General features: G+C 42.0%; 1 protein-coding gene across 1 annotated transcript; it reads left to right on the top strand.

Annotated features, from left to right (window-relative positions):
• The first annotated feature begins 22,763 nt into the window (after positions 1–22,763).
• Positions 22,764–70,507, top strand: DAPP1 (dual adaptor of phosphotyrosine and 3-phosphoinositides 1). Its single transcript, XM_081098244.1, has 9 exons — positions 22,764–22,881; positions 39,037–39,159; positions 41,919–42,052; positions 54,430–54,560; positions 62,539–62,586; positions 63,873–63,935; positions 64,828–64,913; positions 66,954–67,041; positions 68,374–70,507. The coding sequence occupies exons 1-9, from the start codon at positions 22,781–22,783 to the stop codon at positions 68,440–68,442; spliced, it is 843 nt and encodes a 280-aa protein (XP_080954370.1). The 5' UTR covers positions 22,764–22,780; the 3' UTR covers positions 68,443–70,507.
• Positions 70,508–71,106: the final 599 nt, after the last annotated feature.

The raw sequence follows: 71,106 nt of genomic DNA, 5'->3' as shown, positions 1-71,106 counted from the left end.
TTTTTAAATTGATATTTAGAGAGAAGAAGGGAGAGGGAGAGAGAGATAGAAACATCAATGATGAGAGAGAATCATTGATTGACTGCCTTCTGCATGCCCCCTACTGGGGGCAAGTGGCAATTCCAGGCATGTGCCCTTGACTAGAATCGAACCCAGGACCCTTCAGTCCGCAGGCTGATGCTCTATCCACTGAGCCAAACCAGCTAGAGATCAACTCACTTTTTGTTCATTCAAATTTTTTTGGTGATGGTCCTAAAGCTTTGAAGGGAAAGGAAAGAGAAATGAAAAATTGAAGCTTTTAAAACTTGGTGAGACAGGTCATGAATGATGCCTGAATCATCTTAACAGTTTGTTGTTTAATGTATCTTTCATAAATGTCATGTTGGGTGACGCTGTTGAAATTCGGCTCCTTTAATAAAGAGCTATACCTTTATAGATAGGAAGAAAAAAAGCATTGGATCTAATTTCCACGCCGAGTGAAACAGTCGGGACCCTAAACCAATGCTGCCTGACTGCCACCTGGTGGCAGCATATCCTCGTCACAGAAGTCCCACCTAGTGGGCCTGGAGGAGGACCCAGGGTACAGCGGCCACGGGACTGCAGGACTAATCAGCAAACTAAAACCACCGCTGACTAAGTATTTTCTATAAGGTCCACTCTCATAGGTTCTAGGGGTATTTTACTACATGTATTTGTTGCTGCAGTTTCATAGCAAGTCATATAAGGACATGTAAATCACGGTTTTCACTCTTAAGGAGTTCATCTTTATTTCACACAGGCTCCAAAAGGACAAATGACCTATAGCCCGTGTTCACGTTTCCTAGTAATTTAATCTAGTTCAGAAAACACTGTGGTTTTAGTTTATATTTTGTTTGTTTTTATTGAATTTATGGGGATAACACTGGTTAACAAAATTATATAGGTTTCAGGTGTACAATTCTGTAATACATCATATTTATATTGAATTGTGTGTTCACCACCTCTCCTCCCATCACCATTTATCTACCCTTTACGCTCTCCTACCTCCCCCCAACTCCTTTCCCCTTGCCCCTGCCCCCTACTCACACACACGATTTATGGGCAATTTCAAGGCCGACCTATGTTCATAACCTGATTCTACCCTGGCACCTCCTAGGAAGCTAGAGTATCTCAGAGATATATTAGCTGGCCTGTTGGTCAAGTCATTTTTTCACTTTGTCATTTGCACATATTGGTTAGTACAGCAATCTTTTCAAATGAAGTCACGCCAAGAAGACAAGCAGGCTTTGAACAAGCCCACAGGATCCAAAAGTATGAAACCATAGTTTCTCTTGTTGAATCAGCAGCTACTCTTGGAAACTTAAAAACAAAAGCTGGTGTGTTCCATTTCATTTCAGTCCATGCTCTTGTTATTCAGAAATCAGTGCCAAGCCAATTAAGTATGACCTTTCCATAGAGATGGTGTCCCTCTTCATCAGCAAGCACCTGTCACACTAAACTGTCAAATACAGATGTTTGCATATTTTTGAGTCACGGTCTCTTAAAATGGCAAAGTGAGTGCTGAAGTAAAGGCTTTGCAGAAAGGACCACAATACCACTTATTCTGTTTGCAATACGTGATAAGAAAGCCAATACTGCAGTTCGAGGAAAGTAGGAGAGATGTCAAACAAAGCACTCTTCTTAAACCACATGTACATATGCTTTCTTAAAGTAATTGGAATAATGTACCAACACTGCTCTGTCTGAAGGCATATTGATGTACTGTAAGAGGGATGTTTTGCTAAATGCAAGTAGTCCCCATATTCAACACAAAACATAAAGTACAGTGGGGCCTTGACTTACGAGCGTCCCGACTAACGAGTTTTTCGAGATACAAGCCGTCTCTCAGCCGATTTTTTGCTTTGAGTTGCGAGCTAAAATTCGGGTTACGAGCCAGCTTCAGATACCCCACCACTAGTTGGCGCAGCGAACGTCACAGTGAACGCCACAACATCAGCCCAGCATCACATGTCTTACTCGTTCACTTTATGATTTGACATACGAGTAATTTGAGTTACGAGCTCCGTCACGGAACGAACTAAACTCATAAGTCAAGGCCCCACTGTACACCATGCCTGTGTACACAACACTGCACGATGGTTTCCAAAAAGGTCACAACATCTCAAAGTTAAAAGGAAATCTTCAAAGTGATTTCCTCCAAATACAAGAATCTTTTTCCAGTAGCTACAAAGGCAGGTAAAGGAGGATTGGGGGCCATAGAACACTAAGAATAACCAATAAGAATTGAGAAACAGTAATAAATCCTATGAGAATGAGAAGTCAGCCTGCTTTTATCATCACCAGATACAAGCAATTCAGAACAATGTCAATGTTGCTAATTTTCCAGTAGGGGCAGACTACCTTCATTCACTCCCCTCCCCAGTCCATCCACTATTAGGCCTCTGGTTTAATATAAAATTACATGACTAAGAGCACACTCTTTTCTGTACTTTTTTTTTTAAAAAAAAGTTGTTTTCTCCACATCCTCACCAGCACTTGTCGTTTGTTGATTTGTTGATGATAGCCATTCTGACTGGGTGAGATGGATGGTACCTCACTGTTGTTTTGATTTGCATCTCTGGGATGATATGAGCATGTTTTCATATATCTCTTGGCCTTCTGTATGTCCTATTTCATAAAGTGTCTATTTAGGTCCTTTGCCCATTTTTTTTTATTGGATTGTTTATCTTCTTTTTCTTAAATTGTATGAGTTCCCTATAAATTTTGGAGATTAAAACTTTATTGGAGATAACATTGGCAAATACGTTCTCCCACATATTTCTTGTTTTGTTGATGGTTTATTTTGCTGTGCAGAAGCTTTTAATTTTGATGTAGTCCCATTTCTTTATTTTCTCTTTAGTTTCCATTGCCCTAGGAGCAATATCAGTGAAGAAATTGCTTCGGCATATGTCTGAGATTTTGCTGTCTATGGATTCTTCTAAGATTTTTATGGTTTCCTGTCTTATGTTTAAGTCCTTTATCCATTTTGAGTTTATTTTTGTGTATGGTATAAGTTGATGATCTAGTTTCATTTCTTTGCATGTATCTGTCCAATTTTCCCAACACCATTTATTGAAGAAACTGTCTTGACTCCCTTGTATGTATGCTCTTGCCTCCTTTGTCAAATATTAATTGAGCATAATGGTTTGGGTAGATTTCTGGGTTCTCTATTCTATTCCATTGATCTATATGTCTGTTCTTGTGCCAGTACCAGGCTGTTTTGAGAACAGTGGCTTTGTAATACAGCTTGATATCTGGTATTGAGATCCCACCTACTTTGTTCTTCTTTCTCAGGATTGCTGCAGCTATTCGGGGTCTTTTTTTATTCCAGATGAGTTTTTGGAGAGTTTGTTCTAGGTCTGTGAAATAGTCCATTGGTATTTTAATGGGGAGTGCAATGAATCTATAGATTGCTTTGGGTAGTATGGACATTAATGATGTTGATTCTACCAATCCATGAACACGGTATGTTCTTCCATCTGTTTTTGTCTTCCTCTATTTCTTTTTTCAATGTCCTGTAGTTTTCTTAGTATAGGTCTTTTTCTTCCTTAGTTAAGTTTATTCCTAGGTATCTTAATTTTTTTATTTTGCAATGGTAAATGGGATTGTTTGTTTAGTTTCTCTTTCTGTGAGTTCATTATTGGTGTATATAAAAGCTATAGATTTCTGGGTGTTAATTTTGTATCCTGCTACATTGCCAAATTCATTTATTAAGTTGTGTAGTTTTTTGATGGAGTCTTTGGAGTTTTCTATATATAATATCATGTCATCTGTGAATAATGACAGTTTTACTTCTTCTTTTCCAGTTTGGATGCCTCTTATTTCTTCTTCTTGTCTGATTGCTATGGCTAGCACTTCCAGTACTATGTTGAACAGGAATGGTGAAAGTGGGCATCCCTGTCTTGTTCCTGTTCTTAGGTGAAATGGTTTTAGTTTTTGCCCATTAAGTATGATGTTGACTGTAGGTTTGTCATATATGGCTTTTATCATGTTGAGATATGCTCCCTCTATTCCAACTTTGCTCAGAGTTTTTATCAAAAATCGGTGTTGGATTTTGTTGAATGCTTTTCTGCATCTATTGATATGATCATGTGATTTTTGTCTTTGAATATGTTTATGTGATGTATCACGTTTATTGATTTGTAAATATTGTGCCAACCTTGCATCCCTGGAATAAATCCCATTTGATCATGGTGTATGATCTTTTTAATATATTGCTGGATGTGATTTGCTAATATTTTGTTGAGGATTTTAGCATCAATGTTCATCAGGGATATTGGCCTGTAATTCTCTTTCTTTGTAGTGTCTTTATCTCGTTTTGGAATTAGGATAATGCTGGCCTCATAAAAAGAGTTTGGAAGTATTCCTTCCTCTTGGATTTTCCGAAATAGTTAGAAGAGTATAGGTTTTAGTTCTTCTTTGAATGTTTGGTAAAACTCCCCTGTGAAGCCGCCTGGACCTGGGCTTTCATTTGGGAGGAGTTTTATTTTGTTTTTTGTTTTTTATTACTGCTTCTATTTCATCAGTGGTTATCTCCTAATTATTGAAAGTGACATTTTGTAACTTATAAGTTATAGAAACAATACAAAGAAGCATTTTAAAAAGTTGTTCATAATTACACTATTCAGAAGTGCTTCCAGCTACCTATTGGCATGTTTCAGGCATTTCCTTCTATCAAATTTTTCTTTCTATGATTGAGATTATTTATTTATTTATATTACAGACACTTAACAAATCACGCTTTTAAAGGCTACGTAATAATCTAGTCTATGTCTGTGCCATGCATTTCTTAATTCTGTTAATGTTATACATTTAGGTTGTTTCTAGCCTGTCACCTTTATAAGATAATGTAACAATGAAGATTACTATATTAATATTGAATTTGCCTAATTGTTTTGATTAAAATTTTTAGAATTTTAATTGGGTCAAAGATTAAGTACTTCTTACAAAGACCTTAGAAACTATACTGCTAAGTGGCCAGTTTTCACACCCAGAGCAGTGTATGCAAATGCTGATCATAGCAGATCTCACTGACACTGAGCATTATTAGGGGGTGGAGGAGAGAGAGGGTTATTTGTTTGTTTTCATTTTTGCAATTTGATAAAAAAAAAATAGTATTCCGTTGCTAATATGATTTATATTTCTTGAACTACCAGTGAGATTTTGCATTTGCATTTTCCCATTCATAAATTGCTCTTCAAGTCCCTTGCCCATATGGTCACCCTTTTGAACTGAGTTTATACTGAAAACCACGTGAAGAAGCACTAGCTTTTATAGGTTGCTTGCCTGGGTGACTCTCATGTGGAGAAACCTCCTCTGCTGCCACATAACCTTGACCCCGCTGCCTGAGTCCTGCCTCCTGGAGCCACACACACTACCAGTCAGTGTTCGTTTTTGTTCCACAGACCTTTAAAAAAGTCATTGCAGTTTCTCTTCCCAGGTTTATCAACTGTTCCACCATCCTAGTTGGACACATTTTAGTTTGCTGGAGTCCATTAGAGTGATGAACCGAAAAAGATACAGAAAACAAGTTACGGTCTCAGTAGGAGGAGGGGCCAGGACTTGGACCTCTCTTGCTATTGTTGTTATTTGTTTCTGTTAATGTTGCCTAAAGTGACCCTAATCATTGTATGTATGTATGTATGTATGTATGTATGTATGTATGTATGTATTTTTTGCTTTTTGTTGTTGTTTTTGGTTTGAGGGGTGTTTTTTGGCTGTGCTATCTCAAGGGTGTCTCACAGTAAGTAACAAAGCTACCCAAACCCTCACCTCTTTTTCAGATGACCTTCTTATGTATCATATCATTCTGTGCCTAACAGATTGCTATGAAGGTTCAAAAAGCTGGTCTTTCCATTGGTGGGAGGTGTACCTGGCGCCACTAGCAATATGAAAAAGTCCATCCACTCTCTTTCTGGCACACGGTTTGATTACATTTCCAGGCTCTGTTGCAGTTGGTAGAGTCACCAACATGTTGTCTTCAGCAGAATGTAGGTGGTTATGTGTATTTTTTTATTGGCCCAGCCCATAAACACCTGCTCCTCCAGGCTGACTGGAATGATAAACTGAGAGTAACTTGGAAATCTGTGTGTTAACGATAGCAAGACCACCATCAGCCTGGTTTGTAAATGACTCAAGTGGAGGGTTGCCCCCACTGACGAGTATCTATGCTGGAGAGTTATGTGAATAAGAATTAAACGTCCTCTCTGTTGGAGTATCAAACGTTGGGTCTGCAGGAGCCAATTTAGTACACCCAGACTAACAGAGGAGGAAATGAGGCCTAGGGGAAAAAATTAGAATGAAAACATTATGTGCCAGTTAGTCATCATTGACTCAGCTCCACGCCCCACCTTCTCTGCTCTCCTTAAGTCACAGTGGGCTGGAAGCCTACAAACTGCATTTCATTGATTCTCTCACCAGCTGTCTTCCAGAAAGAATTTACCAATTGGGAGAAGAGAGGAAAGAAAGCAATGCTATTTTCTTTTTAAATTTTCTGCTTTCAGCAGTGCATCCAGCAGCAATGGTGGCAGCTGCAAGTTTCAGAAGCGTTAGTGCTGGTTTTCAGCTGTACCGACAGAGGGGTGTCCTCCTGGGTGCCCCAGCGTAGCAGTGGCAGTGTCTCCCTCAGATCGTCACAGGTGTGACCTAGATCAGAGGAAGTTCCTGCCTCATGACCTCCTTCTTACTCCTCTTGTTCTCCCAACATCTTTGTAGCCAGTTTTCTGCATTAGATCTCTGTCTGGATAAAATATCTAGAATAGATTCTCTTTTCCAATCTGGACACCGACATGCACAAATTCCCCTCCCAGTGCTGCTAATTACTAACAAGTTCCTTAACATTTCTAAGCTCCACTTTTCTCATCTATTAAAAAATAACAAGAATCATGAAACCTGCTCTGCCTAATTAACATAACATTCATACTATCCCAGGGAAGTGATCATGGAAACTTATAATTTATAGTTACGTTATTATATCACATATGGTTTCTGGTTAAATTTCCTCTTGTTGGGCACATCTTTCTCTTTCTAGAATTTCAGGAGCCTCTTGGATATTTCTAAATCTTAATCCAGTTAACCATATCAATTATTTCTTCTTTTGAAAAAAAGACTAATATAACCTGCTACAGGAAGAGCTGTTTCTCTATAATCACTGAGGGTGATTCTATTTCTTATTCAAGCACAAAGCTTCAGTCGTTTCAAAGCTGTCTGTTGGCAAATGTTGTCAGTGAACCAGTCAGCCTGGCTTCCCGTGTCTGTGGGGAGCTAAATGAGTGCCAGTCTGGGCTTGGGCACAATGCACATGGCAGACACAAAGGAAGGCTGTCCTCAGTATCCCGGTTAATGTTCCTTGACGTCCACGCCCTGAACTCAGGCCCCTCTTAGACGAAGCAAGACCTCTGCCTTTATCCCTCACATCTTCCTGCCACTCCTGGGAGTTCCCAGAAACACCCCCTAATGGGTGTGAAGGCCAAGGTCCCTCCTGTTCTCTTGCTCTACCCTTTGTGCCACAGGTCCTTCGGCCACCTGCTCCATGAGGTCGCTCTCTGCAGTGCACAGGACTCTACCCAATCCCCTGGCACGCCCCATCCCCTGGGCCACACTGGCTTTTTGGGGGCAGTGGGGTGAAGTAGACAGAAGTAGATGAGAAGTAGATGAGCTAAAATGGAATCAAATGGACTTTGATTCTGTTTTAGCTTTCTCCTTAGATGACTTTGCATCGCTCCTTTTAGTGGATTTATGGTGTTATCATTTGTAGGATGTTCTTAGAGTGAGAAAAAATAAGTGTGCTGAGATAGACCAGACTGGCCCTCCTGATGTCTTTGGCTAGGGCTAGGCAATGCTTTGTTGTAAGGAGTGTCCTATGTTCACTGCACCGCACACTAGATGTCAGTAGGTTCCCCAAGTTGTGAAACCAAGAATGTCTCCAGATTCTGCCAAATGTCCCCTGTGGGGGGAATTGTCCCCTATTGAGAACCACTGCTTAGGGCCCGTGGATACCACATTAGGACTCTCCAGGGAAACAGAACCAGTAAGACATGTATACAAGAGGTCCTCCAATAACATCATTTTATTCAACATTATTTCCTTCAGTGTCATTTGTTCTAAACAGGGGTGGGCAAACTTTTTGACTCAAGAGCCACAATGGGTTCTTAAACTGGACCAGAGGGCCGGAACAAAAGCATGGATGGAGTGTTTGTGTGAACTAATATAAATTCAAAGTAAACATCATTACATAAAAGGGTACGGTCTTTTTTTTTTTTAGTTTTATTCATTTCAAACGGGCCGGATTCGGCCCGCGGGCCGTAGTTTGCCCACGGCTGTTCTATAATGTTGATGACATACTGTAGGAACTTAACTCTTGTTTATATCAGTCTATAGCAAAATTGGTTTCTTTATATGTTATTTTTGCTGCAGTTTCCAGAACTTGTTGACAACATTAAGTGAGAACTTACTCTACATATAGAAAGAGATTTCTTATAAGGACCTGGCTCATGTAATTATGGATGCTGGCAAATACAAAATCTGCAGATGGGCCAGCAGGCTGAAGACCCAGAAAGCCGAGGTTCTGGTTTGAATATTCAGGCTGTCTGCTGTGGAAACAGGAAGAGCAATGCTACAGATGAAGTCCAAAAACAGTCTTCTGGAGAGCTCTCTTGCTCAGGGGAGGCTGGTCTTTTTGTTCTATTCACGCCTTCATTATTGTATGAGTGTTGGGGTCCAGCCCCAAGAGGTCCAGGGGTTCCCAAAGGTGTGAACAGAGTCGGTGAAGAAGGAATGACATGGAGACAGTGTTCAGTCAATCAGCATAGTCAGGTTCTCTCTTTATTGTTCTGTTATATCTGTATTTATACCATTTGATCCTATAAGCATGCCTCTATAATCACATCATAGTATGTTTTGGGTAACCTTCTACAGTTCCTTGTTTTATTTCCATAATTTCTTATCTGACCTTTGCCAAAAAAATCCTGTCTCTATCTAGTTCTGTTGATTTTAATCTTGTGTAGATTAATCTCTGTGTTCCATTATAAGGGCTATTCCAAGGTCACTGCTCTACTGATAGGCTACAAGGAAGTGACTGAAGGAGTTTATCCTACCCAGTAAAGGTTATGTCCTCCCAGCCTCGCTGCTTGCCTTCCCTGGGACTGCCCTGTGTTGGTGGGTCTCCAGGGGTATAGGCTTTGGTGCTTTCCCTGGTGGGCAGACCCCTGGGGATGTGGGCCCAACAAGTCCCAAATTTATTGCCAACAGCCTTAGTCCAAGTTCTTCATAAGTAGTACATGGTATTTCTGTAACACTAGGGGGTTTCACTGATTTATTCTCTTCCTTAGTCCTGTTAATCCCTAACTCCAGGGAAAAATTCTCACCTGGGGAAACAACCTTTCTTGGGAAGGTGGTCCTGGTTAAAACACATCGCGCCAAGAGGGGGAGCAAACATATGCCATATACGCAAGGTCCCTTGAAACATAAGCTGTGCAGATGTTTCATCCCTGCAGCGACTGTGTCAAGCAGCAAGGGTGGACCGGCTTCTGGAAGATGAGGCCCATCCAATTATGAAGAGCCATTTGCTTTACTCAAAATCCATCAATTTAATCTCAGTCAAAAACACTGTCACTGAAACACCCAGATTAATGTTTGACCAACTATGTGGGCGGCTGTGGCCCAGTCAGTATGGCACATGAAATTAACCATCACCCACCGCAGATACATAGGGTCAGGGCACTTAAAGTCCCTGCTCCTGGAGCTCACAGTCTAGGCAGTGACCCAGACGACAAGTGTTTCAGTCATCTGTCACAGAGTAACGAACCGCCCCAAACTTTTACATGTGTGTGTGTGTGTGTGTGTGTGTGTGTGTGTGTGTGTATACATGTTGATTTCAGAGAGGAAGGGAGAGGGGGAGAACGATAGAAACATCAATAAGAGAGAATCATTGATTGGCTGCCTCCTGCACGCACCCTAATGGGGATGGAGCCCCATTAACCATCAATTTAATCCATCAATTTAATCTCATTCAAAAACACTGTCACTGAAACACCCAGATTAATGTTTGACCAACTATGTGGGCAGCTGTGGCCCAGTCAATATGACACATGAAATTAACCATCACCCATCGCAGATACATAGGATCAGGGTACATCCTGGGCATGTGCCCTGGACCAAAATCAAACCCTTCAGTTCGAAGGCTGATGCTCTATCCACTGAGCCAAACTGGTTAGGGCTGTGCCTGTATTCTTTAGACCCAAAATTCAAACTTGACATAGAGGGATGTCTCATTCCTGCTCTTCAATGTCTGGGACCTCAGTTGGCAAAACTCAAACCACTGGGAGTGACTTTAATGGCTGGAGACTGGAATCATCTGGAGGCTCCTTGTCAGTCGTGTCTAGAACCTGGACTGAAATGAGTCGTGTCTAGTCCCTGGGCTCCTTTGGGACTTCCAACTAGAGCACATACATGAAGCACCGCATGTGACGTGGGCTTCCCTCAGCATCACACCTGGATTGTAAAGAGAACACCTTGGAGAGAACGTCTGAAGTGTGAATGGTCCAAGAGATGTGGCAGAAAGGTCATTCATGTCACCTGCACCACATTCTACTGGCCACAAATGTGTCACCAGCGTCAGGCCAGATTCAAAAAGGGTATTGGGTACTACCTCTACTTTTTTTTTAATGTAAATTTATTTGTTAACCCAACCATACATTTGCTTACTATAAGAAAAAATTAATACATATACAACTGTTTTGATAAACACAGATATTTGAGATCAGGAGTTATAATGCATTTATATCAGTCCACTTCTGCAATTAATTTTTGGTTGCACATTAGTGAGATATTCTCACCCTCAAGATAAGTATTTGCAAATGGTAACAGGTTTTATTCCCTCATCCAAGAGCACACTGTGTAGCCCCCACCCATTGATGAGAGAGTGACAAGGTCACATTGCAGGTTATGTCAGATGGGAGAAATAGATGGATAGATCAATTGATAGATAGATTACAGATAGCTAATATATAACTGTATGTAAGTAATATAATTTATTTGCCACCACAAGTAAGCAAATATCCTATGTAATTAATTCAGGTAGAGCTAAGCAGAATTGCTATTCACAATATTTAGATTGCAAATGAGTACAAAGGATCTTTTGGGGATGATGAAAACGTCCTAAAATTAGATTGTGATGATGGTGGTGTTGTGCCCAGATTTCAAGGTTCCCAAAAAGCCCACCAGGGAGCCAGCGAGTCTGATGCAAAAGCAAAGAGTCCTTCATTTCGAACTAGTTCGGCTCCCTGACCACACTCACCGATGCAACGGTAAGCCCAGTGGCCGAGAGAGAGCGAAGCCTGATGGGATTGTGGGTTTTATAGTAAGGGCAGGGGAGGGGACTGTGGGCCCTGCCGATTGGCCAGGCACGAGTCGGGTCTTGTTACACAGGATGTGGTCATCTCTATGGCACGCACATCCCTTGATTGTCATTGGTTAGTTTAAAGAAATCCCGGGTGTGGCCAGCAGGGTCCTGGGCTTCCGGGAAGAAGGTACTCTCCTGAGCACATGGTGGCTGCCCCAAAAATGGAGGACCCAGGGCAAGATGGAGGGCGCAGTCCTAGCCCCCCGCCCCCCCAGGGCGAGCTGAGCCCAGGCTCCAGGGGCCAGTCCGGTTGCCGGGGGTCCAGCAGATCGACCAGTTCCAGCCCAGACAGGAAGTCCACATCCTCCGTCTCCTCCCTGGGGGCGCCGGCGATCACCTCCTCCTCCATCTCCTCGGGCGAGGGCACGCGCCCTGCCCCGCCGCCGCCACCGCTGCCGCGCGGGTCCGGTCCAGGGGCAGCGGGCGGGTGGCGGCCTGTGCCGGGCTCCCGCCGTGGGCTGGGGAATCAGTGCCCGAGGCCACCAGCAGCGTGGTCAGGCTGTGCCTCATGGGGCCCGGCGGCCGGCCCACGTAGGCCCCGCGACGACTCGCCCTTTCAATGGCACAACTTGGTAAATTTACTAAAAATAATTGAATTGTACACTTAAAGAAAATGAACATATGGTATGTAAATTACACCTCCGTACATCTGTTAAATACACAATTAGCATGTCACGGGCACTGAAGAATCAGAACAGACACAGATGCTGGCCCTCGTGCTGGGACAGGGCCCCAGAGGCTCCTTCAGTTAGTGGGGATGGAAAGGTCTCAGGTGTCTGGGGGACACAGGTGGCCAAGATGACAGGGAGAAACTTAGGGGTTCAGAACAGTGGCTACTTCCAAACTTGTATGGAAGTATCTTCGTATTTTAACAAGCAACACCAAGTGTTTTGAAGCAATAAGGCAGAGTAAGGGAATGATAGGCCTGGGGCAGTAGGAGAAGCATTTTATTTTATTTATCTTCACCTAAGGATATGCTTTTATTGATGAGAGAAAGAGAGAGAGAGAGAGAGAGAGAGAGAGAGAGAGAGAGAGAGAGAGGGAGAGAGGGAGAGAGGAGATGGATTAGTTGCTTCCTGTATGCGCCCTGACTGGGGATCAAACCCACCACCTACCTAGGGTATGTGCCCTGACTGGGAATTGAACCCACAAACTCTTGGGGTACAGGACAATGCTCCAACCAGCTGAGCCACCCAGCCAGGGCTGGAGAAGCATTTTAGATTTGTAGTAGTTAGGGAAGCACTTTCTGAGAAGGTGACCTTTGAACGAAACACTTAAAAGAAGTGAATGAGGAAACTAGATAGTATCTGGAGGGAGAGAGAGCCAGGAAAAGCGAAAAGCAACTACTAAGCCCTGAGGCAAAAGTGAGTCACGTTCAAGGAGGAGCAGGGAGGCGGGAAGAGCTAGTTTGAAGAGAGGGAGTAGAGGACTAAACAAGTATTTGTTCCATATCATCGGCAGTGGTCGGCAAACTGCGGCTCGCGAGCCACATGCGGCTCTTTGGCCCCTTGAGTGTGGCTCTTCCACAAAATACCGACTTCTGCGCATGGGCCACGAAGTTTCAATCGCACTGTACATGCAGGCCCGCATGTGGTATTTTATGGAAGAGCCACACTCAAGGGGCCAAAGAGCCGCGTGTGGCTCGGAGCCCCCAGTTTGCCGACCACTGATCTAGGGAGATACCCTGTCGCTACTTTAATAACAAAGCAACTGAACATACTGGTAGGTGTTGTGCCCAGATTTCAAGGTTCCCAAAAAGCCCATCAGGGAGCCAGCGAGTCCGAAGCAAAAGCAAAGAGTCCTTCATTTCGAACTAGTTTGGCTCCCCACCACACTCACCGATGCAACAATGGTAGCCCAGTGGCCACGAGAGAGAGCAAGGCCTGATGGGATTGTGGGTTTTATAGTAAGGGCAGGGGAGGGGACTGTGGGCACCACAATTGGCCAGGCGCGAGTCGGGTCTTGTTACACAGGATGTGGTCATTTCTATGGCGCGCACGTCCCTTGATTGTCATTGGTTAGTTTAAAGAAATCCTGGGTGTGGCCAGCAGGGGCCTGGGCTTCTGGGAAGAAGGCACTCTCCTGAGCACATGGCGGCTGCCCCCAAAATGGAGGACCCAGGGCAAGATGGAGGGCACAGTCCTAGCCCCCCCCCCCCCCACCAGGGCGAGCTGAGCCCGGGCTCCAGTCTGGTTGCCGGGGGTCCAGCAGATCGACCAGTTCCAGCCCAGACAGGAAGTCCACGTCCTCCGTCTCATTCCCGGGGGCTCCGGCGATCGCCTCCTCCTCCATCTCCTCGGGCGAGGGCATGCACCCTGCCCCGCTGCCGCGTGGGTCCAGTCCGGGGCTGCAGGTGGGTGGTGGCCTGCGCCGGGCTCCCGCCAAGGGCTGGGGAGTCGGTGCCCGAGGCCGTCAGCAGCGTGGTCAGGCTGTGCCTCATGGGGCCCGGCGGCCGGCCCACGTAGGCCCCGCGACAACTCGCCCTTTCAGTAGGAACTGAGATAAAGTCCATAGAAGCCATGAACTTGAACCTTGACATTCCATCCCCTTGGCCCTGATGGAGCTCTCCTATGAATGCACAGTGGATGAGGGGCACACATGTGGCCCTCGGGAAATATTGAGAGAACGGAGCTTTTCCTGGGTGACATAGCACAGGGAGATTCCCAGGGAACCACAACGCCAGGCAAGGATTTCCCTACTGCTGCAGAGGACTCTTGGTTCCCACCTTCCCTGGAATGGGCTTTGGGACCCACAGCTGCATAACCTTCACATACTTGAAGATGACATGGAGGAGTTCAATCAAGGCATTGGTTTAGTGAATGGAGCAAATATTTCACATTAAGTAAAGGAGCCTGCGAATGGAGTTCCAGACTGAATATTGAACGTGAAAAGTGGGAAAACAACAGAGAAGAGGAGAATAAGAAAGAGGAAAGGGGAGGAGTCGGGAAGGTTTCTGTGCGGTGTATGCTTCTGGCAGATGTCTGGTTTGTCTGGAGTGCCTGGACCCTGGGAGCCCAGACTCTGGAAAGCCATGGTGGACTGCTACAAAGACTTTCTTCCAGAGGAGATCAGTGGCCTGGGACATTGGGAGGTGATCACTGCAGTCTTTCAGCTGCTCAAGAGCTAGCGCTTCTATCAACATTATTTGATAAAAAGGAGAGGTACGGATGAAAAGAGGGGTTCTATGGAAAGTAACCTCACAGGTGATCTGATCATAAATGACTAACTGGCAGGTCACGGTGTGTAGTCATGCCATAGGCTATAATTTTTTAATAAAAGGTTCTTTGCCTTAAGCAAGCCCTGACCATTGTTTCCATGCATATAATACACCTTTGAAATAAACCATAACCACCTTCAAGAGAGCACTATACTAAAGAACCATACTAAAATCCAATGCCCACCTTGCTTTCTCCAATCTTCCTTATGTCCCTTCTTTCATTTCAAAGGCATTTAAAAAAAATAGCTGCAAAACTATTCATCTTCAGAGGATCTGAGATCTTGCTCCCTGGCATGTGCTGTCAGTCCTGCTCAAATAAACTCTTACAAAAATTCTCTACAGGTTTGGATGCTTCTTATGTTAACGAAGAGATTGTAATATTTTTTAAAAAAGAATAGTTTGTTGATTTTTAGAGAGAGAAGAAGGGAGAAGAGAGAAACATCAATGTGAGAGCTTAATGTTGATCACCTGCTTCCTGTATACCCCCTATCTGGGATCAAGCATAACTTTTGCCACAGTATTGAGATTGAAATGTTTTCTTCTTGATGAATTCCTCAAGACCAAACTCTATCCATTAGTGTAAGGGACCACTGAGAGGAGAGCTTATGTCTTGTTCACTTTTGTGCCCCTTCCACTCAGCCCAGGACCTTGGAAGTCAATAGTGGCAGCTTGACAATTCTTGTTTGATTGATGGTAAAGACCCTAATCTGAAGATTTTGGTAGAAAGATGACAATTGAGCTAACTTTTTATTTTGGTCGTTGTGTCGGTTTGAGTTTCTGGATAGAAACTAGATGCCAAGATGGAACTAGACGAGCAGGACATGTCTTAGGTGGGAATGCCTGTGAAGGATGAAGAGGAGGAGGAGAGGAGAAGACCTGGAGGGCCCCAGACCACAGTGTGGATCCGTGTGCTAGGTTCTAGAGCTGCCACAGCAAAGTGCCTGCCCTGGGTAGCCACAAACAATTGAAATCTATTCTCCCTCCATTTGGGAGGTCAGAAATCTGAAATCGAGGCGTCTGTAGTATTGGTTTCTTCTGGCAGCTCTCTGTTGTGGAAGAATCTGTCCCCTCTCCTGGCTCCTGGTGGTTGCTGGCAGCCCTTCGTTTTCCTTGGTGGGTAGACACATCATTCCAGTCTTTGCCACTGTCTTCCCACCACTGTCTTCCCTCCGTGTCTTCTAAAGACCTTCTTGTGAGGACATGAGTCATTGGCATTAAGGACCACCCTAATCCAGTATGACCTCATCTTAACGAATTATATCTGTAAAGAATCTATTTCCAAGTAACATCACATTCTGAGGTTCTAGGACAGGGGTGGGCAAACTTTTTGACTCGAGGGCCACAATGGGTTCTTAAACTGGACCTGAGGGCCGGAACAAAAGCATGGATGGAGTGTTTGTATGAACTAATATAAATTCAAAGTAAACATCATTACATAAAAGGGTACGGTCTTTTTTTTGAATAGTTTTATTCATTTCAAACGGGCCGGATCCGGCCCGCGGGCCGTAGTTTGCCCACGCCTGTTCTAGGAGGTGGACATGAATTTGGGGGGAGGGGCACTGTTCAACACAGTACACGCTGACACCTGTGAAGGGAGAGAAAGAGGAAAAAGGGGAATGGGGTACAAAGAGCCTCAGTCCTACGAAAATCTCCATTAGGCCAACAGGCAACCCCAGGACAAAAACTGCCCATGAGAGATGTTGACATTGGGCAAGAAGAGTCCAGCTTTAGTACCCTTATTGCCACACCCTCACACCAGGTTCTTTCCAGAACAGAGTTTGTGTGGCTGCCACAGAGGGGCTTGAACATAAAAGTTATGTTCCGACCCTCGGCATTGTAGCTCAGTTGGGTGGGCATCATTTCGTGCACCAAAAGGTTGCTGATTCGATTCCCGGTCAGGGCACAAGCAGTACAGATGAAGGCCACAACCCAGGCGTGGGACGAGGGGGCAGGAAACCATCACAAGAAGCAGTATAAAACTGTGCTGAGGCTGGGAGATGCAAAGGAGTTAGCCGGAGGAAGCACAGGGGAGGGCACCCCAAACAGAAGGAGAGTGTGTACAAAACAAATGTATTCTTTTTTTTTTAAATATATTTTATTGATTTTCTACAGAGAGAAAGTGAGAGGAATAGAGAGTCAGAAACATCAACGAGAGAGAAACATCGATCAGCTGCCTCCTGCACACTCCCTACTGGGGATGTGCCTGCAACCAAGGTATATGCCCTTGACCGGAATCGAACCCGGGACCCTCCAGTCCCCAGGCTGACGCTCTATCCACTGAGCCAAACCAGTCAGGGCACAAATGTATTCTTTATGGGACTAAATTTAAGTGGCGCTTGAGTCTCCTCCACCTTGGGGAAGAAGAAAGGAGAAAACATGGCCAGATAGTTTCTCAGGAGTGGGTTTTGAGTTGTGCTGGTGCTGAGGATACATTGTGGAACTTTCCTAAATCTACCCCTACTCCTCACTCCTTATCCAGACTCGTTCCTTGTTTGGCATGAGATTTTGGAGACCCTGTCTGGAATTGGGAGTTAGACAGACACAGATATGACTGAAGGTCTGAGGAATCCAGTTAAAAATCTGTTTGCCTTTGCCTGAATTTATCAATGAGAGAAAAATGTCTAAGTAAGGAAAGAGTGTAATATGATCAATATTACTTACCAATGAGGCCTGAAGAATGGTTCTGGATAGAATATGAGAGAATTCTCAAACCTAGCTTAATCCAGTTCCATGGAGGAAGCTATGCTCAGGCTGTCTGGATATGGCCATAGCTCACCAGCTTGGAGAAATGGGTCACCTCCAACCAGTGCAACGCTGGAACAGCTTCCCCGCCCCCACTGCACATTCTCAAAAAAGAGTGAGTCATGTAGACACAGAGATCTGGAGATATCTCTGTATAGAGATAGAGATGAGGACTGTGGCTTGAGTAGCTACCCCAAGGAACGTTGGAGATCAGGAAGGAGCAATGACACCCACATAGACAGAACATGGACCATGATGCCCTGGTGCAGGCCCAATATATAGTGAGGTGTCTGGGAGCAGCCGATACTGGGGTTCCACATAGCAGCCGAGAAGGAAGTGGAAATCAAAACACAAGTCAGAGTTCAAAGTCAGGTCTGTATACCACATGGCCTAAATGGGTCGGCGGAAGAAAAACTGACCGACACAAGTAGAATGATTCCCAGGAGGCATGGTGAGAAGAAAAGCCAGGGTGGGGTGCCAGCGTTCAGCAGAGGGTGAAGCGTGTGACCAGTCTCGACCCCCAAGCTCAAAGGGGAAGAGCTGAGCTGCCTTCTCGCCACCACTTGGACAGTCATCTGCCTAGTTGAGATATCCAATGCCTGTCATTGTCATTTCTCAGTGACCAAAATATACCTTTATAAAATATTTCCTGAGCACCTGGGAGCTCATACCATGGCTCTACTGGGCTTAATTTTTCAGAATTTTAAATCATTCAGGAAACTGTTTTGTTTTTTATTGTAAAGAATGTATTATAAAGGTAAAATATAAAGTGTTTAGATCTTTTCTTTCTCTTTCTGTGGAAACTCTTTCTATTTCTGTTTCCAGTTTCCCACTCTCCCGGAAGAAGCAGGAGTTAGAGTGAACTTGATGAGTTATAGCCATACCCAGACACCCTAAGTCAACACAGAAGCTAGGACTACTTGTATAGACAGGTGAAGAAAATAAAATGGGGTCCCAATTAATTTTTAAAAAGCCAATCACCTTAGCCTGTGATACTGTATTAAGTGATCACATAACTGGAGCAGAGAACACGGAGGTTGTGGCTTGAAGTAAAACGCCATTATTTTTGCCCTGGCTGGTGTTGCTCAGTGGTTAGAGTGTTCGCCTACACACCAAAGGGTCACCGGCTCAATTCCTGGTCAAGGGCATGCACCTGGGTTGCAGGTTCAATCCCAGTCCCCATTCAGGGCACACGCAGGTGGCAACCAATCAGTGTGTCTCTCTCACATCGATGTTTCTCTCTCTCCCCCTCCTTCCCTTCCACTCTCTCTAAAAATCAAAGGAAAAAATATTCTCATGTGAGGCTTAATGAAAACAAAACAAAACAAAAATCTCCAATATTTTTAAAAGCAATATGGCATCCCTGAGCTTGCCACAGAATTAGGAGAGACGGAAGCCCTCCTTTTGGAGAGATGACCTGCAGCTAAAAAACAATGGTCAGTTCTTTCTTTGTCTGCTATGCTTCTGTTCCAACTGAACTTGAAATTTCTTATTTTTCGTGGGTGGGAAGAACCAAACAGTGAGAAACAGTAAGGGCCCCTCAACCCCAAGCTATGGTAACCTCAGTCCATGATAATTCCAAGCCATGGTTTCCCTTTCAAGAATGTATCTTTTCTTTCCCACCATCATAGATGATGGAGAAGAAAGAGTGCTTAGTGAACGGTAAATAGGCAACAAGGGCGCTCATAGAACCATTCCCACTGCGGAGGGCTTGAGTAGAACTGCCGTTGCCGGGTGACCAGGTGAAAATCAGACATTGTGATATGTAAGTTTTCTGTAGAAATAAATAAATTAGAAAAAGATCGAAAAGGGTCTACCAGCAGTATGCTAAGCAAAATAAGCCAGTCGGAGAAAGATAAATATCACATGATCTCACTCATATGTGGGATATAAAGAGCAACATAAACTGATGAATGAAAATAGCTCCAGGGACAAGGCAGCACTGAACAGACCATCCAACCTCATAGAGAAGGCAGGGGAGGGGGGAAGTTAGAGATTAACTAAAGGACCTGTATACATGCATATTACCATAACCAATGGATACAGACCCTGGGGCAGTGGGGGCTTGACCCCCGGGGGTGGGAGTGGCTGGGGGCGGTGGTGTCAATGGGGGAAAAAAGGAGACTTGTAATACTTTAAACAATTAAAATAAATAAATAAATACATTTTTTTAAAAAAAAGGAAGAAAAGGATCTTCCACTACATGGAGTTGTTTCTGTCAAAAAGTTCTCTTCAGAGGAGTCTCGAGTGTTAGAAGCTCATTCTTCTAATAAAGAAATTCAAATCGGGATGAAATAGCTCTCCCCAAATTCTCTTTATGAGAAAATTGATGATTTGAGTGTGATTGCCATTCAAAAAAGGCCTAATATTTTTGATAAGTAAGATATTTTCCAACAAAGAATAAGATTTTCCAAAATTGTTAAAACAAGGTACATTGTTCATGTCTGTTTCTGTGTCCAATATCGGCATGGAAAGAATTAGGCACTATGAACTGGCACCACTGAAGAGATTATCAAAATTAATATGACGTGAATTATGTGGTTTTTAAAAATATACTTGCACTTGTTCAGAAGCAACAGTCTAATGTAAAATATAATACCAGACGGTTTTATGAATGTCCAGTAATTCTGTTGAAACCACCTAGTGATGGTGCAGCAACTGGTTCCACCACAATGCTGAACGTGTACTTCGTGGAGCAGGGGGTTGATGGGGGATGGGGAAGAGAGGGATCCTGGGAAAATGAAATAAGTGACACAATGAAACAATGCCGACACAGGGGAGGACAACAGATGGGATAGCAAAATGAGAAAGGGGGAGTGGCCTGAAGATTGAAGAAAGGAAGAGGCTTGTCTTAGTAAACTGCTACTTTTCTGAAAAGCAAAGAAAAGGAAAAAAGGCTAAAAAAAGAAAAAAGAGAATTTGCTAAAACAGGAACAAAATAGATACTAAAACACCGAACAAAGGGCTATAGAAGGAGAACAGGAAATCTGCTGCCCGCGGGTCTCCTGTCTCTGCCGCAGGCACATTCTGCACCTCCCTGGCCAGGACTGGCGGCTGTTACACGTGGATCCTGCACTTCTCTCTGAACAAACAGATCTGAAAGAATTTTAAATGTGCATATACAATCAGCACGTGTTATCAGAGCCTCACCTCCCCCAGGCTGTCTCCAGACACTCAGGAATTTCTGGCAATCAGAGGAATCCAGGGTCTCATAAATCTCAGACACCCAGAAGTAATAGCTTTTAGAGCAGCCGTGGGCAAACTACGGCCCACGGGCCGGATCCGGCCATTTGAAATGAATAAAACTAAAAAAAAAAAAAAGACCGTACCCTTTTATGTAATGATGTTTACTTTGAATTTATATTAGTTCACACAAACACTCCATCCATGCTTTTGTTCCGGCCCTCCGGTCCAGTTTAAGAACCCATGTGGCCCTCAATCAAAAAGTTTGCCCACCCCTGTTTTAGAGGCACCTCTCACCAACAGCCAAGGTGTTACCAGACAGCACCCCGAGTCCGTGGGAGGGGCTGTCCCTAACCCCCATCCTTGTCTTCTCATATAAGTGAATTTATATGAGAGACCTTGACAGCTTTGTGAAAAGCCGATCTATTAAAGCATATTCCTTATTGAAAAGCAAAGCCAGCAAACCTATACATCTGGCTTATGAAGCACAGGCAGGCTCTCAGCTACCTGAAGAGAGAGTTGGGTGGGGTCTGAGGCGTTCTATACCCTCTTGGCTATAGGTTTCAAAATTCCTCTGCTGAATATTTTAGCGCAGATTAATTCTCAAGGTCCCTTTTTTCACTTTGTTGTGGCCTTCCCAGAATTCTTGAGAAGCAACTGGCAACTTTGTCTTGCCAAGCCTTGAGACTGCTGGTTTCTCTGCTTCGGGAGTGACACTGTCCTTTTTCCTTTCTCCTTTCCCCGCCCCTCTCTGCATTCTCTCCTTGGGGAAGTTTTTAACCATTTGCTCTTAAGTGTCCTTGGCTGGGAAGATAATGACTGGCTAGTTACAAGCTGGCTGCAAATTGCCCACACTGCCTGACATGACTGTAACTTTCCTGTCTCAGTTTCCCTATTCCTCCCGCCCTGGAATCCTGTCACATGGGGAAGGACATTAAGGAGAGGTAGAATGCTAGCAGGCCCCAATCAGCCTCTCCTTTAGAACGCTCTGCGGTCTTGGTATCCTAGGGACTAGTCTCCTCACACGTCAATGTGCAGGGAGTCACTTTGGGGATCTGGTTCCAATGCAAATGCTGGTTCAGAAGGGCTGGGATGAACCCGAAATTCTGCATTCTGATAAGCTGCCAATGGTCCTGTTCCTCCTACAGGGACGGCCGCTGGGAAAAGCAAGTTATAGAGCCCTCTGGTGAACCCTGAGTGAGTCAGGTGTGACTAGACAGAGAGAGAGAGAGAGAGAGAGAGAGAGAGAGAGAGAGAGAGGACGAGACCAGAAGCACACCCTCTCCTGCAGGTAGGCACACAGAGAAGGCATGTAGCACACATGTTCTTATCCATGCATCACTGCACTTTGTCCAGCTCTCCAGGATTCAGAGTTACTGCAGTCTCCCTTAAGGACTCCCAGGCAGATGGCATTCTCTACCCATGAGTCTGGACACCAAGCAACAACAAAAGCAACCCCAGCTGTACGCCTGCCCTGTGAAGGAAGTGGCGGGGGAGTTCTCACACGCCCCAGTAGTTGGCAGCAGGCTGCCCCCATCCTACTTTTCCTACGTTCCTTCTTCTCCCCTTATCTTTCTTCCACGGAGGAAACAATAATTGTCTCTGAATCATGCCTACCTGAAAGTCAAGCGTATGTTGGAAACTTGGATAACTGAAGCAGAAATACTGAGAAAGTGCCAAAAACCAGACTTCAGGATGGAAGTTAGTGATTTGACTCTGATCTGTTTACCCACGCTAATGATGTTCCTGAAATAGAAGCTTCCTCCGTGTTCTGTGTGTTCATGTGTGAGGCCGAAGGTGGGGTGTGAATGAGTGCATGCCCCGCCCTCTGCAAAGCAGAGGCTGACGCACTGGGGAGACGCTGCTGCGGTCCGGCCTCAGGAGAGGAGTTTGAATTCATGGTGCAGTCCCGGTTGGGGTGCTGTCATGTTTATTTCCTTTGACAGACACTGCAGGTTGCGTGATCAGTGTGGGTGTCCTCAGAGGTGGGAGCTACGTTTGCATGCTTCCTGACTGACAGAACACTCCCGCCGGTGCCCGGGGGCCAGGGTGGCGAGTGTCGGTGGGAGGAGTAAGCAAGTTTCACTTCCTTGCCAGTGGAGACTCACAGCTGGCTTCTCTCAAGGAGGAGGAGTGTGAGGAGCAGCAGAACTCATTTCTCTGCCTCTTCCCTCACAGCACCTGCCAGGGGCTGCGCGGACCAGACGTGAGGAGCGTGAATGGGCAGAGCAGAGTCTCTAGAAGGCAAGATGAGCGCCCAGGATCCTGCAGATCTGTGGAGCACGTCCGATGGAGAAGCTGAGCTGCTGCAGGACTTGGGGTAAGAGAGCAGATCCGCTTTTCAAAGCGCGTCGTGGGTGAACATTGACTGTCCGCTCCCACCCTAATGCCCCCTTGGATGGAGGGTGATCTTTAGCACTCTGCCACCCACTCTTCTATCCCCTCCGCGTTTTACTCATGTGTCTGTTAGGTGTCTTTCCGCTTGGGGCCAATGACATTGTAAAAGCACATATTATTTTTCCCTGATGTGAAAGCAGGTAGATGCGGAAAATGAGACAAAAGTTAAATGCTGGGCATTCTTGGAGAGCAGGGATAGCGCTGGGATGTGTGAGTTGGTGTTGCTTGGTTTCCTTGCGATTGATCTGGCTTATAAATAAATGTGCTGTTAAAACTGTTGCGCTCTAAGCTGTTGCGGGTAAGATAAACTGAAAGCTTACACTCCTACTGTACAGGAGAGGGACTTTTTCAAGAGAAAGGAGGAAGTGTCTACAGCGATGTCCGCATGTCTTTCTTTCTCCTGACACTGCATTTGTGAGCTCTTGTCTGTAGGCTTATCTGCAGGGGCAACTGTGAGCCTTTTAAATACTAGCAACTCAGAAAGAGGATACAATTTCTGCCTTAAAAAGGTAGTGAGTTCCAATGGGTGGAGCCGTCATAGTCCTGTCTTTAAGAAGGGACCAGATGAGACAGCTCATCAGGATATTTAATTAGAGAAACAAACATGACCCAGAGAGGAATAGGGGATTTCCTAGAGACACTGCGCCTTTACCCTAAAGTACCGGGAAGAGTCTCGTGAGGCTGGTTTCCACACCTGTGCTTCATGAGAGGCGCGACCTGCACCTTATGTCTGAACAAACAGCTCAAGTCTTCACAGCAAGCCAATGACATAGGAACTGTTATCATCTCCATCTTACAAAGGAAGAAAATGAGCACCGAAGGGTTGAATAACTTGCCTCTATCACACATCAATTAAATGGCGAAGCTGGGATTCCAGCTTTGCAAAGTCAATGTTCTTAACAGGAAACACTGAAGCAGGGTTCGAATCTGTCTGCATGAAGAAAGCAGGGATTGTGTCTTTGGTGCTGCACGGTTGTAAAAGATCTCAGCAGGTCCTGTCTGTAGATTTTAAATTTGAGGCCTCAGAATTGAACTCTAACTTCAGAAGGGAAATCAGGTATACTAGCTAAAGTTTTCTATAAAGTAAACGCCTATCCTTGGGAATTCAGAGTTCCAAGACATCACTAGCCTTCTAGGTTTCCTCAAAGAGAAAAGGTAAAGTGCCCTTGAGCACACAAAATGGGTGTCATAAGTGCAGACACTGAAGGTGGATGCCTGGGCTCTCACTTGTAGCCTTATTAAATTATTAAACTACTAGAGGCCCAGTGCATGAAACTCGTGCATGGGTAGGATCCCTAGGCTTGGCTGGCGATCAGGGCCGATCTGTAGGGCAACCAGCGGGGCGATCAGGGGGCTCCAGCTAGCACCTGCCTTGGCTGGCCTGGGGCCTGAGGGCTGGGGGCAGCTCCTGCATTGTGTGTCTGCCCCCTGGTGGTCAGTGCATGTCATGGCGACCGGTCATTCCACTGGTCAGTCTGCCATTCAGTCAATTTGCATATCAGGCTATTATTATATAAGATAATTCTTTAGTGCATGCTTCCTTGTCTATATTCCCAGCCCACAATCAGTAGGAAGCCCCAAAGAGAAGAGACCCAAAGGAGATATTCAACTCTGGTCCTTTAATTCAATAATCCCTGAGCTTAGACTCTGTGTTTGAGTTCGTTGGCACTCACTTAGATGACAAGGTGAGCTAGCTGATGTCCCTTCTCCCCACCATAATGCCCATGGCAACTACATAGGAAACCCACAAGGAAACAGATCTGTATCTTCCCTCCATGTGCAAAGAATACATGTTCAATACAACCTAGAAACAACCCCAAATAGGCATTTATGTCCAGACTTCTCTATTTCAGAACGCCTGGGAATTTATTAAGCATTTGAGGGTGGTTTCTGTAACAACAGGCAAGCAACAATTATCTGGGGAAATTGCTCTATAGTTGTGGTTCTCAACCTTGGCTGCACACTGGAATCACCCAAGAAGTTTTTAAAATTTCTGCTCAGACCACAGACCAAACAAAAGACATCAACATATTAGGAGTTAACTTTTTCTTATTAAACTTTCCAAGTGATTCCAGAGTGAGACAAGGTTGGGAATCACTGTGTAGAATATCAACCCATCAGAAGTGCTGAGGAAATGTGGCTTTATTTCTCATTTATTGGGTATGTAACTGGATCTTTTTTTTTTATTGATTTTTTACAGAGAGGAAGGGAGAGGGATAGAGAGTTAGAAACATCGATGAGAGAGAAACATCGACCAGCTGCCTCCTGCACACCCCCTACTGGGGATGTGCCTGCAACCAAGGTACATGCCCTTGATCAGAATTGAACCTGGGACCCTCCAGTCCGCAGGCCGATCGATGCTCAATCCACTGAGCCAAACCGGTTAGGGCCCTGTAACTGGATCTTGTCACCATCTATACATATTGACATTTTGTTTGTTGATTGGGAGCAATTTGTTGAACAATTTTATTGAGGCATATTTTAGAGATTATAAAACTCACTCATTTCAAATGTAGACAACTCAACTATTTTTATTTATTTTTTATTTTTTTATTTTTATTTTTTTAAAAATATATTTTATTGATTTTTTACAGAGAGGAAGGGAGAGGGATAGAGAGCTAGAAACATTGATGAGAGAGAAGCATCGATCAGCTGCCATCTGCACACCTCCCACTGGGTATGTGCCTGCAACCAAGGTACATGCCCTTGACCGGAATCGAACCCGGGGCCCCTCGGTCCGCAGGCCGATGCTCTATCCACTGAGCCAAACCGGTTAGGGCCAACTCAACAATTTTTATTTATTTTATTTTAATTATTTATTTATTTATTTTTTAAATATATTTTATTGATTTTTTACAGAGAGGAAGGGAGAGAGATAGAGAGCCAGAAACATCGATGAGAGAGAAACATCGATCAGCTGCCTCCTGCACATCTCCTACTGGGGATGTGCCCGCAACCCAGGTACATGCCCTTAACCGGAATCGAACCTGGGACCTTTCAGTCCGCAGGCCGACGCTCTATCCACTGAGCCAAACCGGTTTCGGCTTTTATTGATTTTAAAGAGAATACAACCATCACCACAAGTCAGTTTTAGAACAGGTTCATCTCCCTGGTGGGACCTCTGAGGAGCATGGCTGATTTAAAGGGACTCAGTGGTGCGCTGACAAACCACATAGACAAGGGGTAGTACTGATTTCTGGAGTCTGCCTATTTCCCTGATATAAATACTCCTACCTCGAACCATGTCAAGCCACCAAGGATTTAACAACCAGCTTGCAAAACTGCTGAACATTTACTATTTGACTTGAGCCAGTACTTGCCCCTCCAGGACATCACTGATATACCTTTTCTAGGTAATAACATCTGAGAAGACTTGAAAATGACTCGTTGCCTCTGGCAGAATTCTGAATATAAATGAAGCTTTGTTCCCCAACCATTAAGTCACTGGTTAGGTATGACCTGTACCAAAATTTCTGGTTAATTTAGATTTTTTTGAAGCTCCATAAAAACAAAAATGATTTAATGTACTTGAAAGATAAAAATAGTTTTAATGGCTTCATTTTAAAAGTATTTTAATAGGTTGTTTGATTAGATAGCTAGATTTTTACACTTGGATTTTTGATAGCTACAGACAGATAACTTGTCAGACACATTCCCTCAGGTGTTGATTAAATTAAAGAGATAGCAGATGTCTTTGTCTTTTGGTCCCTAGTTTTCTTCAGGCTATAGAATATGTAAACTCTGCAAATTAAACCCTGACCTGCAGCCAACCCCTCACCTGCCTGTCTAGGACACACATGACTTGCTCAGAGCACAGTCTTATTCCTTCTGAAGTACTTCTGTAACTCAGATGGATTTCTGTTTCTCATTTATAGAAATCCATAAATGAAAAACATTTATTTTCTTTCATCTTGAAGGTATCAATGTGTCCAGCAGCAAGAAAAAACAAAAGTATCTGCAACTGTTGCTCAGGTTCACTGACACCTTGGCGGATGGGGTTGGGGGAGGGTGGGTAGCAGTAAGGGGCAAGGGGGTGGAGAATGGCCCAAGAGAAGCAAGAGGTGAGCTGGGAACAGTCGGGCTGTTTGCTACTTTCAAAAATAAAGCCATGGGGGAATGAAACAAGTGATGAATAGCAGAGACAGCACCCAAATAACGAACCAGTGTGGGATTGTTCGTCAGTTAATACCTTAAAATTCCAGAAAGTCTCTGACTATAACAAAGTTTCCTATAAGATAATGGAGAAATAATATAGTTGTATAGTTTATAAAGGGGTCACTACAGACACAAAAGGGATACTGAGAAATGCAAATAATTTAGGATATTTTTAAATTACATATTCAGATTATTTGAATATGTCTGACAAATACAATAACTATTTGTATTGTATTTGAGAAATACAATAACTATCCTCTTTTCTATATACTTTCCCAAATACTTTTCTTTATAAGGAAGTGTCAGTGTCTAGCTGTGTTGGCCCGTGTCAAGAAACTAGACTCTAACTGCTGGATATTTAAGTAAACAAATGGGAACATCTCTCATTTCTCTCCCCCTAACCTTCACATAAAAGAGAAGTTTAGAATAGATCAGGGTGATCCCTGATCAGCGAACGATTTTTTGTAAAGAGCCAGGTCATAACTATTTTAGGCTTCGCGGGCCTGTGATCTCCGCCAAAATGTTTCACATCTGCCCTTGTGGTGGGAGAACAGCCAGAGACAACAGGAACAATGACCATGATGGTGCTCAAACGAAATGTTGTTATTGGACACTGAAATTTGAATTTTATATAATTTTTATGAGTCACAAAATATTTTTTCTCCCTCCCCTCCCGCACCACTTAAACACATAAGCTAATGGCTTTCAGGCCACACAACAACATGTGCTCTGGCAGGAGCTGGCCCTCAGGCGATGGTTTGCTCTCCCAAGAAGTAGCTGATAACCCCAAGGAGTTCTAGTGATGAAGCGGACATTTGGCACACACCAGCGCTGGTCTCTGCTGGGTATTGGTATGCCACCTTTGCACGCAGAGGCTCAGTAGCAGAGGAATCAGCTGCCTGACATCTAGCGAATCTGGGTGCCGAATCCGAGCCGGGATTCTCTCTTGTGGCGATAGTCATTCTTCACTGACCCCTACTCTGCTTGCACTGTGCCATTCTCATCCACGATGTCCTTTAGCCTCCACAATTACACGTTCAATGTGTATAATTATGCCCATTTCATAGATGCAGAGGGTGACTTCAGTTTAGTTCCGTGAACTGTCCAGGTTACCGACCTCAGAGTGATGCAGCTGAGTGACACACCTAGGAGAGGACCCCAAAGCTGATGCTCTTTCCACTGATCCAAGAAGGTATATGTTCTGATCATGGCAGTTAGTAATCACTGGATGCTCATATATGCCAGGCACTGTTTTAAGCCCTTGGCATGTAGCACTTATGAAAGTCACACACCACTGTAGATAGATACTATTAAACATGTCATTCCCATTTACAAATGAGGAACGTGAAGGACAGACCTTTGATAACGTGCCCAAGTTTTTGCATGCTCAAAAGCTTCAAATTCGTTTTTGCTCCAGAGTCCATGCGCCTGTCCACTAATGAAACTTCCTAATTTCCATCAAACTTCTTTCTTATTATATTAGCACGATATATTAGTGCTAGCATGAACTAAAAGAAATACAAAAGTTCTGTGATCACTACAACCAACAAATTGTACTACTAAAAGACATTATTCTCTCACATTATTCACGTAATACACACACATGCACAAGACAAAACCAGGTTATTATCCTAATTAACAAAAAACTTTATTGAATTTTGTGTAGATTTCATAGGGGCGAGGGCGCTAGGCAAATTGATAAGGCTAAGAAAAGTCTAGAAAAGTAAAAGCTTTAAAGGAATCTGATGACAGATCTGTGATAGCAATTAGAGCAATAACGCTTGTTCCTCTTCTGTGCACAATTCTGTAATCTTGGAGTCTGAAAACGGAAGGTGCGTCTCTTGGGGCGGTAGGAGAATATGTAACTGGTGTGCAGTTTGCTCTCTCTTTGACTCAAGCAAATTTCCTCTTCATTTGTTGTGTTTTCTGTTCCTCTATGGGTGGTGGTGACTTCCTTCGCCTTACATGTGGACATCTGTTCACACAGGTTCTTCACGTTGAGTGGGGTCACTTTGTTTCATTCATTCACTTTCCCATTCATTCAGGGATCCATCTGTTGTTGATGACATATGCAGTGCTGGTGAGGGATACTGAAAAAAAGGCTGTTTGTGGCGGAGTTTATAGTACAGAGAACAGAGAATGCACAGGCCTGTGCAGTTAGAGAATGCAAGGTAGAGTGGCTTGAGGGCGGTACCAGTGTCTGCATAAAGCGTATGTTATATAGCAAGGCGCAAGGGGATCATGGGACCTGGAGAAGACGCCCTTGGGACTGATAAGATTTTGTTGTCAGTTGAAGTCAGAAAACAATGAAATAGAGGGAGGTAGCTAATAAAACAAAGAATCTGGAATCTTTCTGCATCCCCCAACATTTGGGGCTCTTTCCTCTAGTCCAGCGGTTCTCAACCTGTGGGTCGCGACCCCTTTGGGGGTCGAACGACCCTTTCACAGGGGTCTCCTAAGACCATGGGAAAACACATATATAACTACATATTGTTTTTGTGATTAATCACTATGCTTTAATTATGTTCAATTTGTAACAGTGAAAATACATCCTGCATATCAGATATTTACATTACGATTCATAACAGTAGCAACATTACAGTTATGAAGTAGCAACGAATATAATTTTATGGTTGGTGGTCACCACAACATGAGGAACTGTGTAAAAGGGTCACGGCATTAGGAAGGCTGAGAACCACTGCTCTAGTCATAGCTTCCCAAAAGAGGCCCACTCTGTCTCCTGTACCAGCCCAAAATTGTCAAAGGCAATGCCGCCCCAAAACAATGGCCCTGAAGCAACCTTTTATGGGGGACAGGCTGCCAGAGTGCCCAGAGTAAGTGCAGAGTCAAGCTTGATTTTACTCAGACATGAGGCCTACTAAGAGATCCTCTGGTTTTGGATTTCTGTGCAGCCCTGCTAGTGCTCCTCAAGTTCTTATCCACAGATATTTTTTCTAGTCAGTCATCGAGCTTTGGGTCCCATTCCAAGTCAAACAAACATTCCCTGGCCTTTTGGTCTTGTAGCCGTGCCTGCACCGTGCAGGCCAACCTGGGGACTGGACAGATGGGCCTCTGTTAGAATGCGATGCCATTTGCCACCCCTCCCTCAGTCTCTCCCAGTCTCTGACAACCCTGGGTGTTGATCCACCTCTGCATTGGACTCTTTATGAGTCTCTGTCCTTCTCCTCTTTGGCTTCTGCCTTTGTCTCTTGAATACTGTTTGGGTCCTATTTGTGTTCCTAAATCACTGTCCTGTATGCTTCTGGCTCTTTGTGTGAGCTGGTGTGCCTTTCTTTCTGTCTCCAAGTTTTGGTCTCTAGCTTTCTATCTCTGTAGCTCTTAACTTGTGTGTCTTTGAGTCTTTGTGCCACGCTGTGTCTCTGAATCTCTGAGTTTCTGTCTTTCTCTCTATCTCTGTGTTCCCATCTTTCAGAACTTCTTACCTCATTCCTCGGATTCCTTCAAGAACAGGTTTATCTGGGTCTCCAACTCCCACAGAATTATCTTCCTCCTTTGAATCCTGTCTCTCTTTAGGTGAGCCCGAACAAAACAACAACAAAAAAAACGTGGGGCCCACCTTTACTTCATTGTTTGACCAGACACTCACATAATTCTGCCTGTCACCAGATCAGGCATGCTTCTCAAAGCCGGGGCAGCTGGCCTCACCATTTAGCTCTGCTATTAGCACATGCAGATTTAAAATGGCAACATGGAAAACCACAGACAATCTGGTTTCATCACAGAAACCTCCTTCCTGGAAAGACTATGGCAAGTCCTTCTTTCAGCCTCTCCTGTGATTACACTATGCCTATCTGAGGCCTCATTAGAACTTTCCAACTCCTGTGCAAAGCCTTTGCTTAGTTCTCTGCACTCGGACAGAGCCCACCTCTATGGTCAACGGAAAGATAAGCCCACATTTGTGATTATGGCAGTTAATGCTCATCAATGGACCAGACTGTCTTTTCGTACATATGTCACAGTTTGCCGATAATGTAAATTGCCGCATGGATAGCTCCTGAACTAAATAAGACATTTCCTTATCCTAAACCATGATTTCTGATGGTAGAAAGGGCCAAATGCTTTATCTTTCACAAAATCAAAGAACCTAGTACCAACTCCATAAACAAATGAACATGAAGGAAATCAGCGACTAAGCAATCCTATGGAATGACTCAAGGTTTAAGGACAGACTGACTCAAGTTAGGATTGCTTAGAGTGGGATTACCTAGCAGAGTCATTTTAGAGAACAATCTCCACCTTGTTCAGAAGGGCTCTGAGGCCAAGTATAGGCTTAGCGAGAAAGTAGACAGATCGGTGAGCTTTATCTATGGCCTTAGAAAGGGGGAGTGGCATCATATGCTAGGAGTTTGTTCTCATAGTTTGAGCAGTGCTTCTCAACCTGTGGGTCGCGACCCCTTTGGCAGTCGACCCTTTCACAGGGGTCGCCTAAGACCATCCTGCATATCAGATATTTACATTATGATTCATAACAGTAGCAACATTACAGTTATGAAGTAGCAACGAAAATAATTTTATGGTTGGGTCACAACATGAGGAACTGTATTTAAAGGGCCAGAAGGTTGAGAACCACTGGTCTAGAGAGTTGAGAAAGTGTGTCAGGGTCATTGAAAAGTGAAAGCAATTTTGAAAGTGAAGAAAAGGAGGAAATTTTGAGTGCTTTTGTTGGCTGTTCAATTCCAGGCCATTTTAGCTGCTTTTACACAATTGGGTTGAACCCATTGCTTTGGGTTGAAATGTTTGTCCTTACGTTTCAAAATGTATGTCTCATTACAATTCTAATGGGACAGAATCTAGGTTCTCTATTACTTCTCTTTGCCTGGAAGGAGGAAAATATGTCATTAAATATATGAATAATCTGTAGACAGGGGTCACTAAGAAATTTTCTCATGAATAAGTATGTAATCTAAGTGGATATGTGGCTCATGTTTTAAAGGGAAAGATCACTTTCTGTGCCCATCATTTTGCTAGCTTCATTTTTGCCTGACCCTTCCACGGAGGCCCTCAGTTTCAACTGGCTCCAACTCATGATCTTCCTCCTCCGGGAAGCTTTCCCTGATCCTCCCAACCTCCTGTGAAGTGCCCTTCTGTGCCATTTACTGTCCATTTCACTGAGATGGCGGCTATTCGCGGATTTGCCGATAGCACCGGCCTGCAAATCCTCCGCTTCCCTCCCCATTGCCACTGGAAAGCCACTTAGCACCTTGCCCTCTTTCCTCCTCCTCAGATGCCACACACACCATGAAGTCAAACCATCAAGGTTACTGGAATGAATTGAAGTGTTTAGGACCAAGAGTCCTTTACCTCTTCGATTTTCAAAGTCTAAACTGCATACCAATCACATGAGGCTGTTGATAAATACAGGTTATACCTCAGCAGGTGTAGGGGGCCTGAGAATGTGAGTTTCTAACAAGACCTCAGGGCAGAGGAGCAAGGCTTCCCATTGCCACCTATAAGTATCTTAAGGTCAGTTTAGTGGGTCATGGTCAGTATTTGTTCAAAGAAATGCAAGAGGAAAGAACAGTGAATAGCATCTAGAATAGTCATGTTTCCTATAACATTTTTGGCTTTCTGTGTGTGTTTATAATGTATATCTGTATGTGTGTTTATACATATGGAGAGAGAGAAATACAAAATGTATTTATATCACAGGCCAATTCAAAAAGTTGAATGCAAAATGCGATATAAGCTTCTATCAGTAAATTAAGACAGTAAAACCCACGGGGATAAGAATCCATGAAGGTTCCACTATGCTGGGGCGACTTCCCAGAAGGTTCCAGCAGGAAGGGGCACTGAGGGAGAAGAGGCTGAATTTGGGAGCCAGTTTTCTGGATCAAGCTGTCCTTTTTCTCTGTGGTTGAGCTTATTTCCTGTACCTCGCTGAGAGGCAGCTATGAAAATTCTGTAGTGGGTGGGTGTTTCCTAATTTGTGACTGTATCTCGGAAGGGATAATACCACCGTTTCCTTCAGGGTCAACTGCTGGTTTTGATCATCTCAAAAACCCAGTACAAATATTCCTTTGAAGCTTCATGAGTCTCTGCTCTGTTGCCTCTATCAGCTCTGAGACACAGTAATGGCAACACGTGGGCCGTGGGGCGGGGGCGGGGGGTGGAATATAACATTGCTTTGAATGTATTGTTACAAATCCTTGCTCTTTTTTTTTTTTTTTTTTCCTCCAGGGAAAATGAAACAAACAAACAAAAAATGTTTTAAGTGTTAGGAAAATGAACCTTATTCCAAACTCTTCCCAGCACCTAGCACAATGTCTGATATAGTCAGAATATGTTGTATAATTAGCAATACTTACATCTTATTTTCTCCTGCAAAAGTTAGAGAATCATATAAAACATGTATAAAAGAAGACTGTTCTAACGCATGAAAATAGAGAGGGTCTTCTTACGAGGCATTATGTCAGTCACCTTGACAGATGAGAGAGAACCGAGGTTGCTACGTGAGTGGGGTCACGTGCTCGTAAGGCTGGAGACAAAGGCACCTTCTCCCCACAGTTCTCACTGGCACTGCATGGATGTTCTGGGTCTAAGTTAGAGGCTTATTAGCATTCCTTTTCACTTGGCATTTCCCAATAGTAAAAAGGTTTCTTCTTGCCCTTAATTCTAAAGACATCACCCTTCAAATGCGGGAGGGGGGGGGCGGGGGGCAGGGGGAGGTGCTAATGGAGTAGCAGAGGAAAATGACTTACATGTGAGATGTAATCAACAGTAGGTTCAGTGTGAATCAGCAGTGTGATGCAACTGTCCAGAAAGTAGTGCAATCTTGGGTTTCCTTCAGGTGTACCGGCTGCTAGAATAAGGGGGACCTGTGAGGCTTTGTTTTGCAAGTCAGACTTTAGCGTCAGACCTTAGCGTTAAGTTGATTATAAGAATTTGCAAAATAGCCAAAGGAGATAAGGTTTCTGGGTGATAAGGTCCCTGGGTGCTAAAGGGATGGAAGGACTGTCATAAAAGGAGAAGTTGAAGATGATGGAAAGGGAAGAGAATACATTCTAAATGCTTTTAACTATTTGTTTATTTTATTTTTTTTAAGTTTAAGTCTAACACCAAAAAACAGCTTTTGGACCATCTGTTGAAATCAGGAAACTAGCAATTCAATGTAGGCAAGAGTCTCCTGGCATCAATTATGGAAGCATGGAATGAGCTTACCTATAAAATAGTGAGTTCCCCGTCATTATCAGCAGAATGACTGGGAATGATTGGTCATATGATACACTCCACCAGGGGGCAGATGCTCAATGCAGGAGCTGCCCCCTGGTTGTCAGTGCGCTCCCACATGGGGGAGCTCTGCTCAGCCACAAGCCAGGCTGACGGCTGCCAGCACAGTGGTGGTGGTGGGAACCTCTCCCGCCTTCTCAGCAGCACTAAGGATGTCCAACTGCAGCTTAGGCCTGCTCCCCGCTGGCAAGTGGATATCCCTCGAGGGCTCCCGGGTTGCCAGAGGGATGTCTGACTGCCAGCTTAGACCCGATCCCCCCAGGGAGCAGGCCTAAGCCAGCAGGTGGACATCCCCCAAGGGGTCCCAGACTGCGAGAGGGTACAAGCCGGGCTGAGGGACCCCCCCCCCCCCGAGTGCACAAATTATTGTGCACCAGGCCCCTAGTTAGAAAATAACATTGTGTCCTTCAAGGCCTACTTCCATGTTGACTCACTTAGGGAGTGGTCTTCATTGGGTGCTTCACTCTCTAGTATAAAGTTTGCAAAGTATTTGTCTTGTGCTCCTGACTTGATTAATGGTTTCTTGAAGCCCAGCCAAAGGCTTTCCCATTTTTGTCCTTTGGACCTGCCCAGCACAATGCCTTGCACAATGCCTTGCACAGGTTTGAAGCTTAATAAATAAAGATTTTGATAGAAGGTAGAGAAGGTTGATTGTGAGAAAACTACCAATGTCATTCTACTATATTTTCAATTTTTAGTTCTTCATAGACACAAATGGGCATATTTCTACAAAAGATACGTAATATTATTTGTTTTTATAGTTACTTCCCTGGAAGATATGCTCATCCTAAGTTTCTGGGGGGGAAATGTTTAACTCAATTAAAAGAGGAAGTTTGGGCACTTATGAAAGAGCTATTTGGGGAATGAGGATCCTCACTGCCCCACAGACATCAGAAAGTGTATGTAGGTGACTGTCTGGCAGGCCCAGGACTCCATAAAATCCAAGAGACGTCAAGATTGACTCAACAAGCTGTCACCGAAATGTTCACTGTGATTCTTCTTGCTTTATACTCTGTATTTTTATATATTTATGATAAATAATTATTATTTAAAAGATTAGAATAAAAAAATTCTTAGCAAAATTGCCATCAAGCTCTAATTATCGAAGAATTCTGTAAATGTTTTAAACACAGACTTCAGATCTCATTGACAAGCATCTAAAGGAATGTTCAAATCTTTAGTTTTAGAATTTTGTTGATCAAAATTTGTTGCTTCAAATATGTAATCTACTGACTTGAACTAAATCTTATTCTGAAATGTTCATTCAAAATTTAATTATTAGCAAAAGGTATTTAAGAACTTAGAACCTTGTAGAGATTAGAGTTTTGACTGTAGCCAAACCTGAAGTATTTTTATAGCTTCACTTTTAATTCTTCCCGTTGTCTTTTTTTAAATTAAAGTATAATTGACATACAACATTATATTAGTTTTAGGTTCCAATTGTCCTTTGAAAGCGCTTTGTAGTGAGAAGATTTGAACCTGTCAGTGAGTCAGTTGAATGAATGAGGCTGCTTTGTGGGTAATAATTCAATAGGTTTTCTTATAAAATGTTTTTCCTTGCAATTCCTTTAAGCTGGCAAATACATTTCTAGTACAGGATAGAGGCATCTCTGCCCCAGCGAGGAAATGTGCTAAAGAAACACACATTAGGAAATGCAGATTTAGAAAATAGCTTGGAGACCTGTGTAGAAACTTCCTTACACGGACAGTCTTACGTTTTGCTTTTCTTATAAGGTTAACATTTCGGGCCATGGGATGTTACAATGGATGCCAGCGTGGCTCACGACAGCAGGCTCCCTCACACCCAAAATCAGGCTCTTCCTTGAAAGTCTTGTACTCCATGCATGCTTCCCTAATAGCACTTCATTGACTGATATTGACATGATTCGTGTAATTGCCTGTGTCCCCTTCCTCTCCCCTGCCCTGGACTGTGGGTCCCTTTGCAGGAGCAGCTGTCCCTAGTACCTAGCTTTCTGTTGTCTGAAATAAATTGAAAGATAAAAATCATATTTGAGCAGTAAGAAAATTACAGCACAGAGGATGCATCCCAAGTTGTGGCTCTGTGGATCTCAATGGCTTCATGCTAACAACTATATGTACTAAGTTTTGCTGTTTGCCAGGCCTGTTTTGACCATTTCGTGTGTGTTAATGTGAGCAGTACTCACAAATGACCCATGAGGTATGACTATTGGTTTTTTTTAATCTTCAGCCAAGGAGTGAGGATATTTTTTCCAATGATTTTAGAGAGAGTAGAAGAGAAGAATGGAGAGAGAGAGAGAGAAAGAGAGAGAAATATTGATGCACGTGCCCCCACTGGAGATGGGGACAGACCTGCAACCCAGGTAGGTGCCTTTGACCAGGAATCAAACTCGCAATCATCCTGTGTACAGGCTGAGGTTCCAACCACTGAGCCCACACCAGCCAGGGAACGAGGTATGACTATTATTAATCCTATTTTAGAGGTGAGAAACTGAGGTTCAGATTAATTATGTAACTTGTACAGCTAGTAAGAGTTATCACCTGCTCCAGAGGCTACATCTTAATCACCAGTCTGGACTGCCTCCACCATGTCATTAAGGCAATAAGAGCAAGGTGCAGAAGAGTGTGCCTAGAATGCTCTATTTCCATGGAGTTAAGAGAGAGGACATATTTAAATGCCTCTCGATTAACAATTTTCCACCTTTTTATCTCATGACACACATAAACTAATTACTAAAATTCTGTGTCACACCAAAAAGTAAATTTGCTGATCTGACAAAAAATGGGTATAGCCCTAGTTGGTTTGGCTCAGTGGACAGAGCGTCGGCCTGCAGACTGAAAGGTCCCAGGTTTGATTCCAGTAAGGGCACATGCTCGGGGTGCAGGCTCAATTTCCAGTAGGGGGCATCCAGGAAGCAGCCAATCAATGATTCTCTCTCATCTTGATGTTTCTATCTCTCTCTCTCCCTTCCTCTCTGAAATCAATCAAAATACATATATTTTTTAAATGGGTATAATTTTAATTGACTTACAAAATAATAATAATTATTATTATTTGTTCCAAGTGACTTTTGAAAAAATCAGGTGCCTATACTTGTATATAAGGATTTCTGGTACCAAGAATTAACCAATCAGCCTAGCCACTGTGGCTCAGTGGTTGAGCGTCAACCTATGAACCAGGAGGTCATGGGTTAATTAATGGTCAGGGCACATGCCCAGTCTGTGGGCTCAATCAGGAGCATACAAGAGGCAGCTGATCAATGATTCTCTCTCATCATTGATGTTTCTATCTCTCCCTTTTCCTTCCTCTCTGAAATCAATAAAAATAAAAAGAATTAGCCAATCAGAAGCAACCTTATTATGCAACATGACCAATAATATGCAACTCTATTATATGACCTATATTTATTATATGACCTATATACTTATGGTTTAAGACAGGGCATTCACACCAGATGCCTATTGTGTCGGCTGTTGTCATTTTTTTACTTGATAATCTAAAAGAAAAGAGGCCAGTGCCCCTGACTAAATAGTCAGGTATTGCATGTTTTAAAAATTCTGGTGGCACACTGAATGAAAATAGCCGCTCTAGATACATAGGAAATCTTTTAGGAGAAAACACAGGAAAATGGTTAGCATAGGTGTCCTCTGGGTAAAGGACCAGGGACACTGAGAATTAAGGGTAAGAAAAAAAGCTTTATTTTCACTGTCTTCTTTTGAAAAGTATTTGGAAGTTTTTTCTTCTACCATGGACATATGTTACCTTTTCTAAAACGACTTTTATTTTTAACGCATAGATCAATTTGAATCTCTTTGGGACTTTCCCAGCTCTTCAGATCTTTGTCAGTTAGAAACAATATTAGATGGGGCTTGCATCTTGCATAAAACATCTGAAATCCTTGTACTCGACTTCATTTCACTCATGACAATGGCCTCTGTATAAAAGCCCGGTGGTTTTCCACACTGCAAAGGTGGTACCACACTTACAGGAGGGCCTGAGAGCGAAAACAAATGAAAGAGCGGAAATTGGCCAAAGCCTACTCGTACTGTTATTTTTGATTTGGACTTTCAAAATATTTCCTGTTTACAAAGTAATTTTGTATGTTTGTCTGCCACTACCATGACAAAGTACCACCAAATGTGCGGCTTAAACAGAAGAAATGTATTGTCTCACAGTTCTGGAGGCTAGAAGCCCGAAATCAAGGTGTCCTTGGGGTTGGTTCCCGCTGAGGGCTGTGAGGGAAGGCTGTTCCAACCCTCCCTCTTAGACTTGTAGATGGTCATCTTCACAGTCACATGGCACTCTCACTATTTGCAAGTCTGTCTCCAAATGTCCCGTTTGTATGAGCGGACACCGGTCATACTGATTAGGACCCATGCCAATGATCTCACAACTTGCTAAATACCTTATTTCCAAATAAGGTCACATTCTCCGGTTTGGGGGTTAGGTCTTGAACATATGAATTTTCAGAATACAATTGAACCCCTAACCCTTTGCTAGGAGCCAACCCTCTCTGCTCCCCCCTTTAGCCACACCCAGGAATTTCCCTGTCCTGGTGTTCCGGCTGAGAGCTTAGTCTCCTGGCTACCTCTGCGGGGAATATTGCTGAGGTAATCATCCTCGAGAGGAAAAGCCAGTGAGAGGAGAGTCACCTTGCGGTTTGCCCTGAGTGAAAGCACTTTCTCTCCTTCCTAGGTGGTACCACGGCAACCTCACACGCCACGCAGCCGAGGCCCTTCTCCTCTCAAATGGATGTGACGGTAGCTACCTCCTGAGGGACAGCAATGAGAGGACCGGGCTGTACTCTCTCTCCGTGAGGTATGATGCTCAATAACTCTCTGAATTCAGCATGGTCCCATCTCTTACTGACAGGGCCATTGGCTTGATCATCACACTCAAACAGCCAGATAGCAACATCCTCTCGGTTCTTGGTAGACCAGCCCATCCAAGGATTCCCAGCTCTGAGTGGTGAGACTGTTAAAACACACCGTGGCTCCTCCCACTGGCAGGTAAAAAATGGCAGAGCCGAAGGAGACTTTCCTCGAACCACTGGTGGTGCGTGAGGTCCGAAAGGTTGACAACCGAAACCGTTTGCTTGACGGATAAAGAAGCAGAAAGCTGAAGTGGTCAACTATCCTATACCCAATAAACCAACGATACAAACAGCACCGGGATCCAGATCCCTGAATGCTGGCCTAGTGTCCTTCGAATATTTTTTACTTCCTGGAAAATCAGAGTGATTTGCCACTTTCATAATCGCTGACCTTCTTTCTCAGGTCCCATTTCCCCTGGATGTCAACTAAATTAACCTAGTCCCTGCCAGGTACACTCACCACAGTGATGGCCCAGTCCTCCCAGGGCCTCTCTCCTCGCCCCTTTCTCCTGGATGGCCTCCCTAGCAGAGAAGTTGACCTTGCCAAGAGATATAAGCCAGGGGAATCGCTGGTTCTTTGGCAGTGTCTGCCACCTAGCCTTCTCGTGGCAGGTCGCAAGTCTTCGTGGGCTCACGGGCACTTGCCCCTGGCTTAGACCGGCCTGTGAGGTCTCCATGAAACTGCCTTGGCCGCCTACTCAATAATCTCAAACTGTTACTATTTTATTACTGTTCTTTTGATGCCACCAAATACCTTCATGTTGCAGTCCCTCATGTTGATCACTGGTCCCTCACAATAAGATTTTCTCTTTTCTTTCCGGCTCCACGAGGTGCAGGCCTCCTTGGTCACTAACTCAGTAGCAACATCTATACTCCTTTCTCTCTGAATCCTCCTTCCTACCCAGCTCAGCAACTTTTGCTCTAAAGAAACAAAAACCCATCAGCAGAGGTGACAGGAGCTATAGGCCAGCTCAGGAAAATAAAAAAATATTTAAGAACATCTGTGCCTACCATCTTTGACAAGTATTATAGAAGATTCAAGGAACTTGCTCTTAGGAATTGTAGCTTCATATTAACAATAAGACATTTCCAAATACCTCACTGCAAAATAGAGTGTGGTAAATGACATGAAAGAAAGCAAAATAAGTGCTTGGATTGTTGAGAAGAGAAAAAGCAAGTAACGCAAGCTGGACAGGTCTTGCAATACTTGACGAAGTCGGTGGCATTTGAATGGACACTTGATCAGAAACAAAGGAGAAGAAGTTGCAGGTGGAGGGAACTGTCTGAGCTAAACTCCTAGGAGAATTACATGTCTCAGGGTGTGGTCCCCAGACCAGTAGTATCACCTAAGAATGTGGTAGGACTGCAAATTCTCAGACCCCACCCTGGATCTACTGAATCAAGGCCCAGAAATCAGGGTTTTAACCAGGCCTCCAGATGATTCTAACTTCTTTCTTTTTTTTAATTGACTTCAGAGAGAAAGGAAGAGGGAAGGAGAGATAGAAACATCAATGATGAGACACAATCTTCGATTGGCTGCCTCCTGCATGCCTTCCATTGGGGATCATGCCCGCAACCCAGGCATGTGCCCAAACCGGAAATTGAATCGTGACCTCCTGGTTCATAGGTCGATGCTCAACCACTGAGTTACACCAGCTGGGCTGATTCTGTTTTCTGAAGCATGTGAAAGTCAGGGCATGCCCTGCACAGAGAAGAGAAGAATAGTGGGATTCAAATATATATACTATATGTAATTTATAATTTATTTAATGCTCTGCCACATTCCAAAAATGAGATGGAAAATGACAATGTAGGGAATTTTATATTTTAGTCAGTAGGCAATGGAACAGGCATGGAAGGAAAAGGGCTGGCCTTACATAACTAATTAAGTGACAGAAGCAGAATTCAGACCAACTCCCAAACAAGTAAGGGAGGAGGGCTGAGGACAGAGAAGATATGACCTGCCATGTCCATCATCTCTCTTCCCTGCTCTTATTAAATTCCTGCTCCTTAAGGAGGTTAATGTTCAAGGACTCTTTCCACAAGTTACAGAATGCATAGGGAGAATTGTCTCTTATCTTCCACTAGAGTGAAAAATTCACAAGAGTACACTCTGCCAAAAGAAACTATGTCAATGATTATGTCATAATTCTCAGTTTTTAAGGGGATTGAATGTTGATATGAAATACCTAAGGTTACTATTTTTCTTCAAAACTGATACTCATCCTATATAATAAAAGGGTAACATGCAAATTGACCCTAACAGGGGAATGACCAGTCGCTATAATGGGAACTGACCACCAGGGGGCAGACACTTAAAGCAGGAGCTGCCCCCTGGCAGTCAGTGCACTCCCACAGGGGGAGCTCCGCTCAGCCACAAGCCAGGCTGATGGCTGCAAGCACAGTGGCGGTGGCAGGAGCCTCCCCTGCCTCCTTGGCAGCACTAAGGATATCTGACTGATGGCTAAGCCATCAGTCGGACCTCCCCGAGGGCTCCCAGGCTGCCAGAGGGATGCCTGGTTGCCAGCTTAGGTCCAATCCCCCTGGGTGTGAGCCTAAGCTGGCAAGTGGGCATCCCCTGAGAGATCCCAGACTGTGAGAGGCACAGGTCAGTTTGAGGGACTCCCCACCCCAGTGCACGAATTTTCATGCACCAGGCCTCTAGTTTGTTATAATAATGTAAACATTTGTTTTTCCTTTTCAGAGCCAAAGACTCTGTCAAACACTTTCATGTTGAATATACCGGATTTTCATTTAAATTTGGCTTTAATGAATTCTCATCTTTGAAGGATTTTGTCAAGCATTTTGCAAATCAGCCTTTGATTGGAAGCGAGACAGGTAAGCTCTGAACACATAGATCCTTGACCTATGAGCCATTGTTTTGGGCAGAGGAGGAACAGGTGGATTTCAATTAAATACTTGTCAATTCTATTGAATTATGTGGGTATAACAGGCAATTGGATTTATTTAGAAAGTTTTTCCCAATTACTGTGCCATATCCTACATTAATAAATTATATACATAAATTTATATTTATGTGTATCTCAGTATTATCTTTAGGAGAAAACAATGTGCTTTCTGAAAACAATAATTTTTGTTGGAATATTATTTAAAGGATTGATTAAAAGTACACAATTTCTTTAAAATGACCTAGTCACTTTATAATAGTATATACAATAAACAAAGAAAGAGCAAAAATAAGAATAACTTTTTGATGCCTCACAATTTTTAGGTCGGGTAGTTTGCATATTGGGGAGACCCATAACAGATAAGTTTGAGCCTTCTTAAAAACATAATTTGTATTTAAATTTCCAGAAAGATCACTGAATATTGAAAATATTGACTAAAAATTGCTGTCCTGAGAAATTCCTTCATTTCATCATAAAATTCTGTTTGTCTTGTCTTGGTTTCTCTTAAGTTTTTAAATTGGACTTACATATGGCTAAAACATTTTAAATTTGTCTATTTGAGTTGTTAGAGTCAAAGCAGAATATGAAAGTTAAAAAGCAAACAAATACACTATCTTAGTATTTGAATTATCAAAGTTTTTTTGTCCATACTTTTTAAATAAATGATCATCCCTATATTTGTGATATAGAGTCACAATTTTATATGTCCTAAATGGTAATTCTCAGTTAATCAAAAGTTGGCAATTCCAAGAACGTATGGATGGCACAGAGGAACTCACAACTTGATAGCACAACTGGTTACCGTGAACTTGTACATAATGTTTTCTTGGTAAACATGGCCAGGGGGCTTTTTGTTAACTTCAGTGTGGTGGGAAGAGATGCCATCATTGTCTTTTCCTTTTCTGCTATTTCTGTGGTCTGGATAGATCCTGGTATGAATCATGCAATGTGAAGTAGAGATGAAAAGCACAGCGGAAACCACAAAATATTTGCCTTACTTTATACTGACCATACAAGGCCTATAATAGAATATCCCAAACTATAAAATTGAAGCTATAATTATTTTTATGGTGGAAATTCCCCCTATCAGCCCTGAAAATTACTTCACCATTTAACCAGAAGTAGTTCTCATAACCAAATGGTAGGTAGGGATGTATTTATTTCCGTTGCTACTTTGGCCTTGGCAAGCATTTCAATTTCTCAAATCCCTTCACTTGTGACTTATTTCCTACTTGTGTCCAACCCTACACTTAGTATTATTCAATTCTTGGTCACTGGCAATAGAGAGGATATTTCTGAAGCCAAAAACATTGTCAACTTCTATCTTTGTCCTTCTCCATGTCCCCCAGATCCTGATATAGTGCATGGCACTTTGAGTGAACAAATGCATGGATGACTATGAAGAGAAACTCTTTGTAGCCTTCAAAACCATTATAATTATTACCTTCCAGCATTCTCTTCTTTCTCCAAAGTCAGCTCCTTTCTTCTAAACTCTCCTCCTAGAATCTATTTTCAACCCCTTTAATCATTCTCTGTACTCTTTCCTGGACTTTCTTGAAGTTAGGGAAAAGTTACCCATTCTGCCTACCAACAGATTTCAAAACAATTTAAGATGAAAGTGAATCAGAGCTTTTTGGTTGAACCTTTCTAGCACTGATCCAATCACCAGGCAAGAGGCTCACCTGAGATTGACAGTGAATTTGGGACAATGCTAAAAACCCCGTAAATACATTTATCCAGCTAAAGGAGGCTCATGATTAATGCATTAGGGATTGTAAGAATTTGTAATCCTGACTCCTACAGTAGTTTTCTCCAAAGCTAAAGCTTGCTATATTATTATTATCATTATTTTATAGTACTATCATTATTTTATTGACGGTAATAAAATTCAGGAAACTAAGTTTTAATACCCTCCACTGAATCTCCTCTGTTCTATTCATTATCCAATAGAGAATTTGTTGCTACTGAAATACCCAAGTCCAGTCCTTCCCATTCTGAGGCTATCTTGGGTATTTCAGAACCCCTGCTACAGAACCTGGTGCTGATGAGTATGCACATGACTCACTGGCTTCTAGCCCTTGAGTTAGATTCTGCTAACTTAAGAAATATCCCTCTTATCTGTCCCAGCCAGATGAAAACAAAGCCACTGAGGCTGGGAACAAGGGGCAAAACCCATGACAAATAAGTGTTCCAATTTTGCCCGTCTGGGAGTAATAGGCTTCAGGAAACTAGATAATGTGCTGAAGTCATGATGACTCAAGGACAGGTCTCAGAAGCTGCAGAGTAGGCTCTGTGACCTATGAAGAATGGTGAATGGAAATTTGGATGCCACCTTCTAAAAACAGGTGTCTTCTTGTTCATTTAAGAGTTGGCTTCTGGCCCTGGCTGGTGTGGCTCAGTTTGTTGGAGCATCACCCTGTACACCAAAAGGTGGTGGGTTCGATTCCCAGTCAGGGCACATGCAGGAGGGAACCGATCAATGTTTCTCATATCGATGTTTCTCTTTCTCTTTCTGTCTACCTTCCTCTCTCAAAAAATCAATTAAAAAAGAAAGAAAGAATTGGCTTCTTCAGCATGGTAATGGATTTATGGCAGGCTCTTCCACTGTGGGCCTTTCATAGTGTTCCCATGCCAGAATAAACTGTGGCCTCAAACCATTGCCCAGCCTTCTTATCTGTGGGCTGTGAGCACTGAAGGAGGTTGTACAGTGTTTTGTTTTGTTTTGTTTTGAAATTGGCTTCTGGTGTTGGCTCCCTATGATCAGAGATCAGGAGGTCTCCAGACTGATTCCTTGTGTACCATTAGATGAAGTGCAAATTCTTCTTAAAGTTTTAGTTAGATAAAATATCACCAGGGGAAGCATTTGCCCGCCCAATGGATGAAGCCCTGTCAGGGTTCTCACCTCCAGGTCCTCGGAATGGGAAGGACTAGACTTGGGTATTTCAGGCTTCTCCTCTCAGCCCAGGCCCCATTCAGACCAGACTCACCCTGCAGGGCCTGGAGAGTGAGTTTATCTAAGAGAGACTGTCTCACACTCATCCACTGGCAGGGATGGCACCACCTCTGAGGATAACAGAGAAGACCTGCAAATAGCCAACAACCATACACCTTTGCCTTACATTTACATTTAATGTCTTCAGTTGAGTAAAACCCAGAACACTTGGTTCTGGATTATAAAAACATATTTGTGGTCAAGATAGGTAAACATATTAATTTAAAGGGATGAATACTATTTTAAGATATATTTCTTTTCATTCTATTCCTATTCCCTACGCTTGAAACTCGAAGAATTTCTGGTTCCTTCTCTGGAGAATGAAGATTCCCTAAACAAGATCTAACTTTCCTGACAATTCTAAGATTCTCTTAGCATAATTTCCCCTTTCCCTTGCTATAATCTGCATTTAATCTCTCTAATCTCCAGTAATGTTTCTGTTCACTCTAATTTCTCATTACTAATACCCATAAGCACTCTTAAGCTATTTCCAGTTTTCAAAATCCAATCATTTCCCAAGTATATCATAGAGATAAGTAAGTACCCTCTTGCTTTACTTTTCTAAATGACCCTTTTATCTTCTCACATATTGTATATTTCACTTTATTTTTTAAAATATATTTTATTGATTTTCTACAGAGAGGAAGGGAGAGGGATAGAGAGCTAGAAACATAGATCAGCTGCCTCCTGCACACCTCCTACTGGGGATGTGCCCGCAACCAAGGTACATGCCCTTGACTGGAATTGAACCTGGGACCTTGCAGTCCGCAGACCGGCGCTCTATCCACTGAGCCAAACCGGTTAAGGCTTATATTTCACTTTAAAAAAATCTTTGTACTAGTATGTAAACTCTATGAGAAGAGAGATTTTAGTCAGTTTTATTCCCCTGGTATGTCCCAACGCATAAAAGAATCAATGATAACAATTATCCACAACATTTCATGTTGGGTATCGCCTTACCAATGCCTGTATTCAGTTTGCATGGCAACCCACAGCTAGCGGACTCCTGACAGTTAACGTTTACTTCCAACGTTTATACAAAGCATAATTTGAATGATGTTTTGTGTTGCATGTATGCTCAATAATGATTAAATTCAGAATTTGCCTTTCATTTTTAATATTAACATGTTATATAAAACCGTCTCTTTATATTTGTACATCGCTTCTAAATTCAACTCCAGTAGGCTTGAAAATTTGACTTTTTTAAATATGCTTAGTCCATTATTAATTTTTACCATATCCTCTTATGATTGACGTAGTTTCCTATGTAGTCTTGAAAATATAGATAATTCTCTTTATGTTAAATTCTAAATATTATTAGAACAAAAATTACCTTTCTATTACCCTTTGTTTCTATTGCAATACTTATGTACATAAAATTGCCATATATGATTTATGATAGGAGTTACTAGGTTGTGACTTTAATCACCTAACAGCATGAAAAATTATATTAGTCAAATGCTTTGTTTGTACTTACCCTTTATAGTAATTGGTTCTCAGTTTTAAAGATGCTATCTGGTTCTTTCTTAAATGTCAAATTTCCACTTCTCTTTTTGTTTTGAGGTGGGGATTCCCAACCTCTTGCTAACTGCTACAGTTGTTATTATATTTTGTGACACCAGCCGTTTTACTCAGGTAGCATTTTAAAATAATTAAGTTAAAACTATTTTTAATTTGAGAATTGTGTGACATTTCTGAAAATAATGAGGGACAACTTGGAATTTTGCTAAACCATGACCAGAAATCACTTCTTAGTTTATGTTTGCCAAAAATACATATTTTATTAGTTTGTGAAGAGGTGTTTTTGAAAAAGAAAAAAGCAAGCAAAAAGAGAATGAAACCAATATTTGTGGAGTGTTTGCTAAGTTCTAGGCATTCTATTAGAAGTTGTAACAAATGTAAAATTCTTTAATCTTCTGAACCACCCACAATAATGTGTAAAGTGGTACCATTTTCAATAGAGGAAATCAAAACTCAGAGATTTTTAAGTCATTTGCCCAAGATTACACACCTAGTAGGCATCAGAGCTGAGACTGGAATCCAGACTAACCTAGTTCTAAGGTGTAGGAGCTTTTCACGCCCCTTGCTCTCTCCTGAAACTGCTCTTGTGGTAACACAGCGGTACAGCATTACCACAGCGCAGCATGGCCTTAAATGGGTTTGAATGGGAAGGATCTCTGCCACAGTACATAATAGGATGTTTGTAGGATACGGTGAGGCTATAATACGCATTTCAGTCCTATCCCTCTGTCTCTAAAGTCTATAATAATATTTTTGGCTCGTGATGTGAAGCCATTGTCCTAAAGAATGTAAATCGGTTTGCACATCTGTCTTTGTACATATTGCTATTTGAGAAATTATACTAGAGGAAATCTTAAAACAGGAAAAAGACTGATCAGAAAACATCTCCCAAATACTTTGGCCCCTCTCATTCATGTCACTCCAGAAAGGCTATAAAACAGCCTCTGTAAATACAAGAAGGTAAAATCAAATTTAAAGTTTGATGGAGGAAAAGAAAAATGAGACACAAAGATAAAATGACACCAGGAAAAAAAAAAGTATTTCAAATGAATATTGTACGACTATGACAAATAGGACATGAATTTAGTTACTATTTCTTGCTCCTCAATTGGGGAGTTTAAGTAGATTTTCAGATGTTAGAAGGGGCAGGGACCTCAGAGACCATTTAATCTTTTCTTTAGAAATGAAAAAACAGCCCTAGTGAGAAATGTTGAGGCAAAAACTCACACATCCTTTTCTGAAGCTGCCTCCTAAAGAATCAGTTTCTTAATTTTGATGTATGCATATGCTCTCTTGCCCACGATAAATAGAGTACAATATTTCACATGCCATACAGAGTTTTCATGGTGGTGACCACCAGAGCTGAGAATCATATATGGTATAATGAGTAAACAATTGAATTCCCAGTTCAACTTCAGTCCTAACATTCACCAGCTGTGTGTCCTCATGCAAGTTGTGTAACCTCTCTGAGCTTCAGTTTCATCATGTTATAAAATTGGGCTGATGGTGTAATAGTTCATACCTTAAAAGGTCATGACTTGCAGTGAAGATTGAATGAGATTAGGCATGTAAGACATTTAGAATGATTCATTGCATGGCATAAATACTCAATCATTATTATTGTTACTTAATGAAGTCCCTTTGTAGCAATTCATTCCGTAATACTATACACAAGAGCTATACATTCTTTGGTATATCATGAAGAGTTAGTTTAGGGAGAGCTGAATGTGTATTTATCAAATATGTATGATGTCTTCTTCAAATTTTAAGTTCCTTCTAATGTAAATGAATGTGGTTGAGGTAGCACCATTTTATGATGGGTTATAGTCCATTTGCAGAGCAAAGAAGGATGGAGGCAAATCTTGAATATTCCTATAAACTCCACCTAGAAAGCCACTTCCCATTGGCAGGAAGAGACAGAGGAACTCACGCATAAGCCAGTTGCAGAGCTTCTTTTCTGAGCCTGAGGTCAATAAGGAAACACGGATGGATGTGATCTCATTTTAATATAATTCATCAAATAGATATTGAATGCCAACTATGAACCGGGCACTTGTTAGCCACTGACAATTCAGTGATGAATCAGATATCACCCTTAAACATCTTACCATCCAGCTGGGGAGTCTGCTGGGTAAAGCACTAGGTTTAGTGCATGAAAGAAATACTCAAAACAGAAGTTCCCCTTTCAGGAGCGATGCGTGCTCGTGCACTACACTCTGTTTCAGACATCAGACCAATGCCTGGGCTGGAGATGGTTCTTACTCTTCCTGCTGGAATATAAGACGAGCTCTTCAATGCAATCTCATAGTATTACAGAGTAGGTATCCTGTAAGCTACAGTTCAGTCAAAGCACATCGAAATGCCTGTCTCATTCCTCTTCTGATCACCTCAAAAATGTACGTCCACCAAGCATTTCTGAAATCAGTTCTGTCCAAAGCAGGAAACAACAGTCTCCTTCATGTAGTTCAGAAACTGAGGTAAAACTAGCTGCCAGGTTTCCAAGACCTGTGGTTGCTGATCTTCCTCTTTTCCTTCTATCAGCCCTGCCTCTGGTTGCCTTTTTATCTGAATCTTCCAGCCAAGTCCTAGAGTTAGTTTGATTTGAATATTATTTTTTTAAATTATATTTTATTGATTTTTTACAAAGAGGAAGGGAGAGAGATAGAGAGTTAGAAACATCGATGAGAGAGAAACATCGACCAGCTGCCTCCTGCACACCCCCCACTGGGGATGTGCCTGCAACCCAGGTACATGCCCTTGACCGGAATCGAACCCAGGACCCTTCAGTCCGCAGGCCGATGCTCTATCCACTGAGCCAAACTGGTTTCGGCGATTTGAATATTATTAACCCAGAGTTCCTCTCCTATGGAGCCAAGGCACTATCTTGAACCTTGGGTGGAAATTATAATGAGTCTGCAGTGGCTTAACTATATAAGTTTCTTTTTTCTTTTTTTAATATATTTTATTGATTTTCTACAGAGAGGAAGGGAGAGAGATAGAGAGTCAGAAACATCAATCAGCTGCCTCCTGCACATCTCCCACCAGGGATATACCTGCAACCAAGGTACATGCCCTTGACCGGAATCGAACCCAGGACCTTTCAGTCCACAGGCCGACGCTCTATCCACTGAGCCAAACCGGTTTCGGCTATAAGTTTCTTTTTGATTGAAAATCATGTAAACCAATCCTGACAAGCTTAATTTTTTTAAAAAAAGAGGGGTACAGGGTGAGAAGTGCAATTTTGGGGAAGGATATTAGTATCTCACCCCAGAATTTAAGGACAAACCTGAAAAACATAAGGAATCATCCCAGTGATCATGGCAACTCTGAAGCTTTTAGCAAATTAGAATGCCTGCCTTGGTCTTGCTCTGATCACTTCAAAAATGTACCTCCACCCAGTGTTTCTGAAACCAGGTTTCATGTCAAAGGCAGGAAACAGCAGTTTCCTTCATGTGGTTCAGAAATTGAAGGTAGTGGACCTTCTCTCCAGAGAAGCAACTAAGCAGATCCCCAAGAAGTGAGCCCAGTGAGTGCAGCTCAGGTGAGGCATTTAGGGGGAGGGCCAGGTCTGTGGGGCTCTGCTTTTGTATTGGGATGGGACAGTCTCTGCACAAGGGGAAATCATCGTAAGCCCAGCAGCCATGCTGACAAGTCTGTATGTTGGCCCTTCCTTGGGAAGAATGGTCAAATAGGGAGACCTGACTTTAAGAAGGCCAGATTTTTATCAGCAGAAGTTGCCATTTTGTAAGGAGTTTATCATTTTCTTCATTGTGCCATTCAATCTGACCTCTTTCATGGTCTTAATTTACAGTCAGTTCTACATTCCTGATTGACTTCATATCATTTCTTTCAGTTTAGCTTCTACTGGTTAAACTTTAGAAGAGGCTTTCAAAATAGAATTTGGGTCCCGCCAGTGAAGATATGGAGAGCCACACTTGAAGTTATTGCCTTGTCCTTGCCCCAGGCAAGGATGGTTGTGAACTTTGGAGGCTGGTCCATCCCAGACTCTCCTGCCTTAAACCTGAATTACTGTGACATTTATTCATTCGTTCGTTCATTCACTCACTCATCAAGACTTCATTATGTTGGAAACTCTATCAAGAGGTAGGGATACAAAGATAAATTTGGAATCATATCTGCCCTGAGGGGCTTACAGGGTTTGGAAATGTGCCTGTTGTAAAGGCAATGGCTTTATAATACCAAGTGGTTAAAGCAATGCAGGCTCAGGGAGCAACACCGGCCCAGAGATGCTTATGTGGCAGCATAACTGGCCCTATGGCTATCCTCCCCCCCCCCCCTCCCCTGCCCAGGACTGAGACTGATAGGCAGGATAACAGCCTCCTCAAAGATGCCCACATCTCTCCCTGGACCTGTGAATAAGTTATGTTACATAGTGAGAGGGAATTAAGCTTTCAGATTAATTAAAGCCACTAACCAGCTCGCATTGAGATGGGGAGATAATCCTGGGTCGTCCAGGTGGGCCCAGCGTACTCACAGGGTCCTTATAACTGAAGGAAAAGGCGGAAGAGGGAGAACCAGCATGCGAAGACTTGACCTGATGCTGCTGGCTTAGAAGATGGAGGGGTAGGGCCACCAGCCAAGGAATGCAGGCAGCCTCTGGGAGCTGGAAAAGGCAAAGGAATGGAATCTCCTCCAGAGCCTCCAGGAGGAAAGCAGCCGAGGCAATACCTTGGTGTTTAGATTGGTCACACTCATTTCAGACTTATGACGCCCAGAACTGTCAGGTTATACATGTGAGTTATTTTAAGTCATTACGCTTGTGATTTGTTAGAGCAGCAATAAGAAAATAGAGCCAATAGGAGTATGCTGGGAGGTATGAATGCTGGTTATCTGCAAAAAGGAAGATTGAATCGGTGCATCTTTCTAGAGCATCATTTAAAAAATTATTTTCATGTGGAACAAGATAAAAATGTGGCATTGACTTTGAAGATAAGGCACAAGCTTTCACAGTCTTTCTCATCTGTGAGCTGCTTTGATCCCTGGGCTCCAGTCCCCCTGGGCTCCAAAATGTTCAAGAGGCACCAATATGTCTTAGCACTGTAGTCAGTGACTGCCACACAACTCTCAGTGTTATTCTTAGCAGAATGCTACACATTAGTCCTTTATTATTATTATTTTATTATTATTATTGATTTCAGAGAGGAGGGGAGAGGGAGAGAGGGATAGGAACATCAATGATGAGAGAGAATCATTGATCGGCTGCCTCCTGCATGCCCCTCACTGGGGATCGAGCCAGCAACCTGAGCATGTGCCCCTGATTGGAATTGAACCCAGGACCCTTCAGTCTGCAGGCTGACGCTTCATCCACTGAGCCAAACCAGCTAGGGCCACATTAGTCCTTTTAACTTAACATTTTAAAATCCATGTTCCCAAAGATGCTGAATATTGGACTTTCATTTAGGATTTTAAAATACTCAATATCAGTGGTTCTCAACCTTCCTAATGCTGCGACCCTTTAATACAGTTCCTCATGTTGTGGTGACCCCCAACCATAAAATTATTTTCGTTGCTATTTCATAACTGTAATTTTGCTACTGTTATGAATCATAATGTAAATATCTGATATGCAGGATATATTTTCATTGTTACAAATTGAACATAATTAAAGCATAGTGATTAATCACAAAAACAATATGTAATTATATATGTGTTTTCCAATGGTCTTAGGCGACCCCTGTGAAAGGGTCGTTCAACCCCCAAAGGGGTCGCAACCCGCAGGTTGAGAACTGCTACTTTACATCAAAGTAGAATAACATCAAACATTTTTACAATCCTTTCGCAAACACTTCTTTATAGGCTTGTGAAGAAAGGGTAATTATTCTCACTTGCCAGAGGAGGAAACAAAAGCTAGAATGATTATCCAGGGTCAACAGGTACCAAGTGGTAGTGTTGGCTCTTTCCAAGACACCAGGGTGGTGCCAGGCATGTCTCAGGTGGTGTTCCTCTGGGGTAGGTCACATAGGTGCCAGTCCCTAATTCATCAAGCGCCTGCCATCTGACGACTGTTCACAGAGCCCTGAGCCTGCACAACGGCTGCTCTTGATTTAGGTGTCGATGCTTTCATTCTGACTGTAAAACTGTAACCGGCCCCTTGTCCTGATATGACTCGCTCTGTTCTCATGAAGGAATCACATTGACAAAAGAGCACAGACAATGTGCCAGGGTGTGAATGGGGCTTCTGATAACAGCAAAAGGCCATTTTCATTGTGGTTCCAACGCGCCACTGACCTGAGCTAAGTGCAGAAAGAGGAGGAGACCGGAGTGTCCCGTTCATTATGGGGGTCACGGTCAATGGCTTTTCTCAATGCTCCTTTCCATGTGGCAGCAGTGCGTGATCTGGGCTCAGGTCTCTGAGACTGCAGTTGTGTTTGGGCAGTGAGTACCTCATGTGAACTCAAGCACTGTAGAAAGGTTTTGTTTTGTTTGTAGGTTTATCATTATTAATTAGGGTTTTATAATTACAGAGGAGGTATTTTTCTCCCCTCATTGCCTTTCTCTTACTCCAATTTAAGGTCTGTACTTTCTATACTTTTTCAAATTACCTTTTCAAAGGAGTCTTTCTGACCACCCATATAAATATCACCCCTCCCCACCCCATGCTTTTGGCTCTCTATTCCTTTACCTTCTCTATTAGTTTGTTCAAAGCACTTCTCTCACCTGACATATTATTTTTTCTTTTTTTTTTCTGTCTCCCCTGCTGCAGAGCAGATGCTATACCTCCTTTGTTTGCTGTTGTATCTAGACAAGCACCTGACACATAGTAGAGCTCAGTAAATATTTGTTGAATGAATTACTGAATTCTTTAATCTACCCCCGTGTCTAGCTAGCACAATCCCCAGCCTGCTGTATAAGAGACCCTAGGAAAATGAAAAGGAAGAAGTCATAGCAAAGTAGGGGGAAAATCTTAACTTACTTTTTTGCAGTCAGAGTTTCTAGCTTCGAATTGACTGATTGATTGGGGGAAGGGAAGGATCAGAGTAGAGAAACTTTGGACTTGGGGTCGGTCAGAAGCATAGAGTCAGAACTGCTCTCAGCCCCTGAGGGACATGCCCAAGCCTGGCTCTGGGCAGAGCTCGATTCCTGCCCGGACTGCCCTCCTCCAGATAGAAGTGAATATTCACTTAGATACGCAAAGGCTTTGGTTAGTTTATTTCATTAGTTTGGTGGTAGGAGACAGTAGAGAGAAGCTGTGAGTACACTTTTTTGAGATCCAGTGATTTGTTACAAGTTTGTTCTAAAGCTAGTAAGAAATATGGGCAGTGGATAAATCCTCCTGTATTCCAGTGCACTCGTGGGGTTTGGATTCGTGACTTTTGTAAAGTCTACTGGAAAACATCCAGTTATTGCTTAAGGTCTAGATCAATATCGCCTTTTCTAGGAAAGATTTTCTGACTCATTCCATGGACGGGTTAGTTCTTCAGGGTTAGTTCTCCGAAAGCCACCAGCCTGCTTTGTTCATATCGCTGACATCGGTCTTGTACCCTGCTCATTTAAATGACTATTCATTAAAACAAAAAAAGAAAGAAAAAGAAATAAGTAAATGACTCTTAGGTTAAGTGATATCCATTCGTAGTTCTCTCTGAGCACTAGGAAGCCAGTAATCATCTCATCACACCTCGTATCTCCAGTGTCCAGCTCACATGGTGGTGCTCAGTGAATGCTGAGAAAATAGACAAGTGCATACATGAACAAACAAGAGACTTCGATCCAGCCACAGCTATCTCATTGTTAAACTATATGAATATGTGTCTCCCCCCCCCTCCCCCATTCAGGCACTCTGATTGTTCTGAAACATCCCTATCCAAGAAAAGTGGAAGAACCTTCCATTTATGAATCGGTCCGGGTTCACACAGCAATGCAGACAGGAAGGACGGAGAATGATCTGGTCCCCACCGCACCTTCGGTAAGTGGCCATCCATCTGACACAGCTTTCCCGCTGTCCAATAGCAATAAAGTGCAATAAGAGTAATACACTTTCAAAGTATGTTTGCTCACATAAAAATTCTCACTTGGGATATAAAACCTGAAAAGGAACATACGGTTTGAAGCTTATGACTCAGTTTATCTGGTTCGGCATAAATCACACACACACACACACAAAATGCGATTATTGAGAGGATCTTAAATACTTAGAAAATAGCACTTAAATCTCCATCCTCACTTAGTCAAACTAGTACACGCTAGAATAAGTGAAAGGTATTGAAGTTCACATAGTTGACTGAACTATTATTCTTCAACAAGTTTCTAAAATAAAGAAAACTATTTTCTTCTACATTTCAACCGTATATGGAAGAAAACTATTTTTCAAAAATACTGTCCTGCAAGCCCCGGGGATGCTATTTTTCCTGGCCTTTTTTTCCTTCACTGAATCAAGGGTACAGACAGAAAACACTTGCCCTTCTCTAACAGGGCCATTGTGCAGTCTGAGTGCCCCTAGAGCACTCATTGTTCTTCCGAGAGTCCACTTCTGTTTGTGCTGTGAGCTGTGACCCTGCAAAGATTCCTCTCCAGCACCCTCTGCCCTACATTGTGCTCAAGGCTCCTCTATTCTCTTTCTTTTTGTTTGCTGACTCCTCCTGGTATAAGACATCTGGGTTTGCGCAGATAATAAAGAAGACAACACACAAATTAGACCTCAAGAACTAATTCTAGATAGCAACCATTACACATGAAAAACATTCACTTGGAGATATTCAGCCTCAATTCTATTAAAATATGTGTGACCTTTCTGTCTCCGGGGCACTTTTCCTACTCTGCCACCAAAGACACCTCTCTTAAAAAACAGATTCACCACATACCTTCCTGTTAACATCCTTCTGTGGTGTCCACCGTCTTCTCAGCTGGCCTGGACCCTGCTCACACCTCTGGCCTCACCTCAGGCTATGCCCACATTCACACTGTGGAACCTGCCTCTCTCAACAACATGCATTTCTGATTGTGCTCCTCCTTCCTGCCCTGCATCTGAAATGCTACCAACGCCACACTGCCTCCTCATTTCTCAAGACTTGCATCAGGGATCAGTATCTTCCAGAAAGACTTCCAAGCTCCTCCTAGTTTCCTGTAAAATGCCCCTCTTCTGTGCTCCCAAGCACCCTCTGTTTCCCTTCATTCTGGACTTGTCATAGTGGAGGCTAACTACCCTTCCCAGCAGCCTGACACTTCTCAGGACAGGAATCATAGCTTGGAGTGTAGCTTTACAGCCTAGCCAGGTTCACAGCACACACTACATTCTTGTCACGAAGCTACATCTACTCAAAAATTAAGATTCTGCAAATTGGTTGAGAAAGATATTTTAGCTTTGTTAGAGTTGGAGGAGGAAGCATCAGACCTCAGAACTAAAGAAATTTCGGAAAATAAGACAAATCGTCATCAGACCAAAGAACAAATCAAGACCTACCTTTTAATTCTTTTTTCTTTTTTCCCCGGTAGACACCATCATTCTTAACGTTCTTCTTTACCCTTCCCTACCCCACCACCTATCACTGCACCACCTCATTCACCTGTAGTCTCAGTTTAACATCACATTCTCCCCTTTACCCTTCTCCTAAAGATCTTCATTCAAGGTCAATCGTACCACACCTTATGTGCGTCCTTTATCAACAGTAAAATGCAGGTAACACCTAATTTGAAGAGTTGTTGTGAGCATGAGAAGTAGAGAGAAGCAGATCACTTCAGACTCAAACCTGGAAGCCTTATTACTTACCTTCTTTGCTCACTCCAGGTATCAGATGATTTACCTGCCCAAATATCTAAATATGTCATATATAGAAGGTTCTGTATAAGGGAGTTTTTAAAACAGTGGTGAGTGAATGGTTGAGAATGACTGCACTGACACTATATAATCAGAAGTCCATGAAGTTTTTTGTGACAGAAAATTATAAAGGGTTTCTAGTGGCCCTAACCAGTTTGGCTCAGTGGATAGAGCATCAACCTGGGGACTGAAGGGTCCTGGGTTCGATTCCGGTCAAGGGCACATGCTCAGGTTGTGGGCCCAATCCCCAGTAGAAGGTGAGTAGGAGGCAGCCAATTAATGATTCTCTCTCATCATTGATGTTTCTATCTCTCTCTCTTCCTCTTCCTTCCTCTCTGAAATTAATAAAAATACCTTTTAAAAATAAAGGGTTTCTAGTAGATACTGAAGTATCTCTTATTAGTCCTCACTAGAGAATAATTGATCACTGGACCAGCAGGCTGGGGAAATAGTCTTGGTTGGATCAGATGCTCTTGTCCCTTAATGAACATGAGTTATCAGCCTTCATTGTTGTCCCCAATGCCAACATGATGCTGTACCACCATCTCCAAACTGAGAGCTCTGAGGGCTTCTAGACTTCTATCTTCCCCTTTTGGGGTGCAGGTCTTTCATAAGCTCTAGCAGTAGAGAAAGAAAATTAAGTCCTATTTACTGAAAAAAAGAACTTGCTTGAAGTGAAAATGAAAACAGATGTCCCATTGCCCAGAAATGTAGATGCTTGTGTAACACTGTTTAACATCCTTTGGCAACTGCTTTTGGGGAAATTACTATTTGTTTATGTTATACACAATATAGGATTGGGTTCCTGAGATAGGATGAAATTTAACTAACTTACTTATTTAAAGTTTTTTCTTTTTTAATTGACTTTATTGGGGTGACACTGGTTAATAAAATTATATAGGTTTCAGGTGTACAATTCTGCAATACGTCATCTGTATATTGTATTGTGTGTTCACCATCCTAAGTCATACCTTTTTCCATCACCATTTACTCCCACTTTACCCACCTCTCCCTCCACCAGCCCCCTTTCCCACTGATAATCGCCATACTGTTGTCTGTCTATGAGGGTTTTTTTTGTTTTGCTTAATCTATTTACCCTTTTCACCCAGCCCCTCAACCTCACTCCCCTCTGACAGCTGTCAGTCTGTTCTCTGTATCTATGAGTCTGTTTCTATTTTGTTGTTTAGTTCATTAGATCCCAATATAAGTGTAATCATATGGTCTTTCTTTGACTTATTTCACATAGCATAATACTCTCCAGGTCCATCCATGCTATTGTAAAAGGTAAGATTTTCTTTCAATTTTTTTTTTTTTCCGGAAGAGTAGTATGCTATTGTGTAAACATACCACAGCTTTTTTATTCACTTACCTACTGATAAGCACTTGGGCTGCTTCCAAATCTTGGCTATTGTAAATAATGCTACAATGAAATAGGGTGCATATATTCTTTCCAATTAGTGTTTGGAATTTCTTCATATATATTCCCCAAAGTGGAAGCACTGGGTCATAAGGCAGAGACAAGACTTACTGATGGATTGAATGTGCTATGTGAAAGAAAGAGCAACAGGGTAAACACTTCTCTGTTTCCTGAGATGGCTAAGGTTGCAGGAGGAGTGGGGTTTGAACCTGGGAAATGTAAAATACCAGTTAGTTATGTGGGTAGAGATTAACTGACATAATATAGTCCAAGTGCCTAATGTAGCATAGGTCCTATCTAAAATGCCAGCTTCATTGCTTTCCTTTTGTGGTATTTTTAACAACTTCCTTCTAAAATTTCTGTTCCCTTGGCTTCTGCAATAACTTTATTTATTCTGTTATCTCTTTAACACATTTCATAGTTGTTTTTCTTTGACATTCCCCTCGTATGTTTGCCTTTTAAAATATTCAGTCTTTGAAGCTCTTCTCACAGTTAACAATTTAGTGTCAATATTTCTAGCTTTTTTCTTGAATAAGATTATATATTTTATATATATAAACAAATAGATTATATCCTATGTAATAAAAGGGTGATATGTAAATTGACCCTAATGGCAGAACGACCACTGGACCAATCACTATGAGGCGCACTGACCACCTCTTGGTCTCTTTCCCCGCCGACAGGCTCCGATCACCTGATGGCGAAAGGGGAACCAGGGGTGGGTGGCGGGGCACATGGGCGGTGCCAGGCCAAGGCCCCGCCCTGCTGGTCACCCCACACACAGAGGGCTATCTGTGGCAGAGGCGGGGCCAGTGAGCGGGCGGGAATAGCAGACCTCTCGGTCTCTTCCCCAGGCCGTCAGGCACCGATCGCCCAATAGCGAATGGGGAACCGGGGGTGGGTGGTGGCGTGGGGTGGGGCTGGCTGCGGGGAAGATGGCCCTGATCACAGGCCAGGCCTAAGGACTGTATCCGCACACATATTTTGTGCGTCAGGCCTCTAGTATTATATATAAAACAAATATATTATATATAATGAGCTCTTCATTGTAATTAGAGTTACAATGTGTTTGTTTAATTAATTATCTATGGAATCTTCATGTCCTTACATAGTCTTCTAAATCATCATTGAAACAAATTCCTAAAAATTCCAATATTTGGATATACCATTTTTATTTAGTTAATCCTCTGTTATGTTTTTATATTTTGGTTTTGGTGGTTCAAGATTTTTTGAAAATATACAAGCTATTTGTTATTTTAAATAATTTCAGACTTACAGAAAAAATTGCAGGAATAGTACAAAGTTTACATGATACACAAGAATAAACTTAAAATGGATTAAAGACTTAAATGTTAGACTCAAAACCATAAAAATCCTAGAAGAAAATATAGGCAGTAAAATCTCAGACATTTCTCATAGCAATATTTTTGCTTTGAGCAAGGGAAACAAAAGAAAAAAATACACAAATGGGACTACATTAAATTAAAAAGATTTTGCAAGATGAAGGAAACCACCAACAAAATGAAAAGACAATCCACTGAATGGGAGAACATATTTGCCAGTGATGCAGAGAAGGGGTAACCTCATGTACTATTGGTAGGAATGCAGATTGGTGCAGCCACTGTGGAAAGCAGTATGGAGTTACCTCAAAAAATTGAAAATATGACCCAGCGATTCCACTTCTAGAAATATATCTGAAGAAACCTGAAACACTAATTCAAAAGAATATATCTATTCCTATGTTCATAGCAGCATTATTTATAATAGCCAAGTAGGAAACCTTACCATTTGCAACAGCATGGATGGACCTGGAGAGTATTATGCTAAGTGAAATAAACCAGTCAGAGAAAGACCACATGATTTCACTAATATGTGGAATGTAATGAGCAAAATAAACAAACAAAATAGAAACAGGCTGATAGATACAGAGAACAAGCTGACAACTTTCAGAGGGTTGGGGGGCTGGGTGAAAAAGGTGAAGGGATTAAGCAAAGGAAAAGAACCTCATAGACACAGACAACAACATGATTATCAGAGGGAGAAGGGAGTGGGGGAGGTAGAAGTGGATAAAGTGGGGAGCGGGCCTAAGCCAACAGTAAGACTTCCCCTGAGGGCTCCCGGACTGTGAGAGGGGGCAGGTCAGGCTGAGGGACCCACCCGCAGTGCACGAATTTTTGTGCACTGGGCCTCTAGTTCCACTATAAGAAAAAGCTTTTTATTTTCTGAATCTCTGCAATCATTTATTTTTATATCAATGTTTATAATCTTGACTATCATTATTTATTTTGATCCTTTACATTTTCCCAGATTGGCCAATAAGAACCCATTCGAGGTGACTTCTATGTCATTATAGCCTCATAATTCTTTTAGAATTTTCTTACTTTCTGGTATAGCAAATGTGTTCCAGTCTTATCCTGTACATTCCTTACATCCATATCTAAAATCAGCTATTTCTCCAAGAAATTCTGTTCTTTTTTCCTGGAGAGCAGTACTTTAGAAGCCAAGACCTGGGTACCATGCTTATTGTTATTGGGATGTCACTCTCCCAGCCCACTCTGAGAACAGAGTAGCAAACGTATATATTAAATACAGATGTACACATACCTATATTGATATCTATATTTATTTCTACTGCTATTTCTAGATCTACCTCTCTACATATATTTATATATCTATATGTACCTATCCATCATCTATCTATGGGTTCCTGCCAATACCTCCAATCCTGATCCAACCTAGAAGGCTCATTCTAGTTTTCCACAGTGAGGAATATAGACCCCATTATCTTCAACTCACGTATGTGTGATCAATCAAATGTAGCACTCTCCTATTGCCCAGGAACCACTGCCCGGCCATTGCCACTCCTACCCTCACCTCAGATGCCAACCTAGCCTGCCTTGGCTCTAAAACTAAGCCTTGTCTCCACCTCATCCCCCCAGGCAGAAAGCCCTCCTCACCTGCCAGCCTTCAACACGAAATTCCAAGCTGTTGCAGCCACTGTTGTCCACACAGATGCTCTCTGTACCCTGCTTGGTCCCACCCAGTTCTGAGGTGGAATGCCCTCACATTGATACCTTCTTGCTCCACCCCACCCAATGACTTTTGACTAAAGTTAAGGCAGGCAGGCACACAAGCAGATAAAAAGGATGGTAGGAAGACTCATCCTTTATTTTTAAACATTTAGGTGGTTTCCAACTTGGGACACGTATAAATATCTTTCCTGTTACAGATCATAAATCTTTTAAAAGATGAACCTGCTATATAATTATTTCCTTTCTTACCTCCTGAGAACATGAATAAAATTAATATTCTCAGCTCTTCCCTCTGCCACCGTCTGCTTATCTACCAAAACCTTACAAAAATATGAGATTTGTAGCTTATTGCTTGGATGGAGGTAAGATGAAATGGGTAGCATAATTTCTTAGCCTGATTTCAATGAACAATTCTATAAGGGCCTTCTATATAACAATTTACCCTTAATTATTTTGCCTGCAACAACACAAAATCTCAAATTTTTTTCCCATTTCCATAATATGACAACCAAATGAACTTCAGTCACTTCAATTTCCTTCAAATGTCAAAATAAATCAAACTGATTATGCTAAATCAAATTCACCAATATTGTTTAATATTATTTAAATAAACACTTGAAAAGTTCATTCTTACTTTAATGCCGTAAGAATTTTAAAAGAAGTGCTGATATTTATTTCTTGCTTTAACTCTTTTTATTGTGGTAGTTGTTGTTCCTCTTTTTATTTGGAGGGAGAATTCACCTCAGGAAAAAATACTCTGGAAACTCCCATAAAAAGAACCTTGACGTCAACTAAGTTATTTCCCAATTTTTACTCACTTTTTCCTTACTAATATAAGATATATTATAACACCATATTAGAACAAAATATCCTACCAGGAGTTCAATTTCTGCCGAAACCTATACATTTCTTCATCTTAGGGTTCTTATTTTATGCAAATTTCTATTACTACAGTCCCTTACCATTTGTTACATTTTATAGTTGCTGGGGAAGTGTATGATATTATTACCCTTGAATGAATGATGTATGTGTTAGTAGAAATGACTAATTCTCACTTCCAATTCCTTTTGGATGAATCAAGTATAAATAAACCTGCATTCCAGAAAGTCTGTTTCATGGAATACAGGTCTCCAAAGATGGTCTAAGAGCAGTTTGGTGGAGGATTGTGCAATAAAATAAATATTGGAGTGGTATTTCCAACATTCCCTTTTAAAAAGTCACATTAGCATCATACAGACTTTGGGAAGCACGGAAGTGAAGAAATTCCTTCATTTTGCTTAATCCAGTTTCCCAAATGTGTTGACCCAGCGTCAGTGTGTGCGGGCATAATGTGTGCCTAACACCCTGCAGCAATCCAAGCCGCCGGGTTTCACAGGACACACTTTGCCCAACACTGACTTTTCTAAGTGGCATGATGTGGGTTATTGTGTGCAAATAGCTAAGTCCTGTCCGAAGAGAGTATTTCAGTGGTTGCCTGTTGCTACAGAATTATGCAAGACAATCCAGTCCGACAGTCTCTAACAACACAGGAAGGATTTTCAAGGGCCTAGGTGAAGAATGAAAGGTGATTATTTAAAGATCAAAGGCAAACGTGTTTTATTTAAAGGCAGGACAGAAATAGAAAGACAAAGATCATGTTGCCATTGTTCTGGGCTTCACTTGGTGCTTCTCTCTTTTCCAGCTGGGCACCAAGGAAGGTTACCTCACCAAGCAGGGAGGCCTGGTCAAGGTAAGGAGGCGTGTGTTGCTAGTGCCAGGCGTGAAGAAAGACAGCATGTCATGTAGACTCAGTTCTCACTTTGACCCTCTTGAAAAGCATAATTGCCTGCCCATTTCGACCTCCTTATAAGATTTACCTGTTTCAAGGGTTCATCTTCATGGCCAGTATTAGCTAAAATTCTGGAAAATTACTTGACTATTTTCTGACAGAGCCTAAAGTCTCAGAGTAGCCTACAGTTAATACCCAAGAAAAAAAAATACAATCCTTTTTTAATGGAATGATGGAGGAGGAGGAGCAAGTTAACTCCAGGAAATTTATATAAAAACATTTTATTAACAAAGGAGTTAAAATTGTATAAAGTGTTAGCTAAACGTGGGCAAAAACCATCACTGGCATTAATGTAACTATGTTGTGTGTGTGTTTTTAAATCCCAAAGCAAACACAATTTACGACTTGACTACTCCCGGCCATCTAATTGTCCCTCCATTTATGTGATCATATTTTTGAAGTTACTCTTTTATTTTACTGTGCCAAGAGGACCTTCGTGTAATCTCTCTACCCTTTCTATTTAAAGAGTCAGGGCACTTAACATCTCTCAAGGGTACTTCCCTGCTTGAATGGAACCTACATATTTATTTAGTTATTTGTGTCCCTACTGGACTGGATGTTCCCTGAGGACAGGAAGTATTCATATTCACAGCAGATTTATTTTTAAATCCGTTGTTACTTCTTTAACCAGGCACATTGGCACTCAGCATAAGATTAGGGTTCAGTTAGTAAACAAAGAGATGTGGGGAACAACAGTTTTTGCCATCAATGCCGTAGAATTCTTAGGCAAAGTTTAGAGTACTGTGTGGTTTGAGGTTCCTAAACCTCAATTTGCATATTTGTAAAACAAGAATAATATTTGGCATTGTATGAGAATTGACTATATGTAAACCTTCAAGGATAGTATGTAGCCCGCAGCAGATGCTCAAAAAGTGATATGTATTCTTCTTATAACAGAGTTAATAAGATAAAAATTTTAGTGTTTGTTGTAAAACACCTTGAATATTTACAGTAGGCTATTTTTTGTTTAAATATGCCAATGATATCCTTGCCTTTACCATGAGCTTAATGCACAGAATCATTGTAATTTTTATAGGTATTTTGAAACTTTTTAACAGAAATGACACCTCAAGAATATTTTCTTGTATCTAATCTTTTAGACTTGTTTTAATCAAAAGGAAATTATCTTGTTGAAATACTGCATTTCTGTATTCCAAACCTACATGTTCTGATTATTTCTTTCTCAGACCTGGAAAACAAGGTGGTTCACTTTGCACAGGAATGAACTGAAATACTTCAAAGATCAGATGGTGAGAAACATAATAATACATTTTCCCTTTAAAAATCGGCTCTCTAGATGAAAGGAACATCTGCCTTTAAAATCCCTAAATTTTTCCTTATGAACACCTGAAACACCTAATAAATCAGTGGAGAGGTGAGTTCTTGATTCCTGAAATGAGCCAAGTTTTTTATTTGTTTGTTTTTGCAAAGATGAGATGTGTATCCCAGGAACTGCTCTTTGGGACCAGCTAAACTAGGGCAATAGAATTCCTTTCCTGCCACAAAGTATTAACTGCTTTTTACAGTGATTTCTCCCCCTATTAAAAGTATGTCCAGGTCCCATATCCATTTCACTAAACCAATTTAAATTTATTTTGTTTCTTCTCACTTCCCCAGTGCAAAATTTCTGAGTTAAAAACGCAAGAGATGCCCTCACTGGTTTGGCTCAGTGGACAGAGCATCTGCCTGCGGATGGAAGGGTCCCATGTTTGATTTAGGCCAAGGGCACATGCCCAGGTTGTGGGCTCGATCCCCAGTAGGGGGAGTGCCAGAGGCAGCTGATCAATGATTCTCTCTCGTCATTGATGTATCTATCTCTCTCTTCTCTGAAATCAACAAAAATATATCTTAAAAATAATAAAACTAAAATTTAAAACCACAAGAGAAAAATAACACCCTTCCATATGTTAAAATCCATCTCCATCAAATTAAAATTGATAAATCAATGTTCTCGTAGTGCTCAGTAGGGCAACTTCCAAACCAGGATTGCGTTTCTTCCCTTAGTAGGTTTTCTATTATCCATCCCCTTGGTGAAAGGGAAATTGACAGTTACACATAATGGAGGATTTGTTAGGGAAATAAGTGATGAACAGATCTGTGTTTTTTATGATAACATAGGTTGCTTTTTTTTTTTTTTTTAAGTCACCAGAACCAATTCGGATCCTAGACTTAACAGAATGTTCAGCTGTACAGTTTGATTACTCACAGGAAAGAGTAAACTGTTTTTGGTAAGTTGTTTTATAAGGAAAATGTTTTTAAAGTCTCCTTGCCAGGTGTTTTAACTGAGGAATAAGAAACTATGTCTTAATGTGTACAAATGTTTTGATCTGGGTGGCGTGGGCATTTATGTTAGGAGCGCACGTCTGCCAGGTACAATTGATTAGGCTGTGCATTGCCCAAGTGTGATACGCATAAGAGGATGCCATTCACTGTAAACAGCTTTATTCCTTTGGAGTTTTCTTCTCAATTATATCTTTGTTAACTTCAATGATGGGCGATTTGTATTGTTATGACAATTTCTGGGAGATGACACAAAAGTGTTTTGTTCTAGCATAATCAGTCGAGCATGACAATTTTCTAACTGGGAGAAGTCAAGTATCTTGAGAAAGAGGTGTCTTATTTCCCACCAATTTTTATTTTAAAGTTTTCAAGCCTACAAAAGTTGACATATATCCCTCATCAATTGTTAATATTTTGCCATATTTGCTTTATCTCTATCTAATCACATTTTTACCTGAACCAATTGAAGATAAATTGCAGGCACCATGACACACTATCCCTAAATACTTCAAGATGCATCTCCTAAGAATAAAAGTGTCGCTGATACAACTACAATACCATTATCACACCTAAGAAAATTAACATTAATTCTATAGTATCAACCAAGAGTAGATATCTTCAAAAATTCGCATAAAGGAATCATATGAGCTAGAAAGGATTTATACTTCTCATATAACGAAGTACTTGGAGGCAGGCAGCTGTCTTGACAAGATCAGGTCCTGTGCCTCTACAGTTTTGTTGGCCTTTTCCTCAAGCTTGCTACTCCAGACTTCATGTAAGTCATGACGAAAGATGTAGGGGTGGCCTCAGCTATGCCTGTCCATTTTTATCAGGAAGGCAGGTATTTCCCCAGAAAGTCTCCTATCAGATTTCCCCTCATATCTCATTGGCCTGGACTGGGTCCCATGGCTATTGTCGGCAGCAGAGGAAGCAAGAAAAGAGTACTAGCATCATTAGAGTTGACTTCAACTAATTATAATTTATCATCTAACTCATGGCCATGGAATTCTGTTGGTAAGAAGAAAGGAAAATATCTGTATTAAGAGCCAAGTAATAAGCTCTCTCACAGGGAATACCAAACAATGATGATTCCAGAAACCAATTTTGTACAATGTGTGTACAATGTCACTCCCTCCTTCCCACCACAGCCCACCCACCCCTCGATTGGACCTAGCAGCAAGGTGTACCTTCTGTACACAGGGACTAGCCTCTCATCTATTCAGCATTAATTACTGGTATAAACAGAATATGCTATGTGGGCTTTAGGATATAGAAACCATTCTGAATTTTAGTTCAAGGCTTTTTTTTTTCATGAAAGGGAAAAAGATGTTTGGTATTTTGCATCTCAACTGTAAGCACAGGGAGTATGGGCAAGATGTAAGATAAGGCTGACCTTATTAGTCAAATGATTTTGACTCTATAGTCAAAGAGACAATCAAATGAAGAGCTATCATATATTAGAACAAGTCTTTTGTGCCTCGTCAGAAAGTTCATCTTCCCTCCAGCAGAGACTAACTCATGGCCAGAGATGGGCAGAAGGACTAGCCCATCTAGGAGTTCGTTTCATTGTCTTTTTCTCCCCATCTTAAATAGCTAACAGCCTACATCCTCAGGGGGCAGCGTTTTTCTCACTGAAGCATGCTAACCCAAATGAGTTCCTTCATCAAACTCTTCTCTATGTTGCATGTTCTTTGAATCATAGCACAGGTTCTGAGTCATTTTACAGATCAGCCGAATAAACATGGAAGTGTTGTATTCAGTCTAAGACAAAGGACGTGGGGGTGTCCTGGACATATTTTCCTCTTCTTTGAATTCTCACTAGAAAATATAAATCTAGCCCATATTGATAACATGACTCCACAACACCCTTGACATTTCTGCAGAGTGCTGGCAGGAATAGCAGGTTGGAGTACTCTAATTAGTGTTTAACTAATACTCATTCAGCTCACCACCTGGAGTGTCTTACCTTCTTTCTTTTGTCCTATCAGTTTAGTATTTCCATTCAGGACATTTTACCTCTGTGCAAAGACAGGAGTAGAAGCTGATGAGTGGATCAAGATATTACGCTGGAAATTGGTGAGTTAAACGAGTTTTCTGGATGGATGCCTACTACTCAGAAATAACATGGTGATGATTTAAGACATATTTCTGTTGAAAGAATCAGACAATCCTGAGACTCACTGGGATATCTACTTGCAGGCTTGTGGAATAGTCTGTTCATTCTTTTGGGACATGGAAGGGCTGCAGAAAGGGGTAAAAAGAGACAGGATGAACCTGCACTGGGGTCTCAGCCCCAGAGCCTTCGCCTTGCACCTGAGCATCCATCGGTCTTCCTTTAAGTGTGCAGGCTTGGCCAATTTTGCATGGAGGAGGACAAGTGGGACCAGAAGGTCAGACAGAGGAAAGCTGACATATTTCTATAGTAGAGAATCCTCTTAAATTGCCAGAGAAGAAAGCTTGTCCTGGGTACTTAGTTTAATTTCCAGCATAAGCATTACTTTATCCAGGTCAAGGACAAAAGATAATTTAACTGCTTCCTACATACCTCCCAGGGGAAATATGGTGTGCTTATAAAAATGTATGGATCTCATACATTTTTCATATGTGTTTGTAAGTTAGTGAACTGTTGTCCCAGAACTTGGCCTTAAAGCTTTCTAAAGTTTCCTGTGGACATATTATCTTGAAACCCTGGATGTTTTTTACATAAACAGATTTTCCTAATTAAGTTTTTATGAAGTTAGCTGATAAATAGAATCTTGTTGAAACTTCCTTTCTAGATACTGGAACTTTTGGTTTGGTTATCTTTTCAGTTTGAAATCCAAATAAATATAACACTCATTTGAGATGGTTCTAATGTATTTGATATTCAGTGGAAAATATTTTGCCATGTGTAAACTTAGCTGAGATATGAGTGAATTTCGTATTTTTTCTGTTTTGTAATTATGCAAGCAACATATAATCATTATTGAAAAATTAAGGTTAAAAATACATCAAATGCACATAGTTTCAGACTTTTCCCTATGCCAATAAATATTGTAAAACAAAATCTAATAATTCTTAAGTGTTCTTTACCTGCTCACTCTACCTAATAACATATTATGAACATCTTCCCATATCAATAAATGTAGATCTCTGTCTTCTTTGGATTCATTTACTAGTATTGCACTTTATGGATAAGTATAAGTATTAGGCCAATTCCCAATATGTACTAGTTTGAGCAACCACTTTACTATAGTTCTCCTGGAAAAAAAAAAAAAGATTAAAACTTGGGGAGGGAGCATATGATAATTAATTTATAATTGCATGGTTTTCTTACTAGTCAGCATGTCTTATTTAATATTTGTTCAGGCGAGAGTTATCTTAAAATTGCTCAATAATACATACACACGTATGTGCATTTTATTACAGTCTCAAATAAGAAAACAGCTCGACCAAAGGGAAGGCACAATCCGATCTCATTCATTCATCTTTAAGTAGACCTTTCCCTCGGGGATGCCCTGGCCGGACAGCAGGGTGGCATGCTCACCACTGCTGTGATCCACAGCAGGCCTCCGCTGAAAGCTGACTACGGATTTTTCTTTAAAAACAAATCAAAAGCAGATGCTGATTTGGATCTTTCTGAACACACCACATTTGCTGACTCATGGGAAGCTGCTGCCCTGCAGGATGATGTCATCTCCTTCAGAATACCGAGTCGCCGTCGTTATGATGAAAACTGGTGCAGCTAGCTGCCACACCCAGTGTGCTCACTCTCAGAACGCACAACAGAAGAGAATGGGCTTGTGTTTTCCCTTATCGTGGTCCAAGCTTGTGGACTTCGTTTGCCCTGAGTCCCACTCTGTGTCATGGTCAGCTTATCTGACATCCAGGTTGTGCTACTACCCAGGAAGGAAACAGGTGTCTACTTTGAGGCTCAGGCTGCCTCTTTAGAAAGTATATTGAGATAACAAACAACAAAGATTGGGTTGGGCAGGGGGAAACAGGGTTATTCTTCTCCCACCCCCCTTTTATACAAAAAACAAAACAATTTCCAAACTATAATAGATAATGTTTGCAGTATTTATTTTCTCTTTGTAAAAGGCTCAGAAATTTGGTGGGTTCTTCATTCCCTTCTAATGATAAACCTGTGAGGACTAAATGTCTTATGGATGATTAGGTAGAACCATAAAGGAAGGTATAATCTAAAAAATGTCCTTTAGCCCTCGCTGGTTTGGCTCACTGGATAGAGCTTCGGCCTGGGGACTGAAGAGTCCCGGGTTCGATTCCGGTCAAGGGCATGTACCTTGGTTGCAGGCACATCCCCAGTAGGGGGTGTGCAGGAGGCAGCTGATCGATGTTTCTCTCTCATCGATGTTTCTAACTCTCTATCCCTCTCCCTTCCTCTCTGTAAAAGACCAATAATATATTTTAAAAAAATGTCCTTTAACCATTTTGGAGAAAATGTTTTAAAGAGTCAGAAAACACATTGAGGAAGGGTAATAAAGTAGCGGATGACATAGTTTAACGATAATAGTATTATAGTTATTATTATAACAACTAAAGGCCCGTTGCACGAAGAGATGCATGCAATAGGCCTTCCTTCCCCTAGCTGCCGGCACCGGTTTTCCTCCAGCACCCAGGACCCAGGCCTTCATTCCAGCCGCAGTGGAGAAGGCAAGCCTCTTCAGTCTTCACTCATTGCCTGCATATGCAAATTAACCACCATCTTTGTTGGGTTAATTTGCATATTCATCCTGATTGGCTGGTGGGGTAGCGGAGTAATATCAATTTGCATGTTTCTCTTTATTAGTGTAGATAATAGAGCGCATGTGAGCACTAAGGTACCTTCATCCAACATTTCTCCAGACAGACTACAGGGGCCTTCTCAAGAAAAGTGTGCTACAGCAATCCCTTCCCCAGAGTAAACTGTAGGTGTTAGCCCAAGAGAAGTAAGAATCACCCTGCACCTTATTCAAGGGCAACTTCTGTTGTCAGTTGAGGGAGCAATACTAGGTCCACATGCAATGTATAACAGTGTGCTTGTTACATAGCATTTTCAGACTAGAAAATGAGATTGAAGTAGGGGAATGAAATATTATCATCCAAAGCTCATAAGTAGGTTCTATTATCTAGCTTAACACTCCCTTTTTTAAAGAAAGAAATATGAAGGGAGAGCAGAACCCCCAAATACAAAGATTATGGTGCAAAGCTATAACACTGCTCTTTCAGTCCAAAGGAATGGCTTGATAAATTAGTTTTTCTGTTAATTTAAGTTTCTAGGTCTCAGAAAGTTTTGTATATTTAAAAAAAAGATGTTTAGTATATTTTGTAATATTTGTATCATATTAGGTAAAGCAAATGTCAAGTTAAAAGGTATTATGTTAAGTTTGCAAAGTAAGGAGTTACAAATGAAATCTTACTGAGATTTATGTTTTGTTTTCTCAGAACCACGCATGTTTCTCTGTGTAGGCATTATCATTTTTTACCTATTGTAAAATATGTCATGTTTATTTATATTTTTTGGTTATGTTTATTAAAAAGAGCATGCTTTTCTGTGTCTGTGATATTTTGCCATTAAAATGTTTTTAATATCTGTAACTTAAAGAAATTCAACTGACCAATATCATAAATAGCAATGAAGCATCCATATCGGTTAGACTGAGCTCCAAAGGATTCTGAGTTGAAGAAGTAGTCTGGGTTTTCAAGCATTTCTTAGTTGAATATGGAAAAGATAATAAATACATGATAACATATAGAAGTACATAAGGTAAATACTGTAGGTGAAGCACACAAAGCTAGATGATGGAGAGTGTGCTGTGGTGGGGATATAGCCTTTTTTTTTTTGAGGGTTTGACATGAAAAAGGTGAGCTAACATATATCTACTACGTCATTAGTACCCTGCTAGATGTTTTACCTGCTGCTGTCAGCAGCCCTGAAAAGTGGTCATGATCTCACCTCCTGAGGCCCTCAACTATTCCTACAAGGTCCAAGATAAGAGAGATGCACCAGTAGTGTGTCTGTGTCAGGCCATGTGTGCTATTAGGTATGTGGTTAGCATCAAGGCAGTACTTCCTAACACACTGCGGACGGATCACGAGAATTCTCGCTTCATATTACAGTGTTTTACAAAGTATCATACTTTAAAAAGATATTAGCTTGTA

Source organism: Myotis nattereri, assembly GCF_964212035.1.
Source record: "Myotis nattereri genome assembly, chromosome: 1".
NCBI classification, from domain to species: domain Eukaryota; kingdom Metazoa; phylum Chordata; class Mammalia; order Chiroptera; family Vespertilionidae; genus Myotis; species Myotis nattereri.
Note: the sequence above shows the minus strand (reverse complement) of the source record. Positions and strands in the feature narration are given on the sequence as shown.

Bases quoted from the DNA above. Each gene is read 5' to 3' on its own strand.
- DAPP1 (XM_081098244.1), top strand. From the start codon at position 22,781: ATGGGCAGAGCAGAGTCTCTAGAAGGCAAGATGAGCGCCCAGGATCCT. The intron at 39,160-41,918 runs GTATGATGCTCA...TTTCCTTTTCAG, and splicing joins CTGTACTCTCTCTCCGTGAG to AGCCAAAGACTCTGTCAAAC. The intron at 62,587-63,872 runs GTAAGGAGGCGT...TTTCTTTCTCAG, and splicing joins AGCAGGGAGGCCTGGTCAAG to ACCTGGAAAACAAGGTGGTT.